Below are 72,089 nucleotides of genomic sequence, written 5' to 3' on the forward strand. Positions count from 1 at the left end.
TTTTTAGTATAAAAGAGTATTGCTACTCAAGACTTATTCCACCATCATCTATGGTATGTTTTATGACTTTATCATGTTATTTAAGGTATTAGGAAACTAAGAAGCTTGAATTGTAGAAAGCCATGGGAAATGGGTCTTGAATAAGTGAATAGTGTCACCATTGAATGATAGTGGAATGGAATCATTAATGTGACGTGTTGTGATTATGAATACGTTATAAATGATGTTTGTATCATGAAACAAGTATTAAATGCGCGAAAACACAATAATGAGTTATAAGGACAAATGTGGGGAAATTAGAGAAAAATGGTGGAATGTGGTGAATATATAAATGATGGTTGTTGATTGTAATATTGTGGATGATGTTGAGAACGTTGGGAGTTGATATGGACTATGGGAAAAGTAGTATAAGTAAAGGAAGTGCTGCCCAACTTTCTCTAGAAATAGTGACGTATTCCTTAAGTCCACTAACTAACGTTAATACGGATTCTTTCTTGAAGGTAGTGACGTGACATTAAGGAGAGCAAGCGAACGATAGCTCAGCTAAACGACAAAGGTATGTGAGGCCAGTCCTTTCTTTCTAATGGCATGAATCCTATAGCATAAGTTCCTTTCCTCTCAAGGAGTTCCTATATTCCGGAAAGCTAAAAGCCTATATCCATAAACGTCTATGTAAGATAAGAGATACGATATGATGATGTCATATTGAAAATGATGTTATTTATTGCTTACAATCACCTTATGTATTAATTCCTTCAAGGTGAGGCAAAATGTCAATCATTGCTCCATAATGAAATCGGGGGATCACGACCTTACGTCACCCCGATAGAGTATAGTTGATCTTGAGCTTTTTGCATGTACTATAATAATATGAGCATGTTATGATAATATCACACCGCGCCTAGTTGGCTGGGCAGTCACCGCTAAGGCGGGCAGCTATACGGATACACCATGACCATTTGGCATGGGCAGACACCACTAGTGGGCGGCATGAGATGGTACCCCGGATGCGGGAGGCATGGACGCGGGCTATTGTTATTGATTATCACACCGTTCCGATATGGACCGGCTGTTTACATTTTATGCATATATGATATGATGATGAGTATGAGTAAGATAGCATGCATTACTTCTCTTATGATTGTCACTCAGATCCAGATGTTTCATATTGATGTTGTCATTATATTATTGTTGTCTTTCTTCATTGTTGATGCCTCTCATACTCTGTACAATATTCGTACTGACGTCCATTTTCTTTGGACGTTTTGTTCATGCCCACAGGTAGACAGGGAGGTGAGCTTGATCCAGATTCTTAGTAGCTGTCAGCTGATTGAGAGCACTCCATCGTTTGGACGTGCTTGTGATTCTCCTTTTGATATATATGCATATTTTGGGCACGACGGAGTCTTGTTCCGTCTACATGTTTAGTATGTTAGTAGAGGCTCGTAGATACGCAGTGTGGGTTAGATGGTCTCACAAGATGCTATTATGTGTATATATATTATTTTTATGGCCGAGAGGCAAATGTGTATAAAGCATTTATGTTTCCACATAAAATATGATTTTCATACAATTAGTGTATAAAGTTGGTAAAAGAGCATTAAGTGAGTAAGATGAGTAGTAGCTCGAGTGGTGCTCGGTGGCTAGCCCCGGGTACCCGTCGCGGCCCCTAGCTAGGTCGTGACACTAGTACTCCAGTAGAGGCTCGTAGATGCGCAGTGTGGGTGATGCGGTCTCACGAGGTTGTTACTATGTATATATATATATATATATATATATATATATATATATATTATTTTGATGGCCGAGGGGCTTAAGTATATAAAAGTGTTTACGGTTTCAAATGAAAGACGATTTTCGTACAATTTGGGTATGGAATTGATAAAGGAACGTTGAATGAGTATAATGAGTAATAGAACGAGCGGTGCTCGGTGGTTAGCCCCGAGTACCCGTCGCGGCCCCTAGATGGGTCGTGACAAAAGTTGTATCAGAGTTGTTCAGTCCTAGGAAGCGTCTATGAGCCGTGTCTAGTAGAGTCTTGTTTATGGTGTGTTACGCGCCACATCAATAAACAGGAGACTACAGGGCATTTAGGAAAAAACAACCATATTTCTTCTTAAGAGATCATGCGATAGAGCTGTCTTATAAGATTTTTCCCTCCTAATAGTGTGTTATGTTTTCAGAAATGCCGCCAAAGGGAAAAGCTACAGCGGCCCAGAAGGGTAAGACTACGACAAAAAAACGGGTAGAAAGAGAGCCGCCCATGAATGTAGAAGAGGGCGAGCCACATAATGAGGCCCTATCTGAGACTTCCTCCTCCCCGCCTAATGTTGAAGAACAAGAAGGAGCTCCATCTCCAACTACTCCACCGGGTGCTTCGGGTCAACAACTGACCAAGGCCATTCACTTATTGACACAGTTGGTTGCGGCTCAGGCACTGTGGCAGAATGTGGGCCCAAATGATCAATCAGCTAGTACCCGAGCCCGTGACTTTATGAGTTTGAATCCTCTGAATTTTTCGAGTCGAAGCCGGATGAAGACCCGCAAGGTTTCATAGATGAGATGTTGAGGACATTGAAAATTATTCATGCCTCCGAGACAGAATCCGTAGAGTTGGCATCGTATAGACTCCGAGATGTGGCAGTATTGTGGTATAATAATTGGATAGCATCAACACAAGAGAATGCGCCTCCACCCGTATGGCAAGAATTTGTAGATGCTTTTATCCGCCACTATTTGCCACCTGAGTTCCACCGAGCTAGAGCAGATAGATTTCTAAATTTGAAGCAAGGAAATATGAGTGCCCGGGAGTATAGCATGCAATTTAATTCTTTGGCTAGATATGCCCCGACTATGGTGGCCGACATGGGAGATCGGGTACATAGATTTGTGAGTGGCCTGGGGCCATATTTGTTCAAAGATTGCTTGACGGCTTCGTTACAAGAAGGGATGGATATTTCCCTAATACAAGCCCATGCCCAGAACTTAGAGGGACGACAGCAATCACAAAGGAGTGATCGTGATATTGATAGAAGGCAAAGCAATCGGGCCAGATCTATGGGGACAGGTAGCGACTATAGAGGTGTATCAAGGCAGACTTACTCCCGACATACAGGCCAGTCAGTGACCAGTGCGCCTTCACGATTTGCAGATAGGAGATTTGATCGCTCTTTTCCTTCGGGACAGGGCCAGAGTTCGAGATCTTTGGGTTCTCATTTTGGGGGTGATTATAGTTAGAGGAGAGAACCAGTTCCACGATGTAGCCGGTGCAGAAAATTACACTCGGGGCCGTGTCACTAGGACACAGATGTTTGTTATGTTTGTAGACAGAATGGGCATTTGATGCGAGATTGTCCCTCACGGTATGGTAGAGGTGGGGTTCAGCCCATAGGTTCAGGAACTGGTTCTTCCTCAGTACGCCCGGTAGGGCAAACTCCCTAGATGTCAACATATCGAGGTAGAGCCAGAGGGGTAGCATCTACTTCAGGTGCCATTCAGCGCCGTGTATATGCTTTAGCGGGATGACAGGATCTTGAGTCCTCCCCGGATGTGGTTACAGGTACATTATGCATATTTTCCCATGATGCGTATGCCTTGATAGATCCGGGTTCTACTTTCTCTTATGTTACTCCATATGTTGTTGGTCGTATTGGGGTGAAACCTGAGCCAATCAAACCTTTTGAGGTATCCACTCTGGTTGGTGATCCCGTGATAGCGAGACAAGTGTATAAAAATTGTGTACTAGTGATATGTGATCGCCAGAACAAAGTTGGTTTAATCGAGCTGGAAATGCTAGATTATGATGTAGTTATGGGTATGGATTGGTCGGCATCATGCTATGCTAATGTCGATTGCCGAATGAAAGTAGTTCGATTCCAATTTCTGGGAGAGCCCGTGCTTAAATGGAAGGATAATGTAGCATCTCCGAAAGGTAGGATAATTTCCTACCTTAAGGCAAGAAAGATGATAGCCATGGGCTATATTTATCATTTAGTCCGAGCTCATGACACCGAGGCAAAGTCGCCAACTCTTTGACTTATTTGTGATAGTATTTATTGATGATATTCTGGTGTACTCTCGCACAAAATCAGAACATGCAGATCATTTGCGAATTGTTCTTGGCATTCTTCGAGCCCGGGAGTTATATGCAAAATTTTCAAAGTGTGAGTTTTGGCTAAATTCTGTAAGATTTCTGGGCCATGTTATTTCAGATAATGGCATTCGAGCCGACACTCAGAAAATTGAAGCTGTGAAGAGTTGGCCAAGGCCTACGATGCCTACAGAGGTTCGTAGTTTTCTTGGATTGGCAGGTTATTATAGAAGATTCGTACAGGGATTCTCATCTATTTCATCCCATTGATGAAGCTAACCCGGAAGTTAGCAAAATTTCAGTGGAATGATGCTTGTGAGCGTAGCTTCCAAGAGCTGAAGAACAGGTTGACCTCAGCTCCAGTCTTGACACTCCCAGAAGGGCCAGATTGTTATGTTATGTATTGTGATGCTTCTGGCGTTGGGTTAGGGTGTGTACTAATGCAGCATGGTAGAGTTATTGCTTATGCTTCGAGACAGCTGCGGAAACATGAAAATAACTATCCAACTCATGATCTCGAATTGGCTGCGGTTATTCATGCATTGAAAATGTGGAGACATTACTTGTATGAATTGCATGTCGATGTTTATACAGATCATAAGAGCCTTTAGTACATTTTTAAACAGAGGGAGTTAAATCTACAGCAGAGGCGGTGGTTAGAATTATTGAAACACTATGATGTGAATATTTTGTACCACCCCGAAAAAGCGAATGTAGTAGCTGATGCACTTAGCCGCCGTTCAATGGGTAACCTATGTGAAGTTCCTCCGGGAAAGAAGGAGATGGTTCACGAGCTCCACTAGTTAGCCAATCTTGGAGTACGTGTAATTGATTCGGGTAGTGCAGGGAATAGTATTAATGATCCCACAACTTCTTCTCTGAATATGGAAGTGAAAGAGCATCGGTATGAAGATCCTCATTTATGCCACTATAGAGACATATCTCAAGGAAAAGAGAAGTCTCCATTTGAAGTTTCTATGGATGGAATCCTTAGATAACGAGGCAGGCTATGTGTGCCGAATGTGGTAGAATTGGCCAACAAATTCTAGAAGAAGCCCATTATTCTCGGTATTCTATTCACCCAGGTGCAACCAAAATGTATCATGATCTCAAGATGATATATTGGTGGAACGGCATGAAGAGAGACATAGCAGATTTTGTAGCTCAGTGTCCAAATTGCCAACAATTAAAAGTCGAACATCAAAAGCTAGGAGGATTATTGCAAGCAATGGAAATCCCTACTTGGAAATGGGAGGTGATCAATATGGATTTTATGGTGGGGTTACCTCGTTCTCGAGGCAGGTATGATTCTATTTGGGTGATTGTGGATAGATTAACAAAAGCAGCTCATTTCCTCCCAGTCAGAACCACATACTCAGCGGAGGATTATGCAAGGTTGTATCTCAAAGAAATTGTGCACCTCCATGGTATTCCACTATCCATTATTACAGACAAAAGAGCACAATTTACAGCCAAGTTCTGGAAATCCTTTCAAGAAGGTCTAGGTACCCAAATGAAACTTATCACAGCATTTCATCCGCAGACTGATGGACAAGCCAAATGTACTATTCAGACCTTAGAGGATATGTTGAGAGCATGTGTTCTAGATTTCGGTGGTAGTTGGGATGACCACTTACCCCTTATTGAGTTCGCATATAACAATAACCACAATTCCAGTATTCAAATGGCTCCGTATGAGGCTTTATATGGAAGGAAATGTATATCCCCAATTGGATGGTTTGAAACAGGAGAAGTACAGTTAACAGGCCCTGAATTGATTCAGCAAGCGGTAGAAAAAGTTAAAGTGATCCGAGATCGACTGTTGACAGCCCAAAGTCGCCAAAAGTCTTATGCGGACAACCGCCGACGAGACTTGGAATTTCAGCTTGATGATTAGGTATTTTTGAAAGTGTCGCCAATGAAAGGGGTGATGAGATTTGGCAAGAAAGGGAAGTTAATTCCTCGATACATTGGACCCTATAAAATTATCCGCAAGGTGGGTCATGTAGCCTACGAGTTGGACTTGCCATCAGAGCTTGAGTCAGTTCACCCAGTTTTTCATGTCTCAATGCTCCGCAAGTGTATTGGAGATCCTGCGAGGATTGTTCCAATTGGTGATTTCCAAGTGACAGAAAAGCTAGCATATGAAGAAGTGCCTATTGCCATCTTAGAACGGCAAGTACGAAAACTTCGAAATAAGGAAGTAGCTTCAGTCAAAGTCTTGGCGAAATAACAACCGGGAAAAAATGACCTGGGAAGCAGAAGAGAGTATGAGAATCAAGTATCCACACCTATTTCAACCCCAAGGAGAGATTCAAGATGAAACACTAACATTATAAGGTATGTACGCTTTCTTTTCATGCTTTTGGTCGTGTGTGGCCGATTTATGTCGCTATTATGTTGTGGCCCTGTGAGGCAATGATATTATGGGCTGTTGTGACAGGATGGTAGTGCTATATTACAGGGAAAACTCTGGTGAAATTTTCGTAGAATTCCCGAGTATTTAACATTCGAAGACGAATTTTCCAAAAGAGGGGAAGAATGTTACACCTGGGAAAAATCCCCCATTTACGCACAATGAATAGACTAATGAAGAATACGAGCATATGATATTTTCATAAGGAAGGAATGACGTTTGATGACCCTAGTTACGATTTTAAAGGCATCTGAGAAAATAGAAGCAAGTTTGCCGAGAGAAGGCAAGGCATACGATGTGTATCAAAAAGGAATTTCGAGTAACGAGTTAATGATAACCAAATGGTGCTTTAGAGAAGAGTTATAACGTCCCTTAGATTGTTAATGAGGTGATAAACAAGTGCTAAGAAGGTTCCCTATGGATTTGAGATCAAATGAAGTGAAAAGAAAAAGATCAGTGAAAAGATGGGTTATACGGTCGATTATACGGACCGTATAATATTATACGGCCCGTATAATGGACCGTAGGATTGTCACAGAATGAAGTTGCGGAATGGACAATTTCACGGTCAAATTATACGGACCATATAAAATTATATTACCCATATAATGTGTCGTCAAAGTGACACAGAATGAGACGCTCACTGGAGCATTTTTACGGTCAATTATACGGACCATATAAATTTATACGGGCCGTATAATTGTCCGTATAATGACGTCGAGACAGCTTTTACATTTATAAAATAATGACCCAAGTTCATTTAAATCATTCCATTTTCTCTCTCCACGACCCAATTGCTCTCTAGAACTTTCCAAACTCTTCCAATACAAGAATCCAAGTGCAAATTTAAGATCAACCTCATCAAATCCACAAAACCAAGTGTGAGAAACACATCAAAGTTCATCCAAGTCAAGAAATTTCAAGAGAGGTGAACTACGGTTTTGGTGCAAGAAGAGTAATACCACTCAAGACATGTTCCTACACTATCTAAGGTAATTTTTATGGTATTTGCATGTTATATAAAGTATGGAGAAGGGGAGACACTTGGATTGTAGAAAGATATAGGAAACGGGTCATTAAAGTGTGAATAGTGATATTGTTGAGTAGTAGTTGGAATGAATCGTGAAAATGGATGTGTTGAGATTGTAAACAGGTTATGAATGACATGTAAAACATGGAATGAGTACTATATGTGAAAGAACACGATAGTGAACTATGGTCATGAATAATAGAAATGAATAAATTCCGCAATGTCCTTCTTCATACCACTAGACCAGTAGTGTTCTTTGATGGTTTGGCACATTTTAGTACTTCCAGGATGCATTGCATATGGTGAAGTATGTGCTTCATTCATGTTATACCCCGCATTTTAAGAGCATGAGCGTGACACGCGCTTCCTCAAAATTGGCAATCATGTTGTTGCCACATAATTTAAACTCACGTTGATAATGTTGTATTCCGTACTTTTGTACGTCGGATTATTCATAAGCTGAGGTGGGGCCCACACGTCGAGTTTTTTTTAGGACACATGACAATTTATATGAAACACATATGTGAAGTTGCACACAACTCAAGAAGGACCCTTGAGCCGAATCAAAGTGGAAGTCCTCCAAACAAATATTTTTAAGTAACGTTTTCGGGTGATCTGAATTCGAGGGGCAAACATGGTATTATAAGTTTGGAATTTGGAACAATACCAAGAAATCGAAGTTGTAGATAATTGAATTATCTTTCCAACCGTAGGTCATGGGTCCACAGGTGACGTCGGGATAAGGAGATATGAACGTTTTAAGGCAGAAAGGTCAGTTGGCTAGGCCCAATCCGAGCCCAACCGGGTTAGGCCCATTACCCATGTCTTTATATGTGCAAATTTCGGCCTTCCTCCTCATTTTAAGACCAGGAATGCCCAGAAAATTCTGGGGAGAGAGAGAAAAAGAGTCTTGGAGAAGAAAAACCAATTTTGATCGAAATCTGAGCCCCGAATCCCAAAGCCCATGAAGGGAAAAGTGTTGTACGCTGCATTGTCTTCAATTTGAGCTAAAAATCAACCAAGGAAAAGAGTGATAATGTGGTGGCTGCATGCTTAAGGTATGAAAAAGGTTCCTTTTCATTGTTAACGAGTTTATTTAGAGTTTCGACGGATTAGCACGGAGAGAATAGCCTGATAAATTCGTTTGTTGGTGTTGTGAATTATGGAATGAAACTTGAAGAAAATTTTGGATGATAAAAAATGTATTTAACTTGTAAAATTTGGAGGATTTTGTTATTAATGTTATTGGTATTAATTTCAGCTTCTTTACGAAAATAAAATTATTAAATAGTTATATCGCAAATTTGGTTAGTTGAGAAATTTAGAAAACAGTGCGCGGGCTGTTTTATGGCATACGTCGGTATTGGAAATGATGTTAATACTATTGGTATTGTTGTTGTTGTTGTTGGTTGTTGAATTGGAATTTCGGGCTAGGCATATAAACAGGGGAAATGCTGCCCGAATTTCGGCAGAATTTAAAAGGGTTTTAATTAAAAGTTTCGAGACGAATGTACGACGATGATCCTAATGATATTATGAATGATTCCATATGTAGAGTACGAGGCTACGAATAATTCTTACGCGAGTTGCAAGACGGGAAGTAAGTTGAAAGTCGAGAATCATCATCCAGGTATGTAAGGCATACCCTTTCTTTCTTTTGACATGATCCTTGTAAAACGAACAGATCAAGTATATGTATGATTTCAAAGAAACTCTTATTCTTAGCCACTAGGATGGCTAATATTCTTGATTTCCATAAGCTACTTCATATGGTTTTGATACGTATCTATGATTTCCGAAGCTCTATTCGATATATTTCCGAGTTTGTTTAGGATTCTTATTCACTTCTTGACATGAGTACGCTCGATATAGTTGAGCTTATTGTATGGTTGAATAACGAGTAAAGTATAAAGAGTTCATGTTCCTAAAAGGGTTTTTTAAGTATTAATGTCTCTAACTTATGTATACAGTCTCGGATTGACTTGAAACGTGTTTATGATCCTCAAGTGTCGATTCATGTACTTATCCATCGAGTCGTAAAATTTGTTTTATATGCATATAGTTTCTCACTACTCTGCTCGTGCACGCCTTAATATTTCCTTCATCGAGTCCCGGGTCGGGTATGTTATCGTGCGCACTCCACTGCATTGTTCACCGAGTCCCTCATTAGAGGGCCGGGTACGGTATATGTATATGATGATATGATTATGGCACCGAGTCCCATGATGGGCCGGGTACGGTATATGTGCACATGACTTCATTCACCGAGTCCCTCACTAGAGGGCTGGGTACGGCATGACTTCACTCACCGAGTCCTTCACTAGAGGGCCGGGTACGGTATATATGTATATATATATGCATGCATGATGATATTATCACGACCCATCCCCGTAGGCCGTGACTAGTGCCCGAGCTGGGCACCCCTACGCGCTCATGTACCAGATTCAGCATACAGACGACTCGTACATAATGATTATCAGACGTGGCTCCAGACTGGTGCCTGCAACCATATATACTGCATAGAAGCCGGCAAGGCTATCATACTATACATAACGAACCAAAGTATACATACACGCGGCCGATAGGGCTGCCACGGCGGATGAGCCGCCCAAACCCAATTCACACAACGCGTCGAAACAAAACTGTACATTACCCACGTCTATGTCTACAGACCTCTAATACGGAACAACAGAATCAGATGGCGGGACAGGGCCCCGCCGTACTCTGAATAAACATAAGCATATACATCGGAAGAGTATGTACCAAAAATGTCGGCTCCGGAACAAAGAGAGCACTCCGAACCGCAGAATGGAAATACTACGCCAGTGGGTCACCAAAACGTGAGTCTGTACCTGCGGGCATGAAACGCAGCCCCCGAAGAAAGGGGGTCAGTACGAAAGATGTACTGAGTATGCAAAGAATGAAGTACAGAAAACGAAGTCATAACCGAAGTACAATGTACAGAGGGTGAGCACAATAACCAGGATGCCAAAGTGTTGCATCTGACGTACAAATGATACATAAGAGGTTCCGGAAGACAAATACGGCAATCAGAATGCTAAAATGCTTTGCTTTCCTTTGAAAAACATTTCCGTCTCATACACATAGAAAATCAAACACACAATTGCCGCGGCCAAAAGTCCAGCGGTCACTATGACACATACCGCGGCCAAGTACCCAGCGGTTAACATCCCAAACCCGACATATCGCGGTCAGGAGTCCAGCGGTCAGTGTCACAAGTCCGGCATACCGCGGTCAAGAGTCCAGCGGTCAATGTCGCACATACCGCGGTCAGGGGTCCAGCGGTCAATATCACATAGTGCGCATGATAATATTACCGGCTCGGGACTTGGCAAAAGAGGTAATAACAGAATGCTAAATTTATTACTTTCCAAACATAAATCACACATGCGAGGGTCATGCATCACACAAGATTCATGTATGCCAAAATCGTATATCAGAAAAAAATACAGAAGGTAAGTAGCCTATCCAGAATATCAGAATAAGATTTCCAAAAACGTTCCAGGTGTCAAAAATATTTTATAAGACTCATAGAGGTAGTCATAACACTTATCGCATAGTAAACAGAATAATAACCAAAAGCTACCCGTGAATTCCGGACAGAAATGAGTTGGCTAAAGCGATACAGAAAGTATCAGGATTTGTGGGCTCACCTTGGGCCGAACCGAGGTGGCGTACGTAAATTATGGATCATAGGTCTTATGGAGTCATCCGTGAGAGTTTTAGGGCATTCCGACTTCATTTGTGAAAGTTGCATACATATAGGTCATTTTGCCGACGAAATGTTAAGAACCCAATTCAATCTCATTGAATGAAATGGAGCCAATTTCAATCTCAGATTTCTAGGAACAGGGTCGTATCTAAGGCTCGCGGGCGAGCCTATTATGTTTAGAACATGCCAAAGGATGAAGGGCAAGGCTTTACATACCTTAGCTGCGCCTTACGCTCGCTCAAATTCAATTCCCGTTTCGCCCAAAATCTACAAATGGTCATATTTACCAATTGTCAATAGTATGACTTTTAGCATTCAAATCTTTAATTCATTACTTGTCTACAAAAATTTGGGCAGCATTTCCCCTGTAATTTCGCCGCCCCAAGAATATCACTCGGCTCAAAATATCAACACAACACCCATAATAATATCAAAAACATCAACACTTACTACAAAACACATTCTAACACAAATAGTCTTCCTTTCTTCATAATGCCACAACTTCTACTCCAACTTCATACTTTCAAACTAAGATCAACATTTTCATATTCATCCACAAATTCAAGATCATTCAAATGCAATTCGGAAGCATTTCACATTATTCTTACAAAGTATACAAAATTTCCACCGAAACCATAATTCATCCAAAACTTCCAACCTTCAACATAAACATTCACAATGCATTTTTACCTTCCAATTTCATTAATAACAATCACAATTTACACCTTACCACTTTCATTTCCATAGTTACATAAACTAGAATAAAGTTGCATATTTTCCTACAACAACCTTACAACAAGTTTTCCATAACAACAAGAACCATTAACCTTCCATTTTCATCACAAGACTACAACAACACAATTAACATACTAAATAATTTAATTCATATTCCTTCATACTAGGTGCCACACGGCCACACATACACACACACTTACACCACAATTCCATGATTTCCATTCAATTCTACTCACTCTAACATCTATAAATCTTCCATAACATAAAAGAAATAAGAAATCCTTACCTTTTTCCAATAAGTTCTCCTTGCCACCAAAGTCACTTTCTTGCCAAGACAATTATACCACTTTGTAGAGAATCTTGAACTTAGTAGGATTACAAGAGAATTATAATTCTTGAATCAAAGTTGAAGGCTTGGATGTTTTTTTATTTTTTTTTTCTCTATGGCCGTGAGCCTCTCTTTCTCCTCTCTTCTATGATTTTCATGAAACTTCTTGAATGAAAATGACAACTTATGGGGGAATTTACCTCCTATAGCCATTTAAATTAAAATCCCAAGTGGGCTTGGCCCATGGTTTGGACGGCCACAGCCTCCAAATTGGGCCTTTGTTTCCCCTCTTTTTTTTTAGCCTAATTACTTGTGGCTATTTTGTGTAATTCATGAAACAAATTTCCGGAATTCCAATTTTGCCCTTGGCCTCCTTCCGTATTTCCACATCAATATTTTCCATGAACAACTTATATATTGAACAAAATCAAAATATAGCCATGTCTTTAACTTGTCACAATTATTTTCAAATTTTTTCTAATATGAAAAATTGCGGGATATAACAGATATGATAGTATGATGACATGATTTTATCCACTGAGTCCCTCACTAGAGGGCCGGGTGCGGTATATATATGCATGATGATATGATAGTATGTTGACATGATGACATGACTTTGTCCACCGAGCCCCATAATGGGCCGGGTACGGTATATGACAATGGTATGCATGATTTTCATTTTAAAAGGCATATGTATTGATGTTTTAAAAGTCATACTTGTTTATAGTAAATCTCAATTTTGGTTATGATCCTCTTTACGGTATTTCATGCTTTACATGCTCAGTACATATTCCGTACTGACCCCCTTTCTTCGGGGCTGCGTTTCATGCCACGCAGGTACACCCAGATAAGTAGAAGATATTGCTAGAAGATGTTCCAGTGGGATTGGCGAGCTCCATTTCCTTCCGGAGTATTGCCGAGTCAGGGTATATGTGTTATGATTTCTGATTAATGTTAGAGACTTTGCAGATAGAGTCGTGGGAATAGAATGTCAGTATTGTAAACGGCTCCACCAGCCAATGTGTCATTATGTTTCATGTTACAAGTTTCATGTGATGAAAGATTTTATTTGACTTGAGCACGATGAAGAGAATGGTTGTGCAAGCCCTTATTATGTATTTCATTCTTATTTGATTTAAAGAGTCCAAAGCGGTTATGTGTGTAGTAAGAGTCAGCGGGTTCGCTCGGCCCTAGGTAAGGGTCGGGTGCCCATCACACCCTAGTAAGATTAGGGTGTGACAAAGTGGTATTAGAGCAGGTCGTCCTAGGGGTTGTCTGCAAAGTCGTGTCTAGTAGAGTCCTGTTTATGGGTGTGAAGCCGGCCACATTTATAAACAGGAGGCTGCAGGGCATCTAGGGATTGTTGACCTTCTTGCTATCTTAGATCGTGCGATAGAGCCAAGTCATAGGAAATGATATTCCTTGCACTAACTTTTGACCTCAGCAGAAGCACAGTATCGACGGGAGAAGATGAGTGAGGATATGGAAAGTCACAGGGGTAAGTTCTGATATTTTCATTATTTTACCTGAAATTGGGAGCTCTGGGTGGCTGAAATGTGTCGTATACATATGTATGCCCTGTGAGGCATTGTTGGTATTTGCTGCGTGCAGATTCTGAATAGTAAGAATTGTAAAGGAGATTCTGCCAGAATTGTTCAAAATCAGGTCATTTAGTTAGGTACGCCTAATAGAAGGAAGCGTGGAAAGGAAATATTGTAAATAGACAATAAGTGAGGTGCGTTGTTCTAGAGGAGTTATGGATTTGGCATGGCATGAAGAGTAATTGCGAGAAAGACGATTAGCAGCCCGAAGGATTAAGATGGACAACATTCGAAGTTTAGTAGGAGCAAGGTCTGTTGGAGGATTTAGAGAAAGTCGGCAATCAGTTTTGCTGTAGATTATTATATAAGGATGGTGAGTGGGTATTCGAACAGGCTGATACCCTAGTATTCATAAGTAACAGTGACGAAGGTGTGTTCACTACCATCGGGAATCTAGGAATCTTGGACGAAAGGTAGTCATACACATAAGTGAAAGGTGAATATTGAGGATTGAAAAGGGTAAAATAGTAATTGTAAAGAGAAGGACGTGTTACGAGAATGTCTTGGAATCTGTAAGACTTCGACTTGCTCCAGATCATGTAATGAAGGTCATGCAATGAGGTGGGTACGATTATACCAGTACTAATGCACCGGATTTCATCGGAGTTTCAAGGTTAAGCGTGCTGGGGTGAGAGAAATCTTAGGATGGGTGACCCCCTGGGAAGTGCACTAAAAGTTCTGCAAAAGCAGACATAAAAGAAAAATGAGAAGCTAGAGTAGCCTAAGGGAAATCAGAGTATACGGAATGGCTGGAAACCTTAAGAGGTAGCATAGGACGAGGTAGACTAGACCGGTGAAGATAAAGAAGGTGCACCACGACTCTAGAACTAGGATGAGGTTGAATAACATTTGGAAATATTTTGTAAGCGAGGTGGTAGTAGATATATATATATATATATATATATATGTATGTATGCATATGGTATCCTATTTATGACTTTATCGATGGGCATGTGTATCCTAGCAACCGGTGTTATAGTATGGAAGGCATCAGTAGAGTAAGGGTACCGAAGTTCAAGTGACAACAAAAATAAACAGTACAAGTGTTACAAGGTAGGCTAATCCTATTTTCACTACAGGTTAAGATTGGGAAGTTCTAATACAACGATATTTGGAAAAGAAAGAGAGTGAGTAAATAGAAGGCAAGGAGATCAAAATGTCGGAAAAATTGAAAAGTAAGAAACATGATTGAGCAAAGCCACCAAAAGAAACGACGGGCAAAGCACGAGACTATTTGGGTAAAAATTCGAAGGTAGGCATATGAAGGGGAAAGAGTATGGTAATATGGAACAAAAGAGGAATATGAAGTAAGAGAAGGAATGATTAAGCCTTGCGTCGATGTTAGGAGATTTCGGCCCTTGAAAGGTATATAAAGGGATAAATGTGCGGCCATATTAATGTGGTTGCCTCAGACATGGAGGAGCTTTCCTGAAAGAATGACTTAAGAATAGGACGGATTTGCGCATCTAAAGGAATATTTCACGAACTTCAGAGCCGATGTTACAAATAACAAGAGAAGAAAGGTACTCGAGGAGGAATAGACCCAAGGAAGGTTAAGGATGAAAGTAGGAAAGGTATACTAATGGGTTGGTCGAAGGAAGAGGAGAGAATTTAGGAGTGGAGTAACTGGAAATCTCTAACCATGGGAGTAAGAAGGATACTTTAACTAAATGACGATAGGAGACCGATTACTCATCAAGTAAAGAACGAGGATGGTGAGTTGACACAATTGATTAGAAAATTAGTGATATGAGGGAAGAACTTCTGTAAAGACCGAGAGGTTCGATTCTAAAGGAAATAGAATGAAATGTAAGAAACGTGCGTGGAGGAGAAGACAAACTTGGCCGTGGCATCAAAAAGATAAATAAAGGATTGATTGGGATGGATAACTACAAGGGAAATACGACGAGTCTATTAGTAAAACAAAGTAACAGCGTGACGGGGACAGGGGCATAGAATACTAAGGTTTGTAATGAATGTGAATAACTTGGTAAGACAACTTATGTGGTAAGTGTAATTGGGTCAATTAGAAAGAGTTACTGGTTAAGTAAGCTTACTCCACGAGCTTTATTCTGTTTTATAAGCAGTGTTACGAATGAGATCAAAAAATGGTACTCTATAGAGTTGATTATGATTGGGATATAATGAGAACGTAGCAAGAACTACAATACAAAGTAAGTAAAGTACAACGAGGAAACGACTTAAGAGGTTTTGCAATGTCAGGACTGATAGCAAGCATGATGAAAGAGGAAGTCAACTAAAAAAAAAAGAAGTGAAATTGGACTAAATTCAGGTATATTATGAAACAGACATGGGAAATGAGGCATGACAAGATAATAAAGGTTTAGAAGAATCAAGGAACTAAGTTTTGTCAAGCAATACGTTGTGTCCCGGGCTATGATTCTAATCGCTCGTACCGGAGAAATTTTGTTGCAAATAAATATGTAGCAGGCATACTCCAAAAAGGTAACAGAGGAAGTGAGAAACGCCTACGAGTATCCAAGGATAAGTATCAGGACATACGAGATTACTAAAGAAAAATCGCGACGTTGGAAGGAATGAGAGTTTTAAAAGAGGAATATTTATAGGAATCTCAATGCTTGTTAAAAGGAAAAAAGGCAATATGCCTATGGATAGCACGACAGCAGTACTACCTGAGATTTGGAAAACACCTCTTGCATCATGAAATCATAGGTCACCGTTTATGTATCAAATCGTGGGAGTATATGTCATAGGACCACATAAATGATCGTCCTAACGAAATGACTAGTAAAATAGTGTGGAAACGACAATAAATATTTGAAGAAGAACGGAATCTCGTTAAATCTCTATTAGCCTCCTACTTATGAGTTATTTTGTAATGACGATCAGATCAGAGGAGAAGAGGTTGGAGGAAAGATTCATACAAGGATTTGAAAATATTTTGAATAATGGAATAGTATGTTGTAAGTATACTCTTGTGTCCTGAGGGATAACAATGATGACGAGAAAATATTATATACAAGAGTATAAGAAAGGTGTTGAGGATCGTTGTATGGGTTGAATTGAGTCTCATTTGACTATAAATCCCTTAGCTACGGTATTTTTGACGCATTGGATGAGTAACCTGAGGTAAGGTAGTTAATGAGAATGATCCGTCATTAGCAAGGAAGTGCTATTGCAAGCCATCTGGGCGCTACAATCGGCGGAATTATGATGACATTGTAAGGAATTAAGAAGTACGACAAAAGTATTAAAAAGAAGATGAAATGCTATGAATACAAAGTATCACTGGAGAAGCAATATGATGCATCTTATTGGAAAAGGGACACATGGAGGATACAGACAAAAGCAAGAATGAAAAGATCTGAATTCGCCGCTAAGTTTTTCGACAAACTTCTGAATTCACCCCTAAGTTATTAGCCAAAATAAGGATTAGAAACTTTCAGAATAAACTGAAGGAAATAAATCATTAAAGAAGATGTTTGAAATATTTTCGACATAAGTGCAAAAATTATCGTTAGCTAGCCAGGTGCCGGGAGTCTGATTGAAGGGAAGAGAAATTAAGCGGGACATTTCAGTGTTAAACTAGTTAAGCAGGGGACGCTAGTTATGACTAGTCTTGAATTTATCTTTAAGGAAGTAAGAATAGGAATAAGTCAACTCCAAGGAGATAAAGGCTTGGGATATCTGTGCAACATAAGAAAGATACGTGGAGATCGAAGAGAACAAGAATTTCTAAACAAAAAGAAAATGAGATCGAATTAGATAAAAGTGTGTGGTAAGCACGGCATGAAAGGGGCATACAAGAATGTAAACAACGAAGACTGAAGAGACGATGAAAGCGATAAAGTGTAAAGAGTTAGTGGACAATTGAATAATAAGAAAAAGGGATGACCTTGAGTTCAGGCGTAAACTTTGGCCACAAAGGAAGAAGAATAGATTGCATAATTCAGATAAGTTCAGTTTTAACGAGCAAGTGAGACTGCAAGTAAGTAAAGTAGATACGGACAAATACAGGTAAAAACATCGATATCTACCTCAGAGCGAACTCTACCTCAACATTCGAGGACGAATGTTTTTAAAGGGGGGGAGGATGTTATACCACACATTTTCAGAGCATGAGCGTGACACGCGCTTCTTCAAAATTGACAATCATGTTGTTGCCACATAATTTAAACTCACGTTGATAATGTTGTATTCCGTACTTTTGTACGTCGAATTATTCATCAGCTGAGGTGGGGCCCACATGTCGAGAGTTTTTTTAGGACACATGAAAATTTATATGAAGCACATATGTGAAGTTGAACACAACTCAAGAAGGACCCTTGAGCCGAATCAAAGTGGAAGTCCTCCAAACAAATATTTTTAAGTAACGTTTTCGGGTGATCTGAATTCGAGGGGCAAACACAGTATTATAAGTTTGGAATTTGGAACAATACCAAGAAATATAAGTTGTAGATAATTGAATTAGCTTTCCAACCATAGGTCGTGCGTCCACAGGTGCCGTCGGGATAAGGAGATATGAACGTTTTAAGGCAGAAAGGTCAGTGGGCTAGGCCCAATCCGAGCCCAACTGGCACTACAAGAAATCTGTCTTATTGTGGCGACGGAAGTCGCCACAAAAACCTCAAAAGTCGCCTCTAAAGACTTATAGCAGTGATTTTCCCGGTAGTACTTCCATAACTAAAGGTTATTTGTGACGACAACCATTAGTCGCCACAATAAGTAGGCATTTGTAGCGACATATATTGACACTAAAAGTAAACAAGTATGCCACAAAAAAATATTTTACAACATAGATATTAGCCTAGTCGCTACTGAAATAAGACCTTTAGTGGCGACATTGTTGCCACAAAAGAAAAATAACTATCAGCAGCAATTTTTACCTCGCCACTACAAAAGTGATATTAGTAACGACTTTTGTCGCCACAAACCTATTAGACTATTAGTGGCAAGTTTTTTCTCGCTGCTACATGTTTCTATTAGTAGCTACTCTTGTCTTCACAAAACCAATATACTATCTGTCGCAACTTTCATCTTGCTACTAAAACTAAGTTTAGTAGCGACAGAAATTGCCACAAAAACTACTATAACATCTATGGCAACATTTATCTTGCTACTGAATAACAACTTTTAGCAACAATAAAATTGGCTACAAAAACTATTAAATCATTAGATTTACTATTGAGAATTGAATTCTCTGAAACTAATATATAGCTACTAAAAACATCCAGTAGCATAACAAATTCCAAAAACACTTCCAAGTCGAATATCATAAATACTTTCATTACTTAAAAGTCAACTACAGATATACTATGGACATAGTACTTCGGTTCATTATATGCATATACATATGACCCAAAAAATCAAAAACTTCCAACGTATATATATATTACATATCATCAAACACTTCCATTGTATGCATATTACATAAAAACTTTCATTTTATGCATATTATATATGACCAAAAACTTCTATTGCACGCCTTCAAACTTTTCTTTGGTTTGCTCCATTGTTTAAGAACCTCGTCCCTGTTATTAAAAAACATATAGGATCAGTTGAAAATTATCATAATCCAATGCTAATAATAAAAAGGGTCACATAGAGCACATAAGATTTAAAAAGTCAATGACATAATAGTTCCACGAAGTGTGTCAAAAGAAAAAAAAAAAAAGAGAACCACCAATCAACCAAAAAATCACAATTTACAAAACCATAGAGAAATCCCAACTGAAATAACCAAACCCCACAAGGATAATTTTTTTTTGCTCTTTCTCTTTTCATTGTTATGAAATATTGAGAAGAAGAAAAAAATGTTGCAATAATGTCAATGGCAACCAAACGTTCAGCGTATTTCAACAACATTAAAGAAAGATATTTCTTGAAAATGTAGAAGCTTTGAACCATACACAGTTTCCATTAATAGAAGTAGAGGAACTTGTAAAAAGAGATTGCAAATTCCACAATGTTGTAGTAATTCTTTTTCCAGTTTCATTAATAACAAGGGAAGAAGAAGTGGGGTTCATTAGGCAGTTTCATTAATTACTAGTCAAAATTGTGCTTAACTGTTTTCTTGTTTTTGGGTCATGAACATCTGATGGCTCTGATTTACAATGCAAAGATTTCTTCAAAGAAAACCAAACTGCTGGCATATTCTTCTTCTCCCCCATTCACAAGAATATACTCAAAAATACAACTTCCTCTACTTATAGTCAGATAACTTTCTAAAAGAACTGAACTTTTCACAAAGCCATTACTTTTTTCTCTCCCATTGACAAGAATTTCAAGCTTCAAAACTTCAATATACTAAAGACTTTACTTTTCCTGTATTTATAGTCAAATAACTTTCTAAAAGAACTGAACTTTTCACAAGAACATTACCTTTTTCTACCTCCATAAACCCAAAAAGGTATTAAAGAAGATTTTCCATTCTTGGCTGACATTATCCTTAGGAATATGCCTTTTTTAGCTATCAGAAACAAAAGTGAATACCCAATATCCTCAAGAAGACAAACCACAAAAGAATCCTTCAAAGTACCAAGAAAAATCAAAACTTTTTCAAAAACTAAAGTCACCCTAGAAAATCAAACTAGAAACCCAAAAAAGGTAGTCAAGAAGATTTTCTATTCGTGGCTAACACTATCCCTTATAAAAATGCCTTTTTTTAGCTATCAGAAAACAAAAGTTAATACCCAATACCCTTACAATAAGACAACCCACAAAGGATTCTTCAAAATCCCAGTAAAAATTAGAACTTTTCAAAAATTAAAGACACTCAAGAAAAGAAGTTAGTGAAGTGAGATTTTCTATTCTTGGCTGACATTATCCCTTAAAAATGCCTCTTTTTAGCTATCAGAAAACAAAAATGAATACCCAATACCCTCAAAGGATTCTTCAAAATGACAAGAAAGATTATAACTTTTCAAGAATTAAAGTCACGCTAGAAAGAAAATGAGTGAGAACCAAAAAACCTTAGAGGCAAAAGAGAAGGAAAAGGATATTGTCAATTGAATGAAAAACAAGAATCTATTGGGTTATTATTAAAGGAACGAGACAAGAACCTTAAGAAGATTTAAAATTTTGTTTTTGGTGTATTAATGAGTGACAGTATTTGGCCTGAAGAGGTCCAGTCTAATAGAAAACATCCTTTGTTAAGCTGCCTAAATGGAAAATCATGTCAAGTTTAGGGGGCTATATAGGTATTTGGCCTATTTTTTACTATTTCATTGTGTTATCAATTTCAAAGCAGTAAAGAAAAAAGAAGAGTTCCAAACATCAGCGAAAGACTGATGGTATCTCCAACAACAACATAGACGTAAAAAAATTGCATATTTGAATCAATACTGCTCAGTAAATCACACTAAAATACCATAGCTGAGCAAATCAAAGTTGGTTATTAATAAAAATACTCCTCAATAGCAAGAGCAAGAACAAGAAAAAGTACCTGTTGCATTCTAGTCATGAAAGAAGATATTTGTTCTTGGAACATCTTGTCAAATTCTCCTTTCATGTGTGCACGCTCCTCTTTCAATTTGTTTTGAAAATCTTGTTCCATATCCCTTTTTAAGTCGATAGCCATTTGTTCATGTTCTTCTTGCAACTTCCGGTTAAGTTCTTCTTGCAACTTTCGATCCATATCAGCTTGCATCTCTTGCCGCATAATTTCCATTGCAGAAGATACGCTGGCCTCTATGTTCGCCTGCTGCATTTGAGTCTTTCTGGCAGGCTTCTTCCCATATCCAAAACCACGCACATAGCCTGGTCTCTCACCAAGAATGGATGAATACATCTCTTTTCTAGTCATGGGATTCTCGACCTCTTCAGATTGTTGTTCAACAACAAGTTGATGGAGCTAGTCCTACATTTATGCATAACCATTTAAACAAAAAGATAATAAACATATCCAAAGTAGCAAGTAGTAAGGTAGAAAAATAATAAAGGCAGTGATTTTAGGGTGTTACATGAATTTGTTGGGATTTTGAATCCAACCACACCCATTCTCTGTTATCATTCTTACGTGTATGTTGGATCTCCCACACTTTATTTGGTGTGTTCTTTTCTCCAGAAACAGGATCTCTCTTCAATATAGTTCAATAGGAAAATGTATAAGCAGATAAATATAAATAACAAAACAGTCTATGTAATAATAGGAGAACAACTGTATTCTTATCGTATATTCCTGTACTTCTGCAAAAGACTTTGTACCACAAGCATGCTTAGTTATTTGCTTTTCCCTATTTCTTTTGTTTCTTTCACTGACAATCTGCACTAAGCCAAGAGTTCAGGACATCTTTATTCAAAGAGTAAACACACTTGGTATTTTCTAATTTCAAAAAAACTGGTTATTAAGTTACCTTGAATTCTTCACTTCCAAAATACTTTACTAGGTATTTCCAGTCCTCCAACTGAACATCCTTAGGTCGATGAGACAATCTCTCTTCATCAGTAGCATAACGGAGGTAGTCAGTGAGCAATTGAGCTTTCCATGCTCTAAAAAGCCTTTGCATACTACTTATGACAAAGCCTTGCAACTTATGCTCTCGCAGTCCGCCACAAACTTCAAATTTGTTCTGAACACATTGTAACATTATATTTGATATCATAATCATATGAATAAATCATGTAATCTAAAGGAAATAAATATTGAGAGTAATTTATTACCTTGACCCTCAACCACATTTCTTCTCCGTATTTCAAAACAATCTTTTGCCACTTCCCCTCTCGGAACGAGATAATGCTCCTCATGGTCAAACCAGAGTAACTAACAATATCTATAGCCCCAGGACCCACAACTCTATCAATGTCATCTGGAATCATTATTGTGATTTTGCCTCCATACCTAGGTTTTATATCTACTGTTTTAGATTTATATTTCCCTCTTCCTTTCTTTTTATTGATGCGAGAAACTGCAAAGCAAAAAATAAATCATCACCGCTAATTTTAACAAAAATCGAACAGAGAGGAAAGTATTAGTAAAGAAATGTAAAATCTTAAATCAAGGAAATAAACTGAAAACTATAATAGAAGAGAATAATTTTTTTCGAAACTGCGTGGTGAGTTCTAGAGTCTTAACTACACAGCTACACTATGGTCATACCAGCTCTAAAAGCCTAATTAGATAAGGGTATTTGCAGCTGCTTGGTGACTATCCTAGAATGGAGTGGAAAGGGCTAATGTTCAAGAATGATGCAAGGCCTAAAGCTAAATTCGTGATGTGGCTGCATCTGCATGGTGGTATGAGGACAAATGACAGGTTGATTCAGTGGGGAATGGAAGTTAATCCTGAATGTACATTCTGCCAACTACAAAATGAAACTAGGGAGAACCTATTTGTGTTGTGCCACTATACCAAGGCACTATGGAATAGAGTTATACAATGGTTGGCTAGGACTTACACAGCTACTTATAACTGGGAGCAATACGTTCAATGGGCTGTCCAAAACAACAAAGGGAAATCTCAAGATGGTACAATTTTCAAGCTGGTATTTGCGGAAGTAGTTAATGCTATATGGCTTGAAAGAAATGCAAGAGTATTCGAGAAGAGAAGGAGGTATTGGGAGGCCTTAGCAAGAGAAGTTGCCTTTGTTTCATGTGTCAGAGCCTCAGCTGGGATCAGAACCAAAATGCAGCACCTACAATTCTAAAATAGGCTAGGAGTTCATTTACCTTGTTTCTGGTGTTTGTGTCTTTAGATAACCAACTGTGGTAGTGTGGTTACGGATATTAAATGCTTCACTTTGGTGATTAATATAATGAAATTAGTTATTAAAAAAAAAATATATATTTTTTTTAAAAACTAACCTACACCATTTGAAGCCTATGGAGAGGGAAGTACACTTTCTTCTAGATTCCTTGATGATTGTGTCTCTAGAGATGTTCTTTGGAGAGGGCTACTTGATGTTTGTTCGGTCTGTATAGGTCCTTGAGTTGGGTTACTTGATTGTCCTATCTCCAAAGATGCCTCGTTAATCTCTGTTGGTTGTATTTGTTGTTGAGACATCGTTCCTGAACTTCCACGTCCTCGAAAATTGCCATGTCCACGGCTCGTCCCGCCTCTCACACTTTTACCTCGTCCAATTCCTTTCATTTCCTGCAACATCAAATAAAAAAGGAGAAGTATCAGAATAAGAATTAAAGATGATAAAATATATAGCTATCTGTCCAAGAAAAATATCAATACATAAAGCAAAGTATTAAATCAAGCAATAACAAAAATGGGGGACACTTTGCTAACAACTATTGCTTCATTGATGGAAATGTTAGAGTAAGCCCCTGATTCGACTTAACTACTGATTCTATTTATAAAAATAAAGCTACAAGAATCTTGAATTAATTTCATGTCAGCCTAATAAGTACAAAAATATAGAGAGCTTCTCAAAACAAGATGACATTTAAATCATCAGTCTTTGCTTCTCAATTTCAATAGTAATCACTGTCCTCTCCATCACTATCATCAAGTAACTCTTCTTCCTCATATTCAAATCACAAATGCTTGAATTCTTAATATTTGATTTGCTTCAAGAAATTAAAAGATAAACTAATTATCTTATAGATAATGGTAATACCCGAGCTCAAACATGTAAGAAGTTCATTTTCAATTTCTTTAAACCATAATATGTACTGTAATCCCAAAATCGAAAGAGAAAAAAATATCACACAATTATGAATTAACATTTTGTAAAGTATGAACTCTAATGACACTATTCAGAAAGTGTTTACTATCTTTCTGTATTTTGATCAGGCTATCAATGTTTGCATTTTCATCATTAGTTTGTTCAAATTATCTAGTGCAATACAATACACATACTGGTTTCATCCCCCAAAGTTCTAAACTAGCACATTTCATAACAAACTTTCATTTAATCAGAGTTATATGCTTAAAGGAGCAGAAGAATATTATACTATTTAAGAACTTGGTGTATTAATTCCGTTTATGACAAAACTTAGCTATATATAAATCAGCAGAAGAATTTAGTAGCTACATACATAAAGGATGAACTTTCCAGTTATACAAATAAAGCACCAGAAAAGTAGTTATTTTATGACAAAACAAAAAACAAAAAGTGATGTCCCAGAACTTTAACACATTTTAGAATGAGTTTAAGTCTTGTGCACTATCCTGGTTACCTAAATTATTTTATAGTTTTACTGGTCGCCAAATTTATTTCCGAGTTTACTGTTAGCCAAAAAATCATCCTTTTCCAGCTTTATTTACTAAAGTCTAACAGTTTTCATGGATTTCTATCGACATCCTCGTCAAATTCTTCAATCCCTCAACTGGAAAAGCAAATTCAATCTCAGATGAGAATATTTTCATATTCCTCACAAAACAGAAATGGCCACAAAAAGGTCAGAAAACACAAAAGACATAAACTTTACTAACCAAACTCAATCAATCATCCAACCAACAAAAAACCCAATCTAAAAGTGAAGCAAAAAAAATCCAAATTTCATCCAAGATTCTATGTTTAACTCACCTTGCATTTTTTCTGAAGGAAACAAAGCTGGAATCTTGAAGTTTTTAGCATGACCAAATAAAGGGAAAGAGAGCATTTTTAACAACCAAACTCAAGAAAAATCATTATTCATAACAAGGCTCACATAGTTCAACCAAAATCATAATTTTAATAAACAACAATCAAGAATTCACATACTCACATCAGGTGTTTGATTCTTTGCTTCAAGATTCACCTTTAAATCACTGAATTAGCTTTACCCATCTCTCTTTCAAGAAAAACAGTACTCAATACTTCAAAACCCATGTAAATTTAACCTAATTAAACTCTTTTCTCTGCATAAATCACTGAATTAGCTTTACTCATCTCTCTTTCAAGAAGAAATGTACTCAATACTTCAAAATCAAGTAAATTTAACCTAAATTAACCTCTTTTCTCTGCATAAATCACCCAATTCAAGCTACCCAATGTAATATGAACATAAAATCACAATAACAACATCAAAAGGTCTAAAATTTAAAAAAGAAACTTTCAGTTAGGGGATAACACAAAAAATACTATCAAGACCAAGAATCGACAAACTATAAAAAGCAAAAATTAGTGATGAGAGTCGATAAACATGAACAACTTACCCTCTGAGTGATTTCAAGCTTCAAACATTCAAACGGGTTAACCTTACAGTGAATATTCAGACTTTGAACTCTCTCCTTTCCTTCTTCAACTTTAGATAACTCAAATTCCTATAAATTATCAAATGGGTTAAACAAATTGGAGATGAAATCTAAAAAATTATATGACCAAAACGAAAAACATACCTAATGGAGTCACAATTTCTAGTTAGAGTTTTTGGGTTTCCAAAATGTGGCTCACATTTTATGGAACGAGCATAGAGAATTGGAAGATTTGAAGAAATTTTGTGATATGAACAGAGAGAAATGGAGAAAAGATTTTTTTTTCTAGAGAAATGGAGGACTGAATGCGTATAAGCTTTCTCTGTTATTTTAATGAATAATTTGCTTCTATTTTCTTTTTATTTTAAAATTAAATTAATTGGATTATTAGATGCGACCAGGTTGCCACAAATTGGAATTTAGTGGCGACTATTTACAAGTCGCCACTAAATATTTGGACCCAAATTTTTAGCCGTAGCGGGAACAGAAATTTCAGAATTATTGACACATATTAGTGGCGACCTAAGAAAAGTCGCCGCTAAAAACTTAGTTTCTGTAGCAACAATGTGTGTCGCCACTGGATATGTCACTTCTGTAGCAATAAATAAGGTCGCCACTAAATATTGCCACAATAAGTCATGTTTCTTGTAGTGCGGGTTAGGCCCATTACCCATGTCTTTATAAGTGCAAATTTCGGCCTTCCTCCTCATTTTAAGACCAGGAACGCCCAGAAAATTATGGGGAGAGAGAGAAAGAGAGTCTTGGAGAAGAAAAACCAATTTTGATCGAAATCTGAGCCCCGAATCCCAAAGCCCATGAAGGGAAAAGTGTTGTACGCTGCGTTGTCTTCAATTTGAGCTAAAAATCAACCAAGGAGAAGAGTAATAACGTGGTGGCTGCATGCTTAAGGTATAAAAAAGGTTCCTTTTCATTGTTAACGAGTTTATTTAGAGTTTCGACGGATTAGCACGGAGAGAATAGCCTGATAAATTCGTTTGTTGGTGTTGTGAATTATCAAATGAAACTTGAAGGAAATTTTGGATGATAATAAATGTATTTAACTTGTAAAATGTGGAGGATGTTGTTATTAATGTTATTGGTATTAATTTCAGCTTCTTTACGGAAATAAAATTATTAAATAGTTATATCGCAAATTTGGTTGGTTGAGAATTTAGAAAACAGTGCGCGGGCTGTTTTATGGCATACGTCAGTATTGGAAATGATGTTAATACTATTGGTATTGTTGTTGATGTTGTTGGTTGTTGAATTGGAATTTCGGGCTAGGCATATAAACAGGGGAAATGCTGCCGAATTTCGACAGAATTTAAAAGGGTTTTAATTAAAAGTTTCGAGACGAACGTACGACGATGATCCTAGTGATATTATGAATGATTCCATATGTAGAGTACGAGGCTACGAATAATTCTTACGCGAGTTGCAAGACGGGAAGTAAGTTGAAAGTTGAGAATCATCTTCCAGGTATGTAAGGCTTACCCTTTCTTTCTTTTGGCATGATCCTTGCGAAACGAACAGATCAAGTATATGTATGATTTCAAAGAAATTCCTATTCTTAGAGCCACTAGGATGGCTAATATTCTTGATTTCCATAAGCTATTTCATATGGTTTTGATACGTATCTATGATTTCCGAAGCTCTATTCGATATGTTTCCGAGTTTGTCTATGATTCTTATTCACTTCTTGACATGAGTACGCTCGATATAGTTGAGCTTATTGTATGGTTGAATAACGAGTAAAGTATAAAGAGTTCATGTCCCTAAAAGGGTTTTGTAAGTATTAATGTATCTAACTTATGTATACAGTCTCGGATTGACTTGAAACGTGTTTATGATCCTCAAGTGTCGATTCATGTACTTATCCATCGAGTCGTAAAATTTGTTTTATATGCATATAGTTTCTCACTACTCTACTTATGCATGCCTTAATATGTCCTTCACCGAGTCGCGGGCCGGGTATGTTATCGTGCGCACTCCACTGCATTGTTCACCGAGTCCCTCATTAGAGGGCCGGGTACGGTATATGTATATGATGATATGATTATGACACCGAGTCCCATGATGGGCCGGGTACGGTATATGTGAACATGACTTCATTCACCGAGTCCCTCACTAGAGGGCCGGGTACGGCATGACTTCTCTCACCGAGTCCCTCACTAGAGGGCCGGGTACGGTATATATATATATATATATATGCATGATGATATGATAGTATGATGACATGATTTTATCCACCGAGTCCCTCACTAGAGGGCCGGGTGCGGTATATATATGCATGATGATATGATAGTATGCTGACATGATGACATGACTTTGTCCACCGAGTCCCATAATGGGCCGGGTACGGCATATGATAATGGTATGCATGATTTTCATATTAAAAGGCATATGTATTGATGTTTTAAAAGTCATACTTGTTTCTAGTAAATCTCCATTTTGGTTATGATCCTCTTTACGGTATTTCATGCTTTACATGCTCAGTACATATTCCGTACTGACCCCCTTTCTTCGGGGGCTGCATTTCATGCCACGCAGGTACACCCAGATAAGTAGAAGATATTGCTAGAAGATGTTCCAGCGGGACTGGCGAGCTCCATTTCCTTCCGGAGTATTGCCGAGTCAGAGTATATGTGTTATGATTTCTGATTAATGTTAGAGACTTTGCAGACAGAGTCGTGGGTATAGAATGTCAGTATTGTAAACGGCTCCACCAGCCGTTGTGTCATTATGTTTCATGTTACAAATTTCATGTGATGACAAATTTTATTTGACTTGAGCACGATGAAGAGAATGGTTGTGCAAGCCCTTATTATGTATTTCATTCTTATTTGATTTAAAGAGTCCAAAGCGGTTATGTGTGTAGTAAGAGTCAGCGGGTTCGCTCGGCCCTGGGTAAGGGTCGGGTGCCCATCACACCCTAGTAAGATTAGGGTGTGACAATTCAAAATTTCTTTCCTCAAGTTTCCATATTTCGCAACACATAACCTATTTCGATAAAATAGAACACCATCCTCCCATAACTTAAAATCAAGCTTTCCTCCAGTTTGAACTTCTTTGATCAATTTCACAAGCTCCTATACTTACTGTTACACCTTGGAAAAATCCCCCATTTATGCACAGTGAATAGACTAATGAAGAATACGAGCATACAATATTTTCATAAGGAAGGAATGATGTTTGATGACCCTAGTTAAGATTTTATAGGCATCTGAGAAAAGAGAAGCAAGTTTGCCGAGAGAAGGCAAGGCATACGATGTGTATCAAAAAGGAATTTCGAGTAACGAGTTAATGATAACTAAATGGTGCTTTGGAGAAGATTTATAACATCCCTCAGATTGTTAATGAGGTGATAAACAAGTGCTAAGAAGGTTCCCTATGGATTGGAGATCAAACGAAGTGACAAGAAAAAGATGGGTTATACGGTCGATTATACGGACCGTATAACATTATACGGCCCGTATAATGGACCGTAGGACTGTCACAGAATGAAGTTGCGGAAGGGTCAATTTCACGGTCAAATTATATGGATCGTATAAAATTATACGGCCTGTATAATGTGCCGTCAAAGTGACACAGAATGAGACGCTCACTGGAGCAGTTTTACGGTCAATTATACGGACCGTATAAATTTATACGGTCCGTATAATTGTCCGTATAATGACGTCGGGACAGCTTTTGCATTTATAAAATAATGACCCAAGTTCATTTAATTCATTCCGTTTTCTCTCTCCACGACCCAATAGCTCTCTAAAACTTTCCAAACTCTTCCAATACAAGAATCCAAGTGAAAATTTAAGATCAATTTCATCAAATTCAAAAAACTAAGTGTGAGAAACACATCAAAGTTCATCCAAGTCAAAAAATTTCAAGAGCGGTGAACTAGGGTTTTGGTGCAAGAAGAGTAATACCATTCAAGACTTGTTCCTACACTATCTAAGGTAAGTTTTATGGTATTTGCCTGTTATTTAAAGTATGGAGAAGTGGAGACACTTGGATTGTAGAAAGATATAGGAAATGGGTCATGAAAGTGTGAATAGTGACATTGTTGAGTAGTAGTTGGAATGAATCATGAAAATGGATGTGTTGAGATTGTAAACAGGTTATGAATGACATGTAAAACATGGAATGAGTACTATATGTGAAAGAACACGATAGTGAACAATGGCCATGATTATGGATGAATTAAAGTGAAATTGTGAAATGTGGATAATATAAATGAATAAATTCCGCAATGTCCTTCTTCCTAACATTCGACCAGTATTGTTCATTGATGGTTTGGCACATTTTAGTACCTCCAGGATGCATTGCATATGGTGAAGTATGTGCTTCATTCAAAATTTCTTTCCTCAAGTAGCCATCTGTAGGAACACATAACCTATTGCGATAAAATAGAACACCATCATCCCTTAACTTAAAATCAAGCTTTCCTCCAATTTGAACTTCTTTTATCAATTTCACAAGCTCCTATACTTGTTACACCTTGGAAAAATCCCCCATTTACACACACTGAATAGACTAATGAAGAATACGAGCATACGATATTTTCATAAGGAAGGAATGATGTTTGATGACCTAGTTATGATTTTATAGGCATCTGAGAAAAGAGAAGTACGTTTGCTGAGAGAAGGCAAGGCATACGATGTGTATCAAAAAGGAATTTCGAGTAACGAGTTAATGATAACTAAATGGTACTTTGGAGAAGAGTTATAACGTCCCTTAGATTGTTAATGAGGCGATAAACAAGTGCTAAGAAGGTTCTCTGTGGATTGGAGATCAAACGAAGTGACAAGAAAAATTTCAGTGAAAAGATGGGTTATACGGTCGATTATACGGACCGTATAATATTATACGGCCCGTATAATGGAACGTAGGACTGTCACAGAATGAAGTTGCGGAAGGGTCAATTTCACGGTCAAATTATACGGATCGTATAAAATTATACGGCCTGTATAATGTGCCGTCAAAGTGACACAGAATGAGACACTCACTGGAGCAGTTCTACGGTCAATTATACGGACCTTATAAATTTATACGGACCGTATAATTGTCCGTATAATGACGTCGGGACAGCTTTTGCATTTATAAAATAATGACCCAAGTTCATTTAATTCATTCCATTTTCTTTCTCCACGACCCAATAGCTCTCTAGAACTTTCCAAACTCTTCCAATACAAGAATCCAAGTGAAAATTTAAGATCAACTTCGTCAAATCCACAAAACTAAATGTGAGAAACACATCAAAGTTCATCCAAGTCAAGAAATTTCAAGAGAGGTGAACTAGGGTTTTGGTGCAAGAAGAGTAATACCACTCAAGACTTATTCCTACACTATCTAAGGTAAGTTTTATGGTATTTGCATGTTATTTAAAGTATGGAGAAGTGGAGACACTTGGATTGTAGAAGATATAGGAAATGGGTCATGAAAGTGTGAATAGTGACATTGTTGAGTAGTAGTTGGAATGAATCCTGAAAATCGATGTGTTGAGATTGTAAATAGGTTATGAATGACATGTAAAACATGGAATGAGTACTATATGTGAAAGAACACGATAGTGAACTATGGTCATGATTATGGATGAATTAAAGTGAAATTGTGAAATGTGGATAATATAAATGAATGATGCTTTTCGTTTATGATATTGTGAACGTTGTTATGAACGTTTGGGAGTTGATATAGAATATGGGAAAAGTTGTATAAACGAAGGAAATGCCGTCTAATTTTCTCTAGCGTTAGTAAGTCCGTTCTTATAATTATTAGCTAATGTCGATACGAATTCTCTTGAAGGTAGAACGTGTGCATTAAAGGAGAACAAGCACGCGATAGATTAGGTAAACGACTAAGGTATGTAAGGATGATCCATTCCTTCAAAGGCATGAATCTTCCAAGTTTTTCCATGATCCTCCTATATGATGGAGCATATGAGTTCGTAAATATACCAAACTACATTCGAGCATGATAATGATGATAATGATAATGAGTTAAAGTATAGAGATTCGAGAGTTCATGGTATTATGATCCGATAACGTTAATGACGTCATTATTGTTAACACTCACCTTATACACTATTTCCTTCAAGGTGAGGCAGAATACTGATAAATGTTCATAATATAATTGGGGGTTCACGACCTTACGTCACCCTAACATAGCCATGGTTGCTTTCAAAATCTAATGTATGCTCCTAATAATAAATGTGAAATGATACTAAGTCATTATATGTCTACAAGATGATCAATAATGCTAGCTTGTAATATGCCTATGTTGTGTATGAAAATGCCAAGCTATGATAAGATTATGATATGTTCATGATATGTGTAATAATGATGGGTTATGATTGACTATATGACGATACGATTCCACCGTGCCTAAATTGTTAGGCATGTCACCGCTAAGGCGGGCTGCATATGATTCCACCGTGCCTAAACGGCCGGGCATGTCACCGCTAAGACGGGCTGCTATGTTTACACCGAGCCTAGAGGGCCGGGCATGATCACCACTAGTGGGCGACATATGATGGTTACCCGGACGCGGGTTAACGATGAGGATTATAATGTGATGATATAGGTGATGTGATGTGATGACGTATGTACCATGATTTTGTAAATATGATATATGTACGAAATGTAGTTGCCTCTGAAACTCATGCTGGTAATATCTTTCTCTTATGGATAATGATCCTTCTATTATGTTTATTTCATTCCTGTCTTACATACTCAGTATAATGTTCATATCGATGTCCTTTTCTTTGGACGATGTGTTCATGCCCACAGTTAGACAGAGAGGCGAGCTTGATCCAGACTCGTAGGAGCTGATAGCTGATTGATAGCGCTCCTTTGTTCTGGAGGTGCTTGATTATTCTTTTGTTTATATTTGTATATGTTGGGAACGACGGGGTCCTGTCCCGTCCTTATGTCTAGTACTCCAGTAGAGGCTCGTAGATGCGCAGTGTGGGTGATGCGGTCTCACGAGGTTGTTACTATGTATGTATATATATATATATATATATATTATTTTGATGGCCAAAGGGCTTAAGTATATAAAAGTGTTTATGGTTTCAAATGAAAGACGATTTTCTTACAATTTGGGTATGGAATTGATAAAGGAACGTTGAATGAGTATAATGAGTAATAGAACGAGCGGTGCTCGGTGGTTAGCCCCGGGTACCCGTCGCGGCCCGTAGATGGGTCGTGACAAAAGTGGTATCAAAGCAGTTCAGTCCTAGGAAGCGTCTACGAGCCGTGTCTAGTAGAGTCTTGTTTATGGTGTGTTGCGCGCCATATCAATAAACAAGAGACTACAGGCATTTAGGAAAAAACGACCATCTTTCTACTTAAGAGATCGTGCGATAGAGCTGTCTTATAAGATTTTTCCCTCCTAATTGTGTGTTATGATTTAAGAAATTCCGCCAAAGGAAAAAGCTACAGCCGCCCAGAAGGGCAAGACTACGATAAAAAAACGGGTAGAAAGAGAGCCGTCCATGAATGTACAAGAGGGCGAGTCACATAATGAGGCCCTATCTGATACTTTCTCCTCCCCGCCTAATGTTGAAGAACAAGGAGGAGCTCCAGCTCCAACTCCTCCACCGGGTGCTTCGGGTCAATGAGTGACCGAGGCCATTAACTTATTGACACAGTTGGTTGCCGCTCAGGCACAACGGCAGAATGCGGGCCCAAGTGATTGGTCAGCTAGTACCCGAGCCCGTTACTTTATGAGTTTCAATCTTCCGGAGCTTTTCGAGTCGAAGCCGAATGAAGACCCGCAAGGTTTCATAGAAGAGATGTTGAGGACATTGAAAATTATTCATTCCTCCGAGACAGAATCCGTAGAGTTGGCATCGTATAGACTCCGAGATGTGGTGGTATTGTGGTATAATAATTGGATAGCATCGACACAAGAGAATGCGCCTCCACCCGTATGGCAAGAATTTGTAGATGGTTTTATCCGTCACTATTTGCCACCTAAGTTCCACCGAGCTAGAGCAGATAGATTTCTAAATTTGAAGCAAGGAAATATGAGTGCCCGGGAGTATAGCATGCAATTTAATTCTTTGGCTAGATATGCCCCGACTATAGTGGCTGACATGGGAGATCGGGTACATAGATTTGTGAGTGTCTTGGGGCCACATTTGTTCAAAGATAGCTTGACGGCTTCGTTGTAAGAAGGGATGGATATTTCCAGAATACAAGCCCATGCCCAGAACTTAGAGGGACGACAGCAACCACAAAGGAGTGATCGTGATATTGATAGAAGGCAAAGAAATCGGGCCAGATCTATGGGGACAGGTAGCGACTATAGAGGGGCATCGAGGCAGACTTACTCCTGACATTCTGGCCAGTCAGTGACCAGTGTGCCTCCACGATTTGCAGATCGGAGATTTGATCGCTCTTTTCCTTTGAGACAGGGCCAGAGTTCTAGAGCTTTGGGTTCTCAGTTTGGGTGTAATTATAGTTAGAGGAGACCACCAGTTCCACGATGTAGCCGGTGCAGGAAATTACACTCGGGGCCGTGTCGCTAGGACACAGATGCTTGTTATGTTTGTGGACAGACTGGGCATTTGATGCGAGATTGTTCCTCGCGGTGTGGTAGAGGTGGGGTTCAGCCCATAGGTTCTGCAATTGGTTCTTCCTCAATACGCCCGGTAGGGCAAACTCCCCTGATGTTAAAAGGTCGAGGTAGAGGCAGAGGGGTAGCATCTACTTCAGGTGCCATTCAGCCCCGTGTTTATGCTTTAGCGGGACGACAGTATCTTGAGTCCTCCCCAGATGTGGTTATAGGTACATTACGCATATTTTCCCATGATCTGTATGCCTTGATAGACCCGGGTTCTACTTTCTCTTATGTTACTCCATATGTTGCTGGTCGTACTGGGGTGAAACCTGAGCCAATCAAACCTTTTGAGCTATCCACTCTGATTGGTGATCCCGTGATAGCGAGACAAGTGTATAAAAATTGTGTACTGGTGATATGTGATCGCCAGAACAAAGCTGATTTAATGGAGCTAGAAATGCTAGATTTTGATGTAATTATGAGTATGGATTGGTTGGCATCATGCTATGCTAATGTCGATTGCCGAATGAAAGTAGTTCGATTCCAATTTTCGGGAGAGCCTGTGCTTGAATGGAAAGGTAATGTAGCATCTCCGAAAGGTAGGTTTATTTCCTACCTTAAGGCAAGAAAGATGATAGCCAAGGGCTATATTTATCATTTAGTTCGAGTTCATGACACCGAGGCAAAGTCGCCAACTTTCCAATCTGTTCCGGTGGTGAATGAATTTCCACATATATTCCCACATGAACTTCCAGGTCTTCCTCCAGAGAGAGAGATTGACTTCGCCATTGATATATTGCTGGACACCAAGTCTATTTCTACTCCTCCATATCGAATGGCTCTGGCAGAATTGAAAGAGCTAAAAGCGCAGTTGAAAGATTTACTTGAGAAGGGGTTTATTTGACCCAGTTCATCACCGTGGGGAGCACTAGTCTTGTTCATGAGAAAGAAAGGCGGATCTCTACGAATGTGCATCGATTACAGGCAGTTGAACAAAGTGACGATAAAGAAAAAATATCCTCTCCCAAGGGTTGATGACTTATTCGATCAACTACAGGGTGCCAAGTGGTTTTCTAAAATAGACTTGAGGTCGGGTTATCATCAAGTTAGAGTTAGAGAAGGAGATATTCCAAAAACAACTTTCAGACCGAGATATGGCCACTATGAATTCCGAGTAATGTCGTTTGGGTTGACTAATGCTCCAGCAGTGTTCATGAATTTAATGAATAATGTGTTCAGGACACTCTTGGACTTATTTGTGATAGTGTTTATTGATGATATTCTTGTGTACTCTCGCATAGAATCAGAACATGCAGATCATTTGCGAATTGTTCTTGGCATTCTTCGAGCCCGGGAGTTATATGCAAAATTTTCAAGGTGTGAGTTTTGGCTAAATTCTGTAAGATTTCTGGGCGATGTTATTTCAGATAATGGCATTTGAGCCGACACTCAGAAAATTGAAGCTGCGAAGAGTTAGCCAAGGCCTACGATGCCTACAGAATTTCGTAGTTTTCTGGGATTGGCAGGTTATTATAGAAGATTCGTAGAGGGCTTCTCATCTATTTCAGCCCCATTCATGAAGCTAACCCAGAAGTTAGCAAAATTTCAGTGGAATGATGCTTGTGAGCGTAGCTTCCAAGACCTGAAGAACAGGTTGACCTCAGCTCCAGTCTTGACACTCCCAGAAGGGCCAGATTGTTATGTTGTGTATTGTCATGTTTCTGGCGTTGGGTTAGGGTGTGTACTAATGCAGCATGGTAGAGTTATTGCTTATGCTTCGAGACAGCTACGGAAAATTTTCGTAGAATTCCCGAGTGTTTAACATTCGAGGACGAATGTTCCAAAAGGGGGGAAAAATGTTACACCTGGGAAAAATCCCCCATTTACGTACAGTGAATAGACTAACGAAGAATACGAGCATACGATATTTTCATAAGGAAGGAATGATTCTTGATTACCCTAGTTAAGATTTTAAAGGCATCTGAGAAAAGAGAAGCAAATTTGCCGAGAGAAGGCAAGGCATACGATGTGTATCAAAAAGGAATTTCGAGTAACGAGTTAATGATAACTAAATGGTACTTTGGAGAAGAGTTATAACGTCCCTTAGATTGTTAATGAGGCGATAAACAAGTGCTAAGAAGGTTCTCTGTGGATTGGAGATCAAACGAAGTGACAAGAAAAATTTCAGTGAAAAGATGGGTTATACGGTCGATTATACGGATCGTATAATATTATACGGCCCGTACAATGGACCGTAGGATTGTCACAAAATGAAGTTGCGGAAGGATCAATTTCACGGTCATATTATACGGATCGTATAAAATTATACGGCCTTTATAATGTGCCGCCAAAGTGACACAGAATGAGACGCTCACTGGAGCAGTTTTACGGTCAATTATACGGACCGTATAAATTTATACGGTCCGTACAATTGTCCGTATAATGACGACGGGACAGCTTTTGCATTTATAAAATAATGACCCAAGTTCATTTAATTCAATCCATTTTCTCTCTCCACGACCCAATAGCTCTCTAGAACTTTCCAAACTCTGCCAATACAAGAATCCAAGTGAAAATTTAAGATCAACTTCATCAAATCCACAAAACCAAGTGTGAGAAAAACATGAAAGTTCATCCAAGTCAAGAAATTTCAAGAGAGGTGAACTAGGGTTTTGGTGCAAGAAGAGTAATACCACTCAAGACTTGTTCCTCCACTATCTAAGGTAAGTTTTACGGTATTTTCATGTTATTTAAAGTATGGAGAAGTGGAGACACTAGGATTGTAGAAAGATATAGGAAATGGGTCATGAAAGTGTGAATAGTGTCATTGTTGAGTAGTAGTTGGAATGAATCATGAAAATGGATGTGTTGAGATTGTAAACAGGTTATGAATGACATGTAAAACATGGAATGAGTACAATAAGCGAAAGAATACGATAGTGAACTATGGTCATGATTATGGATGAATTAAAGTGAAATTGTGAAATGTGGATAATATAAATGAATAATGCTTGTCGTTTATGATATTGTGAACGTTGTTATGAATGTTTGGGAGTTGATATAGAATATGGGAAAAGTTTTATAAACGAAGGAAATGCCGTCATATTTTCTCTAGCGTTAGTAAGTCCGTTCTTATAATTGTTAGCTAATGTCGATACGAATTCTCTTGAAGGTAGAACGTTTGCATTAAAGGAGAACAAGCAAGCGATAGATTAGTTAAATGACAAAGGTATGTAAGGTTGATCCCTTCCTTCAAAGGCATGAATCTTCCAAGTTTTTCCATAATCCTCCTATATGATGGAGCTTATCAGTTCGTAAATATACCCAACTACATTCGAGCATGATAATGATGATGATGAGTTAAAGTATAGAGATTTGAGAGTTCATGGTATGATGATCCGATAACGTTAATGACATCATTATTGTTAACACTCACCTTATACACTACTTCTTTCAAGGTGAGGTAGAATACTCTTAAATGTTCATAATATAATCGGGGGTTCACGACCTTACGTCACCCCGACATAGCCATGGTTGCCTTCAAAATATAATGTATGCTCCTAATGATAAATGTGAAATGATACTAAGTCATGATATGTCTATAAGATGATAAATAATGCTAGCTTGTAATATGCCTATGTTATGTATGAAAATCCCAAGCTATGATAAGATTATGATATGTTCATGAGTTGTGTAATAATGATGGGTCATGATTGACTATATGACGATACGATTCCACTATGACTAAATGGGCGGGCATGTCACCGCTAAGGCGGGCTGCGTATGATTCCACCGTGCCTAAACGGCCGGACATGTCACCGCTAAGACGGGCTGCTATGTTTACACCGAGCCTAGAGGGCCGAGCATGATCACCACTAGTGGGTGGCATATGATGGTTACCCGGATGCGGGTTAACGATGAGGATTATGATGTAATGATATAGGTGATGTGATGACATATGTACCATGATTTTGTAAATATGATATATGTATGAAATGTAGTTGCCTATGAAACTTATGCTGGTTATATCTTTCTCTTATGGCTCATGATCCTTCTATTATGTTTATTGCATTCCTGTCTTACATACTCAGTATAATGTTCATACTGACGTCCTTTTCTTTGGACGCTGTGTTCATGCCCAGAAGTAGACAGGGAGGCGAGCTTCATCCATACTCGTAGGAGCTGATAGATGATTGATAGCACTCCTTTGTTCCAGAGGTGCTTAATTATTCTTTTGTGTATATTTGTATATGTTGGGCACGACGGGGTCCTGTCCCGTCCTTATGTCTAGTACTCTAGTAGAGGCTCGTAGATGCGCAGTGTGGGTGATGTGGTCTCACGAGGTTGCTACTATGTATATATATATATATATACATACATATATATATATATATATATATATATATATATATATATATATATATATATATATATATATATATATATTATTTTGATGGCCGAAGGGCTAAAGTATATAAAAGTGTTTATGGTTTCAAATGAAAGACGATTTTCTTAAAATTTGGGTATGGAATTGATAAAGGAACGTTGAATGAGTATAATGAGTAATAGAACGAGTGGTGCTCGGTGGTTAGCCCTGGGTACGCGTCGCGACCCTTAGCTGGGTCGTGACACTTACTCTATCAACTGAAGGGAAAGAGTATGTTATATATAGTGATGCTTCTCATCATGGTTTGGGTTGTGTCCTGATGCAGGACTGAATTGTTTTTAAGCCAACTCTTGAATTTTTGATTGATCATATCTTGTTAGTAAAGGTATATTTTACTTCGCACTTCTTGAATGTGAACTTGACGGTATTTGAAACTTGTTTGAAGTGTTATGGTGAAGTTATATAAACTACTCCTACTATGATTATCTTAATAATTTATCAAATGGATTAGATATATATAAAAGTGGGCAGCCCCTTTTTTTTCAACCTTATCCCAAGCAAGATATATACCCTTTTGGCTCTTATCCTCTCGACCAACCCCCAATTTCGTTTTTCTCCAACGAAATAAAATACCAAAACCTCTCTCCTCTCATAATATTCATCCTCTAAATCAATCATCAAGACTTGCTTTGGTTGAGTCCCAAACAACTCCACACGATTGAGGTAAGTAACAAACCCGTTTTTGAACTTGACTATTGTTAGTGTTTTCAGCATAATTCCTGGTATAAAGATTATTTTTAGGTGACTAAAGATGTTCTAAAAGGATATTTCATAGCCCTACAACTTTCGTTCAGGCTCCAAAACCCAGTTTTGCTTTTATTTACTCGAAAAGGGGTGATAAAGTACATGGCAGGTGCTGCCTAGATTTCTGTTTTGCAAACCCTACATGTACTACTGTTAGTATTTTGATCATATCTTGTTGTACAAAACTTCTATAGGAGTTATTTAAATTTCTCTGAAACCCCAAGACATATATCTACAACTTTCATTAAGGCCACAAAGTCTACTTTTGTCACGACCCAACCCCGTGGGCCATGGCTAGTGCCCGACCTGGACACCCGTATACATACCTATTAGATATAGTCAAACTGAAACTACGAACAATATGGAACTTTACAAAAGAACTCCGAAAGTTCATAGCGTCATCGTATATGTATATTCAGATAAATTGTCTCATGAGGAGTCACAACTGATCAAATCATAAAATAATACGCAAGCCGACAAGGCTGCCACTACACATAAATATCATGTCATATGCAAGCCGGCAAGGCTGCCACTACACATCAATATCATGTCATATGAAAGTCGGTAAGGCTGCCACTACAGATGGACATCATATCATAGCACATCGTATAGACACAACTAAACAGAACTTATACACAACCCACACATATGTCTACAGACGTCTAAGAGTATCGATCACGAAATATGACGGGATAGGGCCCCGTCGTACCCCTGGATAACATATACGTATATATGTCATAAAATCTGTACTAAAAGTCTAGACTCCGGAACAACGGAGCTCTCCAAGACAGTTGAGTAGAAGTCCTATGCTGAAGGGTCACCAAACCGACTATCTGTACCTGCGGGCATGAAACGCAGCCCCCCGAAGAAAGAGGGCCAGTACGGAATATGTACTGAGTATATAAAGTATGAAATACAGTAAAGAGGATCATAATTGAAATAGAGATTACCAGAAACAAGTATGACTTTTAAAACATCAATACACTTGCCTTATGAAATGAAAATCATGCATATCAATATCATATATCATATATATATATAACGTGTCGTGGCCCTCTAGTGAGGGACTCGGTGAATAAGGTTGCCACATACCATCATTGGCGCAATAATCACATCATCACAACATCACATCATCACACCATCACATCATCATACCATCATATCATCACATCATATCTATATATAACGTGTCCCGGCCCTCTAGTGAGGGACTCAGTGAACAATGCAGTGAAACTGTGCACGAAAACGTGTCCTGGCCCGGGACTCAGTGAAAGACATATTAAGTAACGCACGAGCAGAGTAGTGAGCAACTATATGCAATTTAAATCATATCTGAGACTCAATGGAATAATCAAAATGAACCATCATTTGCAAATCAAGACAATAGTCATATCAAATACCTTTCGAATGTCATTGTGAATTATATCAAAATAGAACTCTGGAACCATATGTACGTATCAAAACATAATAAAGTATGTTCTGGGAATCAAGAACATTAGCCATCCTAGTGGCTCTAACAATAGGAATTTCTTTGGAACCATATACACATCGTCTGTTTGTTTCGTAAAGATCATGCCAAAAAGAAAGAAGGGTTAACTTTACATACCTATTAGCGATTATTCGCAAACCCGTTAGCCTATTTAATATAAGAGTAACGTTATCGTTAGTAACTATACTTTCTAGTCCATAAATCCGCAGCTCATCGCTTATAGAATTTATTCTTTAACTCATATTTTCTCGTTTAGGGTTTTCCATTAGTTAAGGGCTTAACGAAAATCGGGCAACATTTCCCCTATATATTCGCCTAACCCGAATTTCCAATTATTCTCTTGTTGACACAAAAATACCAAACACAGAGATATACATATAAAATTCTCACAATTCAGCCCATAACAATTCTAACAACCCAACAAGCTTTCTAAATCCATTTTAACCCACAATTTCGTATGACAACGATTTCATGCAATTTCTTACTTCCAATTTCATCCAATCCAATTTTAATAATTCCATTACACCACTATTAACACAATTACGTCACAAAATAAGAAAATCTTACCAATTTTTCTTGGAGGAATTTGTACGCTCAATTGCTCCAATTTTACAATTTCTTCTTCTCCAACTTAATATCCAATGTTGCTATCACGTCCTTGAATTTTCAATTCACTTGAAACATGATCATCTAAGTAACAAAATTCATTATTTCCTTCAACCATGGCTGGCCGAATGCAGCCATGGGAATGCTCCCTTTTTTTCTTGTGTTAATTTTTTTGCAAATGAAAGTAAATGATCAACTTTGTTCACGAACCATATTTTATATATGGTTGTCCTCTAATGGACACATACCCCCTCCCTTTTTGTGACTCATCAATTGATTTGTTTTATCATCCTTTTTTTAAAAAAAAATTCGGGTGGGGCCCACTTTCAATAATTAAATTAATTAATTAATTTAATTAATCATTAATTCTTATCTAATAATATAATCACAATTAATTAGTCCCTAATCTCCAATAATATTTATATACTAAATAAAATTTACTAACAATTTATGTAATAATTAAAATTGAAAATTAAAGGTTCCTATTTCATGTCCGAAAATAATTTCGCCTTTAACTTGAGTCGATTTGCTTGCGAATAATTCGACGTATAAATATATGCGGTATAACATCCTTCCCCCCTTTAGAACATTCGTCCTCGAATGTTGGACTGATTCTGAATTCCCAATACTTCCTCAAGTGTTCTCTTAGTTAATTATGCCCTTCACATACCTCTTCAGTTTGTCGATTCACTCTAATTCATTATAACGCATTCCGGGTCTTTACATAGTCATTCCTGTAATATCTCCTCTTTTTGTTGCTTCCCGAGGTAATTATTCCACGTCGTTGTCTATGTTCTTCTCTTTATTTCATAGTTGGTTATCAGCTGTATTTCGAGCTGTTCTGCTGAAGTGTTACTGTCTCCCTTATCTGCATACTGTTCAATTGTACTATCGTCGATTGATTCGGACTTGTACCCATGGTGCATGTAGTCGTGACTAGACTCTTTCTTTTTCTGTAGTCACTCTCTTAAGATATAGTTCCCTTCATCTTATCTCTTAATCTTTAAATAAGATTTTTTTTTCTTTATAACGCGCAGACGTCCCTCGTCAATTCATTTCATATCCCTGGAGTATTTCATGCCTCTGGTAACCTGTAGACCCTTCGCAGGTTCTACGAGTAAAACAAACTTTTCCAGAGGGTAACATTTTTATACTCCAATATCCTTGCTTTACTCCGCTGTGACTGTCCGTATTCTGAAATCCTCAGCATCATGTGTCACTTTCTGACTTTCTTTTAAAGGTCTTTAACTATCACTTGCTTTTACTTCTTGATCTCGATCTTTAGGGTTGGCTATCAAATGGCGCTAGGGTTCCCTCATATTATAATTTCACTGTCATCCAGTAACCAGTAACCCGCTTGTTCTGATTGTCTCGGTTAAATCATTTCGCAATTTCCTTCACCCTAACTGGCAATACTTTAGGCGTAGTTTCTCGTGTCGTTACTCTATTTTTGACCCAAACTCTTCTATTGCCCCTTTACTCAAATTTTCTCTTAGTTCTCCTATCACATATCTTATTGCAATCTTTACACGAGTATGTGTAGGTGTTCGAATCAGCCCAGAAAATACCTTAGTGTCATTTCACTAGTCATTTGTGCTTTACCTCACATTATTCCCTCGTACCTTTCAATGGTATCGGGGCCCAACTATGGCTTTGGCACTAAGTACTAATTATATCTCTGTAGTTTTTCCTCAAACCATCTTACACCTTTCTTTGATGTATCCAAAATATCGCAACCGCATTGTTGTTACTGAATCCTTACTCTTCTTATCAAGTACTCACCTGGTCTCATCCTTAGAGTACACTTATTCGTAGGTTGCATAACTATTCTTGTACAATTCGTACAAAGTGCATCCAATCTTAGTCATAGTCTTTCCTTTTCTTGGTTTATTCTGCTCTACCTATCTTATTGTACTAAAACTCACTTACTGTCTATTTTGTCATATTCCTTTCCCTTCCTTTACTTACCATTTAACTTTCTCATATTCTACTATAGGAGACTCCCTATTCCTTCTTCTTTGCTACTTATAAGTCACAATGTCATTGGCATACAACTCCGTTGCCAATATCTTAGCCTCTTATCCAATATAGCCTTGCTACCCTTTATAATATCTTTTAAGTTACTCGTTATCATTCTCTTGACGTATTCTTCCTTTTTATAAGCATCCACCTTCTGATGTCATATTATCCAAGATCCTTACCCATAATTCTCAGCACTGTCTCAAATACCGTCTTGGCTTCTATCCGCTTATTGCTGGCCTTCAAGTCTCACTAACTTGTTTCAGCAAGAGATCTCACTTAAAGTTTAAGAATTCACATTAAACGTGTTGCAGTGTCAGTTGATTGCATCTTACACTTACATTTTTCTCATCCGCTCCCCCCCTTTAGGGTGTACCCACATCATTATCTATTTATATTATACTCTATGTCCCCATTTCCAATCTTTAAATTCATATGATTCTTTTCCAATATATTTGGTATATTGCACCATATCCATGTCTTCTGTTATATCATCTATAATTTAGATTGCCCATGTATGAAACTCCAACACAATCACGAGGCGATGAGAACTCTCGATATATAGTACAAAATCTCGTTTGATGGTTGGTACTCGAGTAATATAATTAATGTAGCAATTTATCCAAAGCCGCATTCCATTCATTCCAATCAGTAATTAGCTAGTGCTTATAATTGTTTCAAATTCTCCATTCGGTAGCACTTATATTCTAATGATAAGTATTCCAAGCTTTCCTATAACACCATCTGTATTCCAACGGATATCATCTGTTTCTTCCAATAAATTCACAATACATCAGTTGTTTCGCAAATCCGCAATCCTTGTCCTTTAAGGATTTCACCATTTCCGAGGTGAAGTCACATACACGCAGTACTCCTTTATGCCACATACTCTTTCATTTTTGTTGTATACCCACGCTAACTTCTAACTTACTCAAAATCATATCAAATTTGTCTTAATGGTGGTCTTGTCTTATCATCATTTCGTCGTACTACATCTTTAAGTCCACAGCTATATGTTTTTCCTGTTTTATTTCATACTCGTACTCAATTATTTACATCCGTCTCGAGTGCTTCCTTTAGTATTCCTTTCATTTCTCCAGTCTATGTTCATCTTTTATTCTGTGCATGAGGAATCTCCTGCTACTCCTGTATCCTTCGGAAAACACTACTTCAACAAAACCCTTTTCTCGTTTTCAAAACATATTCTATTCATCTCTATTTGTTCTTATTATACCTGTTACACCTCGAAAAATCTTCCGTTGGTACGAAAGTGAATGAACTAGTGATGAGTACGAGTGTATGACGTTCCACGAGTAAGAAATGACGTTCGACGACCTTAGGCGAGATTTCAAAGGCATCCGATGCAAGACGAGAAAGTTGGTTAAGATAAGGCAAGGTATGAAATGAGCAAGGTAGGCAAATGGATGTGGATGATTAGAATGAAGAGTCAAGAAATGTGAAAAGTTGCAGGTTTACAATCTGGCCAGTCGGTCGTAAAGTGAAATACGGACCGTAAAATGGTATACGGTCCGTAAACTGGCCTGTCGTATTTTGGCATTTGAGACTTCAACTTTCTGCCAGATGATCAATGGTTAAATACGACCTGGAATACGGACCGTAAAGTGATTTACGGCCCGTAAACGATGGTCGTAAATCACCATGTTGCAGCCTGAGTTTCTGATTCTGTTATGGTTAAACACGACCACGAAGGACGGTCCGTAAACTGGAATACGGGCCGCAAACCAAGTTTACGACCACTGTGCACTTCAATTCAGATTTTTAAGTCATTAAATAAGGGGACCAAGACATATTTCATTTCACTTCTACATCACACCCCTTCTCTCTAAAACATCTCTCTACATTTATTATACAAGTTTTCAAGGATTATTAGTCATCAACAACATTAATCAATTGAATCAAGTGTAAGAAAAACCCATTAAAGATCATCCAAGTCAAGAAATCCAAATGGAGAAAAACTAGGGTTTTTGCGCAAGTGGAGTGTTTCGACTAAGGCTTGTTCCTACAACATCTAAGGTAAGATTTATGGTATTTATATGTTGTTTAAGGTATTTGGAAGTTGAAATGCTTGGATTTTAGAAGAGTATAGCAAAATGGGTCATGAAAGATGAATAGTGACGTTTTGAGAAATAGTTTGAATTGAATCATGATTGTTGTTGTGTTGTGACATGAATGGGTTATAAATGACGTTAAGACCATGAAATAGGCATTGTATGTGAATAGAAAAAATCGTGTGTTATGGTCTTGAATATGGAAAATTGGAAGTGAATTGAGAATATGGATAATGTAGATGACTAAAGGCTATTGTTATGATATTGTAAATGTATTGTTGACGTTTGGGAGTTGAATTACGATATGGAGGAATGTTGTATAAATAAAGGAGATGCTGTCCGATTTTCCCTAGCTTTAGCCATTTATGCTAGTTGTCAATTCTAACGATAGTATGACCTTAATGAAGGTAGAAACGTGAGCATCAGAGGAGTGCGTGCAAGTGTAGAGTAGTTCAACGAAAAGGTATGTAAGGCTAACCCTTCTTTCATAAGGCATGGTTCTTTGGCCAATCATTTATCCTTCTATGAGCTAATGATGTGCTCCATATGATTCTATTCTCAAAGCTACTGAGCCTGCGATCCTTGATGTGTACTACGTTCCTCACACTACGAGTAAGCCTATAATGCAGACGTAACGATAATAATGATGATGATAATAATAATGATGATAGGAATGATGATGATAATAATAATGATGCTAAAGGTGCCTATGGGCTATTATACTTATGTGTGCCTATGAAGGGCTATAGTGAAACCCCAAGCTTATAACGCCGGGTAGAATATATGTATATGTATGTATATGATTACGTAACGCGTGCGCACATCTGCAGATGGTACGCATAACCCTGATGCCTTGGTAGGGCCAGGTAGATATAACTTTGAGCCTTGGTTGGCCAAGTATGTATGAAACACCAAACCTTCATGGTCGGGCATGCTATGTATATCTGTATATATGTGTATATGCTATGTATATGACATAATTAAGAGTACGAATATGTTATTTATATAAGATGTAAATGATTATGAGGGTAATTAAGTACGGATATGGATGTATGTATGCGGATACGCAATAGAAACAGAATGTCTCTATGGAAAGCAAGTAAGTGCCATGATGATGATATTATTGTCTCCTCTCCTATTCTACTTCACATGTTGTTCATTATGCTTCTATATCGATGTTGCTCATGCTTTACATACTCAGTACATTCTTCGTACTGACGTCCTTTTGTTTGTGGACGCTGCGTCATGCCCGCAGGTGCACAGGGAGACAGACTTGATCCATAGCTGCTTATTCAGAGATTACATAGCAGAGCTCCATTTCCTTCGGAGCCATAGCTTTTGGGTACTTATTCTTTTGTGTATATAATTATGGGCATAGCGGGGTCCTATCCTGCTCATGTGATATGTTATACTCTTCTTAGAGGCTCGTAGTCACGTGTATATGGTTAGATATGTCTGGCCTTGTTGGCCTGTGTTTTGTATATTATTTTGTCGGCCACATTGGCCCATTTACATTTGATGTGGAAAAATTCCTATGATGTTATATAGGAAATGTTGTCGCCTAAATGGGACTAGTATGATTGATGACTAGAGTGCATGATTTGCTTCATGGCTCACCTAGACGTTATGTGAAAGTATGTTAAAGGGGTGCCCAGGTGGGGTAGCTTCGGGTGCTCGTCGAGGCCCTAGTCGGGTCGTGACAATACCAGTCATTTTTGGCATTCATTCTATCTTGTTGTTCATCTTCCTTTAGGTTGGTCTTTCACAATTCTGTCACTTGTATTACTCATTTTCCAAGCTATACATGTCATAACGCATCGCTACACTGTAATCCCACTCGCTTTCTTCTTATCATCCTCTTTCTATTAACTCCTTCTCTTCCTGTGCTCGCTTTCACTTTCATTACCACTTGACTTTTATTCCGAACTTTCCCTATAGAACTTTGTAAGTCTTTCTTATTCGTTCTACATTTGATTTTCCATTTCACGCCAATCACATCGCATTCTTTAGTTACTTCCTTGCTAGGCTTTACTCATTTCTATAGCAATCCTTATGGTATTCACATCACATCCTGTATCCATCCTATAACGTAACACTTCTTAATCTTATTCGCGATTCTTACTATGTTTTAATTACACTCTGTGGACTAGGCATACTTAACCCTTCACCCTTTCTGGTCAATCTTATCCTTAATATCTCACAAGCTGTCTTATCAATACCTTCATAATTTTTCATAATCCTTCCTCCTTCATACTTTTATCTCAATCATACCATTACTCCTTTTAACTATAAACTCGTCGAAATTTATCCCAACCTATCAGTTCACTCGATATCTCAATAAAATGTTGTGTTAAGAGTTGCCACCTTTTTCTATATCATCCCTTAGTATCACAAGCCCTTCCGAATCATCCTAGCATTTCATCTACAACATATGAAATACATGATCCTAGACACCCCCACAAGTTTGAGTTTTTCTTCCACAAATTCCATCCCCAATTAGTTGATTAAGAGCTAATAAAATATCACCATGAAGCATTCTCCAACCACCACCAGAAGAAAACTAGAATCCGACCAGCACCACGGAACTCCTAATGCTTGATTCACATAGTTTACCTTCACATTCGTTCTTAGGTCATGAACGAACTATTTAGTTCACAAACTACTTGCTGTATGCTTTGTACTCTTCCAATAAAGTGAAATTTAATTGCTAGACGTTTTTGCCCTTCAACATGAACTTTTTCTAAGGCAAAATGTGGTTGGAAGATATCCTGGTCCGTCCAAATGAATTCTAAACTTTGCTGCTCATATATGCTTTTTCGAAATAAGATTTTCCAAATGAGAATGGTGCCTCTTACGGATAACATGGAGGGTATCTCTTAAAGCTTTAGATTAACATAATAAATTTACCCTATCGGTATCAACTTTCAAGACATGTTATGAACCTATATCTCATTCTCTTCTTTTTCCTATTTCTGGAAATATTTGGGCAGAGTTCCCTCTGTATTTCTTACTATCCCAAAACGTGCACGCAGGAAATACCAACAATGCCTCACAGGGCCAACATATAAACGTATATATATCATATCGTATCATAGCCACATAGGGCTCTCAATTTCCAGTAAAGATTATAAAGGTGTCGGAACTTACCTCACATATCGAACCTCAGGACGTACCAGATCCTTTAACGATCTGTCCTGTTACACCTTCCTATCTGCCTCCCCTTTCATTCTTCAACTTTACATGTTAATCATACCTCACTATTCTTACCTTATCCGACATGCCTTTTTCGCACCGTTACTTACCTGTGTACTTTATAACTTCCAATATCGTCAGTCGCTTCCTTCTGTTGATGTCGTTCATCAGCTGAAATCAAAGGTTAGTATAAGGAATTTCATTTCCTATAGTTGGGCTCTATCGCACGATCATAGATATGAAAGAAAGGTAACATCCTAAATGTCCTGTAGCTTCCTGTTTATAGATGTGGTGCACAACACACCGATAAACAAGACTCTACTAGACACGGTCTGTAGACACTCCGGGGATGAACTTCTCTGATACCAATTTTGTCACGACCCAACCCCGTGGGCCATGGCTAGTGCCCAACCTGGAAACCCGTATACATACCTATCAGATATAGTCAAACTGAAACTACGAATAATATGAATCTTTACAAAAGAACTCCGAAAGTTCATAGCATCATCGTATAGGTATATTCAGATAAATTGTCTCCTGAGGAGTCACAACTGATCTAATCATAAAATGATACGCAAGCCGACACGGCTTCCATTACACATCAATATCATGTCATATGCAAGCCGGCAAGACTGCCACTACACATCAATATCATGTCATATGCAAGCCGGCAAGGCTGCCACTACAGACGGACATCATATCATAGCACATCGTATAGACACAGCTGAACAGAACATATACACAACCCACACATATGTCTACAGACCTCTAAGAGTATTGATAGCGAAATATGACGGGACGGGGCCCCGTCGTACCTCTGGATAACATATACATATATATATCATAAAATCTGTACTAAAAGTCTAGACTCCGGAACAACGGAGCTCTCCAAGACAGCTGAGTAGAAGTCCTATGCTGAAGGGTCACCAAACCGACTATCTATACCTGCGGGCATGAAACCCAGCCCCCCGAAGAAAGGGGGTCAGTACGGAATATGTACTGAGTATATAAAGCATGAAATACAGTAAAGAGGGGCATAACTGAAATAGAGATTACCAGAAACAAGTATGACTTTTAAAACATCAATACACTTGCCTTATGAAATGAAAATCATGCATATCAATATCATATATCATATATATATAACGTGTCCCGGCCCTCTAGTGAGGGACTCGGTGAATAAGGTCACCACATACCATCCTTGGCGCCATAATCACATCATCACAACATCACATCATCACACCATCACATCATCACACTATCATTCATCACATCATCATATATATATATATATATATATATATATATATATATATATATATATATATATATAATGTGTCCCGGCCCTCTAGTGAGGGACTCGGTGAACAATGCAGTGAAACTGTGCACGAAAACGTGTCCTGGCCCGGGACTCAGTGAAAGACATATTGAGGCACGCACGAGCAGAGTAGTGAGCAACTATATGCAATTTAAATCATATCTGAGACTCAATGGAATAATCAAAACGAATCATCATTTACAAATCAAGACATTAGTCATATCAAATACCTTTCGAATGTCACTGTGTATTATATCAAAATAGAACTCTGGAACCATATGTACGTATCAAAACATAATAAAGTAAGTTCTGGGAATCAAGAACATTAGCCATCCTAGTGGCTCTAACAATAGGAATTTCTTTGGAACCATATACACATCGTCTGTTCGTTTCATAAAGATCATGCCAAAAAGAAAGAAGGGTTAACTTTACATACCTGTTAGCGACTATTCGCAAACCCGTTCGCCTTGTTGTCCTTTTAGCCTATTTAATATAAGAGTAACGTTATCGTTAGTAACTATACTTTCTAGTCCATAAATCCGCAGCTCATCGCTTATAGAACTTATTCTTTAACTCATATTTTCTCGTTTAGGGTTTTCCATTAGTTAAGGGCTTAACGAAAATCGGACAGCATTTCCCCTATATATTCGCCTAACCCGAATTTCCAATTATTCTCCTGTTGACATAAAAATACCAACAACAGATATATACATATAAAATTCTCACAATTCAGCCCATAACAATTCTAACAACCCAACAACCTTTCTAAATCCATTTTAACCCACAATTTCGTATAACAACGATTTCATGCAATTCCTTACTTCCAATTTCATCCAATCCAATTTTAATAATTCCATTTCACCACTATTAACACAATTACACAACAAAATAAGAAAATCTTACCAAATTTTTCTCGGAGGAATTTGTACGCTCAATTTCTCCAATTTTACAATTTCTTCTTCTCCAACTTAATATCCAATGTTGCTATCACCTCGTTGAACTTGCAATTAACTTGAAACTTGATCATATAAGCAACAATATTAATTATTTCCTTCAACCGTGGGTGGCCGAATGCAGCCATGGGAATGTTCCCTTTTTTTCTTATGTTAATTTTTTTGCAAATGAAAGTAAATGATCAACTTTGTTCACCAACCATATTTTATATATGGTTGTCCTCTAATGGAAACGTACCCCCTCCCTTTTTCTGACTCATCAATTGATTTGTTTTATCATTCTTCTTTTTTTTTTCGGGCGGGGACCACTTTCAATAATTAAATTACTTAATTAATTTAATTAATCATTAATTCTGATCTAATAATCTAATCACAATTAATTAGTCCCTAATCTCCAATAATATTTCTATACTAAATAAAATTTACAAACAATTTATGTAATAATTAAAATTGAAAATTAAAGGTTCCTATTTCATGTCTAAAAATAATTTCGCCTTTAACTTGAGTCGATTTTCTTGCGAATAATTGGACATATAAATATACGGGGTATAACAACTTTTTCCGTTTACCCCTTTGAAACTGAGCCACAATACAAGACAGTAGTACTGTCCAAAATTCTTGTTTTGATAGTTTAGGGTGATTTTCACTGATTTCATGTTTAGTTTTGACGTGCTGTAACCATTGAACTTAAGTAGATATTTGATTGTATATTTAAGATATATATGCTCTTGTACAAGCTAAGAGGAATTTTTTGACGAAGTGGACTTTGGTTGGTCTATGGCGTAGATGATTTGAACTCCTCGAGTTGTGGTAGAACTTGTTGTGTGGTAAAACGCCAAGGTTTGTGTATAAACTTGAACTTGGAAGATCTTTATTTTCTGGAAGTTTAGAAGTATCTTGATGGGTTGTTTCCTTACTCTTCATCTTATATCATTGTATGGTTATTATCTCAAGTATTGCAAAACTTCGGTAAATCGCCCACTTGTACGAATTGCTTGATCATTTTGCATTCTTGTTGGGACTTTGTCCTTATTGTTACGGTGACTTTGTCACCGATATCGGCATTTCTCTTGATTCAGATCTTGCCCATCTTGACTTTGGATTTACATTTCGTCTTGATGATGGATTTTCGTCCATTTTCTAGTACGAGTGGAAAGCCACTTTCAACATGGCTCTTGATTCCCTTGATTATTGGGTGACGACCCTTCTTGATTTGGGGCTTCAGTCCATATTGATGTTGATTGTGCTTGGTGTGATGGCATGACGTACATATTGGACGAAATTGGTTATTTGACAAACTCTCTTGAATTGAATTATAAGCCTTCTTGACACTTGAGCCTTCGAATATTGATATCTATATTTTGAAACTCTTCAAGGTTTGGTATTTGATACTTTCGGTATACTTGGTTTATTTGTATCCCATTGAGCTACCTACGACGGATAAGTGAATTGGAGAATCTAATGGCTCCAAGCCCAAAGTTTATACATCACTAAGCTTTATGCTTAGCGATAGTTGTTTTCTATCGTAGGTAATGTACGGGAAGAAATTTGAAGATGGCCATTTGGAGTAGACTTTTTGGGAGCCTTAGTGAAGATTACATTTGCATATGCATCTAGGTCTTGCAAAAATTTTGGGTACTTGTACATGATCCATATGTAACACTTATGTATGAAATTTTGGAGGCTTGTTTGACACAAGACCATATGCTTGTAGCTTGAACTTGGTGACTGATTTTGGTATTTTAGGGTGTGCTTTCAACCGAAGTCATGCCATGTACTGGGTTTACATTTTGCCTTGTAATTATGTACAAAGGAAGATACTTTTTTCTCTGATAATTGCAAGTTTGAGTTTCGGGTATCTTTTGGACCCATAGTGGTGTTGATTTGAAAATATAATTTCAAAACTAAGATTCTTAAATGTGTTGACTATTTGAGAAGGGCATTACCATTTTAATTTGATACTCTGATATTGTATTTCATCTAAGAAATTTTTCGGAGGGTACAATGGAAAAAGAAATGTCGCACTTTCAACCCTTTTTTGCATGGGCCGATTTCCGCTATTAAATATTTTTGTGAATATTTTTTGGCATAAATTTCTTCTAAACGTTGTCAGTGTGAAATTAGCTTTTTTCTCGTAAGTGGTATCCTTCCAAAGGGGATGCTACAGGGATATGTTACGCTTTGGAAATTTCATTTCGTTTGCATTATGAGTAAACTAACGCAAGCCTAAATTGTACATGAAGCCCTTATAAGGTTAAGAATGGTGTTTGATAATTGTAAGTATGTACCTTAAGGTTTCGGATGTAAATGAATTGGTGGAAGTAAGTTCGTTGAAGGATTGGAAACTTGAGTGATGTTTAGGGGAGATTTAGTGTTATTTGAGTTATACATTGCTTAGAATTACCCTGAGGGGAGCTACAGGTACCCTTAGATGGTTAATGAAGTTTTATACAAATGCCAAGAAGGTTCCATAATGATTGGAGATCAAACGAATCGAAAAGAACGCGTTTTCGCGGAAACTGGAGTTTGTAGACCAATATGCGACCGCAAACTGAGTTTGTTGCGCAGCATATTGGCTGCAAACTCATCAAAATGGTCAGCCTCACTGCCCAACCCCCTCTCCATGGAGAGGAGGGGCGAGGAGGCCGCATCTCCACCGCAAGTTGAAGCAGGTGGGCGAACTTGACACCTTTTTAAGTTCTAAAAGATCCCATTTTCATATCTACCTCGCGCACTTATTTCCCGTCATTATAAGAGGCTTATTGAGAGTTCTTGAAGGTTTCACAATATTCCAAAACCTTCCATACCATCAAGAGAGAAGATCAAACATCAAAACCTCAAGATAATTCATGGAAGGTGATTGTTCTTGTTTCTCTCCAAGGTGGTGATGAACTTAGTCTTGGGAGGAGTTGATTAAGGTGAAGTTCTTCCATTATAAGGTATGTTCTTCATCCTATTTATATGATTAAGTTTATTTATAGGTTTAGCAAGTTTTGGAGAGGAAAGAATCATAGAAGAGGAGTCATAAAGTGTTGAAGTGAAGTTGATGACTATGAGGTGAACTTGAAAGGGGATTTTGGATAAATTTGAGGTTAAATAGAATATAAATTCTTGATTGTGGTATTGTGGATGTTATTTGTTACACCCCGGAAAATTGTGTGTTACCAAGACTGTAGATGGCTTAGTATGAGCTCAAGAGAGAGCAATGTTATACAAGGATATATATATGACATTTGGAGACCGTATGGAGTAAATCAGTTAACACGTTACTTGATGAGTAACCCTCGTAACCGTAAGTTAAAGTGGGACCCACATGTCGGGATTTTATAAAGGACATATGAAAAGTGATATGAGTAGTACATGGGAAGCTGAACAAATCTTCAGAAGGACCCTTAAGCCAAATATGGGCATAAGCCCTCCAAAAGGATGATTTAAGGATACGTTTTCGGATGATCTAATTTTAATGCTCGTCCCTTTCTTTCAAAGGCATGATCCCTATGGTACAATTTCATAAATGCTTCCATGACTCCAAGGCATGATTCCTTCCCCGACAATCCATAAATGTTTTCCAAAATGCCCGTATTTTCCAAACCAGAGATTTATGATTCTGTGAGCTCTTATGATAACAGCGATGAACATGTTTTTACGATGATAATGATGATGTCAATGATGAGAATATTTTCTATGATGATTATGATGATGATGATTTTATGGTTAAAAGTCTCAAGTTATAAGCTCAATGCTCTTATGAGATTATTGAGCTTATTTCATGATTTTCTCAATTTTATTCATTGTTGTTGGTCTCACCTTATAATAATTGTTCCTTCAACGTGAGATAGAGCGATGATGATTACTCCATAATATAATCGGAGGTTACCGACCTTACGTCACTTCGCTAAAGTAGTAGCTTTTATTTGAACTCCCATGCATGCTATGAGTATAATATGTGTGTAAAGTTATTTTGTCACATTACCAAGTTCTATTATTTCATTTTGCTTATGCACTGCACTCATTCTAATTCTTCATGTACATATACAAGGCACAGTTGATAGGGGGTGACGCTGTGGCCTTTATTGTGATGTATATATATAAGGCACAGTCGACAGCGGGTGACGCTGTGACCTTTGTTGTGATGTATAAATATAAGGCACAGTTGACAGGGGTGACGCTGTGGCCTATGATGTGATGTTTATATATATATGGTACAGTTGACAGGGGGTGACGCTGTGGCCTACTATGTGATGTTTATATACATAAGGCACAGTTGACAGGGGGTGATGCTGTGGCCTATGATGTGATGTTTATATATATAAGGCACAGTTGACAGGGTGTTACACCTCGAAAAATTTTCCGTTGATGCACAGTGAATAGACTAACAAAGAGCACGAAGTATATGGTATTTCAATAAGTAAGGAATGACATTTGGTGACCCTAATTATGATTTCAAAGACATTCGAGGTTAGAGGAGAAAGTTTGCCAAGAGAAGGCAAGGTATACGATATGTATCGGAAAGGATTTAGGAGTAACAAGTTAATAATGATTTAATGATTCTTTAGAGAAGATTTATAACGTCCCTTAGACTGTTAATAAGGTGATAAACAAGTGTCAAGAAGGTTCCATACGGATTGGAGATCAAACAAAGTGACTAGAACAAGATCAGAGAAAAGATGGGTTACACGGCCGATTCTACGGTCCGTATAATGGTCCGCAGAATAGTCACAGTGAAGGTCCCTCAGTGATGGGATTATACGGTCACTTATACGAACCGTATAAAATTATACGGATCGTATAATGTGCCGTATAATGGTCACAGAAGCGAGATGTTGAAGGGGCGATTTCACGGTCACTTATACGGAACGTATAAGTTTATACGGACCGTATAAGTGTCCATATATTTTCCCGACGGATCAGATTTTTAAGTTATTAAAAAGGGGACCAAGTTCATTATTTCATTTCATTTTCACCCAACACTTCAAGAACTCTCTAGAACCCTCTCCACACTTCATCCATAAGAACTCAAGAGAAATTTATGATCAACTTCATCAAACTAAGAAAACCAAGTGTAAGAAACTCATTAGACATCATCCAAGTCAAGAAATGTTATTGGAGGTGAACTAGGGTTTTGGCTCAAGTGAAGTATTTCCACCCAAGGCTTATTCCTACACCATCTAAGGTAAGTTTTATGGTATTTACATGTTATTTAAGGTATTGTGAGGTTGAAAGACTTGGATTGTAGAAGGAGATAGAAAATGGGTAATGAATGTGGGAATAGTGTCATTTTTTAGTAGTAGCTTGGATTGAGTCATGATTCTTGATATGTTATGATTATAATCACGTTATAAATGATATTAAGAACATGGGATAAACATTGTATATGAGTGAATGTAATAGCGTGCTATGACCATGGATATGGATGAGTCGAAGTCAATTAATGAATATGGGTAATGTAGGTGAATAAAGACCGTGGTTATGTTGTTGTGAATGTTATTATTGATGTTTGGGAGTTGATATATGATATGAAGGAAGTCGTATAAATAATGGAGATGCTGTCCAATTTTCTCTAAGCTTTGATCTTGTATGCTAAACTATCGATTTTCTAATGATAGTATAACTCTAATGAAGGTAGAAACGTGAGCATTGAAGGAGAACGTGCAAGTGATAGAATAGTTGAATGAAGAGGTATGTAAGGCTAACTCTTCTTTCATAAGGCATGGTTCTTTAGCCAAATATCTATTCTTCTATGAGCCTATGATGTCCTCCAAATGATTCTATCTTTAAGAGCTACTAAGCTCATGATTCTCGATATGTTACGATTGTAGTAAATTCCTCCTATGATGAGTAATCCTCTAGGAATAGATGTAATGAATGACGATAGTAATGATGCTAAAGATGCTTACGGGCTTTTATGTATATGTGCCTATGTATGGCTATTATGAAACCCCGAACTTATAAGGCCGGGTAGAATATATATATATATATATATATATATATATATAGTGCGCGTACCACTGCAGTTGGGTAAGGATAACCCTGAGCCTCGGTAGGGCCAGGTATGTATACTCACTGATCCTTGACATGGCAGGGTATGTGAAACATCGAACCTTCATTGTCGGGTATGCTATGTACATGATATGGATATGTACACGATATGAATATCAATATAAATACGAATATGCTATGAATACGAAAATGGATATGAAATGTAAATGAGTACGGATATGAATATGGATACGGATATGGATGTATGTACACAATCATGCATTAGAAATGGAAAGTCCCTATGAAAAGCAAGTAAGTGTTTGTGACGATGATACTACTATCTCCCATCTTATGCTATTTCTTATGTTGCTTATTATGCTTCTATAATGATGTTGATCATGCTTTACATACTCAGTATATTCTTCATACTGACGTCCTTTTTGTTTGTGGACGCTGCGTCATGCCCGCAGGTGGTCAGGGAGACAGGCTTGATCCATAGTGATATTACTCAGGGACTACATAGAGGAGCTCCATTTCATTTGGAGCTACAACTTTTAGTATTTATTCTTTTGTGTACATATTTATGGGCATAGCGGGGTCCTATCCCGCCTATATGATATGTCATACTCTCCTTAGAGGCTCGTAGGCATGTGTATATAGTTAGATGTATTTGGCCTTGTCGGCTTATATTTTGGATATCATTTTGGTAGCCTCGTCGGCTTATGTACATTGTTGCGGGCATAGTTGTTCATGGTGCTATAAATGTATTGTTGCCGAATGGAAATAGTATGATTGATTGATAGAAAGCATTATTTAGCTATGTGGCTCACCTAGATATAAATGTGCATGTACGTCAAGAGGTGCCCGGGTGGGGTAGCACCGGGTACCCCTCATGGCCCTCCGGTTAGGTCGTGACAAAAGTGGTATCAGAGCAATTCTGTCCTAGGGTGTGTCTACGAGCCGTGTCCAGTAGAGTCTTGGTTATGGGTGTGTTGCGCGCCACACTTATAAACAAGAGGCTGCGGGCATTTTAGGAATGAATGACCTTCTTTCTTCATAAGATCGTGCGATAGAGCTATGACATAAGAACTTCCTTCTCCTTACCCGTGTGTTATGTATTTCAGAGATGCCTGTAAAGAGAAAGGCTACGGCAGCCCAAAAGGGCAAGACAGTGGCAGAAAAGCGGGCTGAAAGAGCACCGCCAATGGTTGTAGAGGAAAGTGAGTCCCAGAATGCGGCTCAATCTCAGTCCTCCCATTCAGTGCCTATTTCTGAGGAGCATGAGGGAGCCTCAGCCCCAACTCCAGCACCTTTGGCTCCTCCACCGGATGCTTCAGGCCAAGAATTAAAAGAGGCCATTCATTTGCTTACTCAATTGGTTGCCGCCCAGACTCAGCGGCAAAGTACAGGTCAAGGTGATAGAGCTATTAGTGCAAGGGCCCGTGATTTTATTAGCTTGAACCCTTCGAAATTCTTTGGATCAAAGCCGGATGAGGACCCTCAGAATTGTATTGATGGAATGTTGAGGACACTTCAGTTGATATATGCTTCAGACACCGAATCAGTAGAGTTAGCATCCTATAGATTGAGGGATGTTGCGGTTCATTGGTACACGGTTTGGATGGCTTCACGGGGAGCAAATGCGCCTCCTCCGGTATGGCAAGAATTTGTAGATGCCTTCCTTTGACATACCTCCAGAAATTTGGCGAGCTAGAGCCAATAAGTTCTTCAATTTGAGGCAAGGAAGCATGAGTGCTTTAGAGTATAGTCTCCGCTTCAATCCTTTGGCTAGGTATGCTTCGGCCATGGTAGCGGATATGGATGACCGAGTGCACAGATTTGTGAAAGGCCTAGGGCCACATTTTATGGATAGGTGCTAGACTGCGTCCCTTCAGGACAATATGGATATTTCACGCATTTAAGCCCATGCTCAAAATTTAGAAGAAAGCCTACAGCAACAAATAAGTGAGTGTGAGCATGATAGAGGGTATAACAAGAGGGGTAGATCTTCGGGTCCGATGAGTGAGTATTGAGGCGGGCACAGACAGCAGTTTTTGAGGCATTCAGGTCATTCTATGACTAGTGCACCTCCACGGTTTTCAGGCCAGAGATTTGATAGAGCTACTTATTCTGGGCTGAGTCAGAGTTTTTTCGATTCTCAGTTTAGAGGCGATTCGGGTCAGGAGAGGCCGCCCGTGCCACGATGTTCCCAGTGTGGGAAGTTACATTGGGGTCAGTGCCGATTGGGTTCAGAGGTTTGCTATTCAAGTGGTCGACCAGGCCATATTATGCGTGATTGCCCCTCAGTTGGTGGTAGAGGTAGGACCAAGCCTTCAGGGTCGGTAGTCGGATCTTCATCATCTATACGCCCTATGGGGCCAGGTTCACAAGTGCCAGTCGGCCATGGTAGAGGTAGAGGGAGAGTCCCTAGTTCTAGCGGTCCTCAGCACCGTATTTATGCTTTGGCTGGACGCCAAGATCTTGAGCCTTCTCTTGATGTTGTCACAGGTATATTATCGGTATTTTCTCATGATGTATATGCTTTGATAGATCTGGGCTCCACATTATCATATGTTACTACGTATATTGCGGGTCGGTTTAAAGTGAAAGAGGAGTCGATCATACCTTTCGAGGTGTCTATTCCCATTGCTGAATCGGTAATAGCTAGCCGAGTATATAGAAACTACATAGTTGTGATTTGTGACCGTCGTACTATGGTTGACTTACATGAGTTAAAAATGGTGGATTTTGATGTTATTATGGGCATGGATTGGTTGGCTTCTTGCTATGTCAATGTTGATTGTAGAATGAAAATGCTTTCGTTTCCAATTTTCGGGAGAACCAGTTTTAGAATAGAAAGGGAATACTACGTCACCAAAAGGTAGGTTTATTTCCTATCATAAGGCAAGGAAAATGATCATAAAAGGTTTCATTTATCACCTAGTTCGGGTTCAAGATGTAGAAACTGAACCGCCAACTCTTCAGCCAGTCCCCATGGTGAATGAATTTTTGGATGTATTCCCGGAAGAGCTTCCCAACCTCCCTCCCGAGCGGGAGATTGATTTTGCTATTGATGTGTTGCCAAACACCAAGCCTATATCTATTCCACCTTATAGAAAGGCTCCCGTAGAGTTGAAAGAGTTGAAGGAGCAATTAAAAGACTTACTTGAGAAAGACTTTATTAGGCCTAGTTCATCCCCGTTGGGAGTACCCGTATTGTTTGTCCGAAAGAAAGATAGCTCCTTGAGAATGTGCATTGACTATCGGCAACTGAATAAGGTGACGATTAAGAACAAATATCCTCTTTCGAGGATTGATGACTTATTTGACCAATTACAAGGCTCCAAATGGTTTTCAAAGATAGATTTGAGGTTCGGGTATCATCAACTGAGAGTTAGGGAGAAAGATATCCCTAAGACATCCTTCAGAACAATTTTGAGTTTCGCGTAGTGTCATTTAGGCTAACTAATGGACCGGAAGTATTTATGGATTTGATGAATGATGTGTTCAGGCCCTTCCTAGATTTATTTGTAATTGTATTCATTGACGATATCTTGGTGTATTCTAGATCCGAGGAAGAACATGCGGATCATTTGCGTACTGTCCTTAGAGTTCTTCAAACTCGATAGTTGTTTGCAAAATTTTCTAAGTATGAGTTTTGGTTGAACTCAGTGACATTTTTGGGGCCGTGAAGACTTGGCCAAGGCCCACAACTCCTACGGAGGGTCGTAGCTTCCTGGGCTTATCAGGTTATTACAGGAGATTTGTAGAAGGCTTTTCTTCTATTTCTGCACCACTCACAAAGCTAACCCAGAAATCAGCAAAGTTCCAATGAACAGATACTTGTGAACGTAGTTTCCAAGAGCTAAAAGATAGATTGACTTTTGCCCCAGTCCTGACACTTCCAGAGGGATTGGAAGGTTATGTTGTTTATTGCGATGCTTCAGGCGTTGGGCAAGACTGTGTGTTGATGCAACATGGTAAGGTGATTGCGTATGCTTCAAGGAAATTACGAAAACATGAGAAAAATTATCCAATCCATGACCTTGAATTGGCTACGGTGATTCATGCATTAAAGATGTGGAGACATTACTTGTATGGTGTTCATGTGGATATTTACACAGATCATAAGAGCCTTCAGTATATCTTCAAGCAAAAAGAGTTGAATTTGCGGCAACGACGATGGTTGGAATTGCTAAAAGATTACGATGTTGATATCCTGTATCACCCCGAAAAGGCAAATGTTATGGCTGATGCTCTTAGCCGTAGATGCATAGGAAGTTTGTGTGATGTACGACCATAGAAAAAAGAAATGGCTCGTGAGCTCCAGCAGCTAGCTAGCCTACGAGTTCGTGTAGTGGACTCAGGTAGCAGGGGAACTACCATTCAGAATTCAGCAGTCTCGTCGTTAGTAGTGGAAGTGAAAGAGCGACAATACGAAGATCCCATGCTAATGCATTACAGAGATACACTACCTCAGAAAGAGATGTCATCATTTGAGATTGCAGGATACATAGTTCTCCGATGCCGAGGCAGATTATGTGTTCCTGATATGGCAGGGTTACGCCACCAGATATTGAGGGAAACCCACTGCTCCCGTTATTCTGTCTACCCCGGAGCAACGAAAATATACCATGATCTTAAATCTATATATTGGTGGAATGGGATGAAGAAAGATATAGCGAAATTCGTAGCTCAATGTCCCAACTATAAACAAGTGAAAATTGTTATACCCCGTATTTTTGTACGTTGGATTATTCGTAAGCTGAGGTGGGGTCCACATGTCGAGATTTTTTTTTTTAAAAAAAAAATACATATGAAAAGTTATATGGATAATATATGTGAATTTAAACACAACTCAAGAAGGACCCTTGAGCCAAATCCAAGTGTAAGCCCTCCAAAAAGATGTTTTTAAGTTACGTTTTCGGGTGATCTGACTTCGGGAGGACATAACCCCATCATTATTTGGGAATTTGGGAAAACTCCTAAAATTAAAGTTGTAGATAATTGAAATAACTTTCCAACCATAGGTCGTGGGCCTATATGTGATATCGGGATAAAGAGTTATGGACGTTTTAAGGGAGAAAGGTCAAGCTGGGCAGTGAAATGGGCCCAACCCGATTCCAAGTCGGGTCAGGCCCATTTCCCTTGTTATTTAAGGGAAATTTTCAGCCTTTAGCCTCATTTTTACACCAGAAAAATCCAGAACAATTGAGAGAGAGAGAGAGAGAGGAGAGTTAGAGAGAGGAAGTGGAGAATCGATCAAGTTCGAGACCCCGAATCCCAGGGCTCGTGAAGGATAAAGTGTAGTACGAGTTATCATTGTCGTTTTAAGCTAAATATTGATCCTGGGGGAGGATATTTTCGTGGTTAAGCTGCTGCTAAGGTATGTATAAGATTCCTTTTATGTTATTATAAGTTTATTTAGAGTTTTAACGGATTAGAACGGATAAAATAGCGTTATAAATTCGTTTGTTGTTTTGTTGAGATTTATGGATCGGGGGTTGTTTTAGTTGGATTAAATGGATGGAATTAGCTGAGTTATGATGTATAATAATTGTTGATGTTGTTGACAAGTTACTGTTCTTGAATTTGGGAGAATAAAGTGTATTAAGATATCATATACAAAGCGTATACCGGGTTGTTTTTATATGATTTTCGTGGCTGTTTTGTGACAATATTTTGGGGCTGTTTGGTGGTTGTTTTGAATTGTTTTGTGGGCTGGAATATCGTGGGATTGGCTGTAGTTGTTGTTGTTGTTGTGTTTGTTGTTATACTATAGATATACGAAAATAAAGAAGTGTATACAAGCATTGGTATACGAATGTATATTGGGCTGTTTTGGAAGTGATTTAAGAATGGATTTAATTCTAGTTTGATATGAAATTGTTGGTGTTGTTGTTTTTGGTATTTTGATTGATGTTTGGCTAAATTGGAATTTCGAGGATTGTTACGTTTTCAGGGGAAATGCTGCCGGAATTCGTTAAGCTTCATTCGTACTTGGATTGGTTAGTAAATGATGTGGATGATCTAACTGTGGCTTATGTTATCTTTGTTTTAGACCTACGAGCTCGAGAAGTAGACGTTGGACATTTAAATAAGCGTTAAAGGTATGTAAAGTTATCCTTTCTTTCTTTTTGGCATGATCCTTTTCATATGAACGAACACAGTGAGCGAGCAAGTTCCAAAGACTCTGTTCTTAGAGAGTGTAGAGATATTTGTATCGTTGGCCTCCTATGTTTTATGTCCATAACTCCCAGAGACTTTTCATACTAGCTTCTTATGTCACCAGAAGGGTTCAGAGTATCCTTTTCCGAGTTCTACATGCATTTATACATATTATATTTATGGATCGGGCCGTACGTTCCTCGGCACTAACATATTATATTATATATGGATCGGGCCGTACGTTCCTCGGCACTAACATATTATATTATATATGGATCGGGTCGTACGTTCCCCGGCACTAACATATTATATTTATGGATCGGGCCGTACGTTCCTCGGCACTAACATATTATATTATATATGGATCGGGCCGTACGTTCCTCGGCACTAACATATTATATATATGGATCGAGCCATACGTTCCTCGACACTATTATATTATATATGGATCGGGCTATACGTTCCACAACACTATCGGTTATATTGTAATCTATGCCTATCATACGCCGTAGAGTCAGTTTCAGTCATACCGGGTTACGCAGATATTCTCAGATGTTAGCCACAGATGCATGCTTTATATACTCAGTACATATTCCGTACTGACCTCCTTTCTTCGGGAGGCTGCGTTTCATGCCCGCAGGTACAGATAGTCGGTTTGGTGACCCTTCAGCATAGGCCTTCTACTCAGCTGTCTTGGAGAGCTCCGTTGTTCCGGAGCCTAGACTTTTGGTACAGATCTTATGGTGTATATATATTTGTTTACCTAGGGGTACGGCGGGGCCCTGTCCCGTCATATTTCACTATCGATGCTCTTAGAGGTCTGTAGACATATGTGTGGGTTGTGTATAAGTTTGTTCAGCTGTGTCTGTACGATGTGGAATGGATATGCTCTTCTGTAATGGCAGCCTTGTCGGCTTGCGTATCATGGTTATATATTGTGGCAGCCTTGTCAGCTTGCGTATCATATTATGTTCTGATCAGTTGTGACTCCCCAGGAGACCGGTTATTTGGATGTATGTATATATATATGATGATGTTATGAACCTTTGGAGTTCTTTTGCAAGTTTACATATTGATTTTAGCTTCAGTTGACTATATCTAACAAGTACGTAGACGAGTGTCCAGGTCGGGCACTAGTCATGGCCCACGGGGTCTGGTCGTGACAAAAGTGGTATCAGAGCAGTTCATCCTCGGAGTGTCTACAGACCATGTCTAGTAGAGTCTTGTTTATCGGTGTGTTGTGCACCACATCTATAAACAGGAAGCTACAGGACATTTAGGATGTTATCTTTCCTTCTTATCCTAGATCGTGCGATAGAGCCCAGCCATAGGAAATGAAATTCCTTATACTAGCCTTTGATTTCAGTTGAAGAACAACATCGACAGAAGAAAGTGACTGATGATATTAGAAGCTACACAGTACACAGGTAAGCCACGGTGCGAAAGAGGCATGTCGGGTAAGGTAAGAATTTTGGAGTATGATTGACATGTAAAGTTGAAGAATGGAAGGGGAGGTAGGTAGGAAGGTATAACAGGACAGATCGTTAAAGGTTCAGGTACGTCTCGAGGTGCGATATGTGAGGTAAGTTTTGACATCTTTATACCTTTACTTGAAAGTGGGAGCCCTGTGTGGCCACGATATGATATGATATATAGGTATATATTTTGGCCCTGTGAGGCATTGTTGGTTTTCCTGCGTGCAGGTTTTGGGATAGTAAGAAATACAGAGGAAACTCTGCCAAAATTTTCCTAGAAGTAAAAAGAGAATGAGATATAAGTTCGTAAAAGTCTTGAAAGGTCATGTCAACAGTAATGATGAGATTTGACTAAGTTGCAAGTACGACTGACTTCGAGAAATAAAGTTAACGGTTGAATTGATACTAATAGTAATTATGAGGTCGACATCGATATGGTAAATTTATCATGTTGGATTAAAGCTTTAAGAGATACCCTTCATGTCATCTCTAAAAGACATCACTCTTATTTGGGAAACTTGATTTCAAAGGAGCAAATATGAGCAGCAAAGTTTGGAATTCATTTGAAAGGACCAGAATACTTTCCAGCCACATTTTTACCTTAGAAAAGCTCATATTGAAGGGAAAAAACGTCCAGCAATTAAGTTTCACTTCATTGGAAGAATACAGAGCATACAACAAGTAGTTTATGAACTAAATGATTCGTTCACGATTCAAGAATAAATCTGAAGGTAAACCATGTGAACCAAGCACTAGAAGTCCTGTGGTGCTTGTCGGATTCTAGTTTTTCTTCTGCTGGTGGTTGGAGAATGCCTCATGGTGACATTTTATTAGTTATTAATAAACTAATTGGATATGGAATATGTGGAAGGAAAACTCAAACTTGTGGGCTGTCTAGGATCATGTGTTTCATATGTTGTTGAGGAAATGCTAGAATAATTCGGAAGGTCTTGCAATACTAAGGGATGATTTAGAAAAAGGTGGAAATTCTTAACAAAACTTTTTATTGAGGTATCGAGTGAACTGATAAGTAGGGATAAATTACGACGAGTTTACAGTTAAAAGGAGTGATAGTATGATTGAGATAAAAGTACGGAGGAGGAAGAATTATGACAAATTATGAAGGTATTGATGAGACAGCTTGTGAGATATTAAGGATAATATTGATCGGAGAGGGTGAAGGGTTAAATACGCCTACTCCACAGATTGCAATTAAAACATAGTAAGAATCATGAATAAGGTTAGGAAGTGTTACGTTATAGGATGGATTACGAACAGGATGTAATGTGAATACCATAAGGATTGTTATAGAAATGAGTAAAGCCTAGCAAGGAAGTAACTAAAGGATATGATGTGATCAGTGTGAAAGGGAAAAGAAAATATAGAAAAAAAAAACTTACAAAGTCCTATAGGGAAGTTCAGAATAGAGATCAAGTGGTAACGAATGTGAAAGCGAGCACAGGAAAAGAATGAGTTAATTGAAAGAAGGAAATAAGAAGGAAGCGAGCAAGATAACAATGCAGTAATTGGTTACGACATGTATAGCCGAGAACACGAGCAATATAAGTGACAGAGTTGTGAAAGAATAGACTATAGAAAGATGAGCAATGAGGTAGCATGAGATTCCTCGTGCACAGAATAGAAGATGGACATAGACTGGAGAAATAAAAGGAGTTCTAAAGGAAACACCTAATATAAACGTGATCAATTGAGTACGAGTATGAAATAGAAAGGAAAATATATAGCTACGAACTTAAAGGTGCAGTACGACGACAAGGTGGTAAGATAAGACCATTATTAAGACGAATTCAATATGATTTTGAGTAAATTAGAAGATAGCGTTGGGTACACAACAAGGGTGAAAGAGAAAAGTTATATATTATAAAGAAAAACATGAGTATGGTACAGTATACCGAGTGAATTGGAAGAAGGATCGGGTGAATTTGAGATTGGAAATTGGGACATGGAGCGGAATATAAACAGATAATGGTATAAGTACAACCCCAAAGGGGGGAAGTTGGTGAAAGCAAAGCAAGTATAGATGGAAACAATTGACACGACAATATATTTAATATGGATACTCAAACTTCAAGTGAGATCCCAAACAGATGGTAGTCAAAATGGTATTTGAGACAGTGCTGAGAATTATTTATGAAGATCTTGAATGATATGACATTAAAAGGTAGGTGCTATGAAAAGAAAGAGTACGATAAGAGAATGACAACAAGTAATTTAAGCGATATTACGAAGGATAGCAATGCTATACTAGAGTAGAGGCTAAGATTTGGCAACAGAGTTGTGCGCTAATGATATTGCGACTTATAAGCAGCAAAAGGAGGGGATAGAAAATCTCCTACAATAGGATATGAGAAAATCAAAGGGGCGAATAAAGGAAGGAAAGGAGTATGATAAGATAGGCTACGAGCGAGATTTGATACGGATGAGATATGTAAAGCAGAATGAACCAGGAGGAAGAAGAGCTAGGGCTAAGATTGGATACATTTTATACAAGTTGTACAAGAATAGTTATACAACCTACGAATATTTGTATGCTGAGAATGAGACCAAGTGAGTACTTGATAAGAAGAGCAAAGATTTCAGTAATAACAATGCGGTTGCGATATTTTGGATATATTAAGGTAAGGTGTGAGATGGTTTGAACCAAAGTACCGAGTTAGTACTGAGGGCAGATAGGACATGGCGATAGCTGAGCCCCGATACCGATTGAAAGATACAAGAGGAGAATACAAGATAAAGCATACAGACTAGCGAAACGATGTTAAGATATTCTTGGGCTCATTTGAGCACCTTCGCATATTCTTGTAAAGATTGCAGCATAAGGCGTGACAGAAAAACTAAGAGTAAAATCTGAGTAAAGAGGCAATAGGAGGGTTTGAATTAAAACTAAAGAAACGACGCGAGATAATATGCCTAAAGTGTTACAAGTTGGATTAAGGGAAATTGCGAAAAGGTTTAAGCTAGACGAACAGAGCAAGCTGATTATTGGATGACAGTGAATTTATATGTCAGATCAAAAAAAAAATTCTTTCAGAATTATACCAGCTAATGATAGTTAGATCATAGAGAAGCTATGTAAAGTTATAACATGAGGGAACTCCAGCGCTACTTAATAGCCAACTCTAAAGATAGAGATTAAGAACTAAAAGCAAAGTGACAGTTAAAATCGTTTAATAAGAAAGTCGAGAAGTGATACATGATGCTGAAGATTCCAGAGTATGGAGTGTAACACAGAGCAATGTAAGGTTATTGAAGCAAAATAATGTTACACCAAGGGAAATTTCGTCTTATTCGTAGAGTCTGCGAAGGGTGTACAGGTTACCAGAGGCATGAAATACTCCAGGGATTGTAAAGTCTAATAAATCGATGAGGGACGTCTACGCGTGAGAGGTAAGATGATGTGAACGATACGTCTTAAAAGAGTAACTATAGAAGAAGAAAGAGTCGAGTTAAGACTACGTGCACCGAGAGAGATAGTAACATTTCAGCAGAAGCGCTTACAATACAACTGACAACCGACTGCGAAATAAGGACGAGAGTAAAGACAGCGACGTGGAATTATTACATCACGAGGCGAGAGAAAGAGGAAATATTACAGGAATGGTTAATTAGAGACCTGGAATGCGTTATAGTGAATTAAAGGGAATCGACCAATGAAAAAGGCATGTGAACGGCATAATTGAATAAGGAAACACTTGAGGAAGTATTGGGAGTTCAGGACCAGTTTAACATTCGAGGACGAAAGTTCCGAAGGGGGGAAGGATGTTATACCCCGTATTTTTGTACGTTGGATTATTCATAAGCTGAGGTGGGGTCCACATGTCGAGATTTTTTAAAAAAAAAATATATACATACGAAAAGTTATATGGATAACATATGTGAATTTAAACACAATTCAAGAAGGACCCTTGAGCCAAATCCAAGTGTAAACCCTCCAAAATGATGTTTTTAAGTTACGTTTTCGGGTGATCTGACTTCGGGAGGCCATAACCCCATCATTTTTTGGGAATTTGGGAAAACTCATAAAATTAAAGTTGTAGATAATTGAAATACCTTTCCAACCATAGGTCGTAGGCCTGTATGTGACATCGGGATAAAGAGTTATGGACGTTTTAAGGGAGAAAGGTCAAGCTGGGCAGTGAAATGGGCCCAACCCGATTCCAAGTCGGGTCAGGCCAATTTCCTTTGCTATTTAAGGGATATTTTCAGCCTTTAGCCTCATTGTTACACCAGAAAAATCCAGAACAATTGAGAGATAGAGAGAGAGAGAGAGGAGAGTTAGAGAGAGGAAGTGGAGAATCGATCAAGTTCGAGGCCCCGAATCCCGGGGCTCGTGAAGGATAAAGTGTAGTGTTATATCTCGCATTTTGTGCAATCGGATAATTCAAGACAATTGCGGGAAGACAACAAGCAAGGCCATATTTTATTTTGTTTGGCATATGAGTTGCTTATGAAAAATTTAGAAGTGGAAATAATGAGGAAGGTCAAGGGCATAAAGGGAAATTTGCAATATGACTCGTGGATATACGGAGGAAGACGAAGGGTAAATTTGGAATTTGGAAAAAAAAAATTCATGAAGTGCAAAACACAAAAAAAAAAATGGGCTTGGCTAATTGGGCCATGTTTGGCCATCCACCTAGTAGTGGGCTTAAGCCCACATGGGGCTTTAATGAACAAATTTAAAAGATGACTAAGTCATCTTTATTTGTCATAATTCTCAAGAAATTTCAAGAGTCTTGAAGAATAAGAGAGAGGGAGAAACACTTCAAAGGACATTTCGGCCATAACAAGAGCAACAAGAACTTTGGGAATTTTTCATCAAAAATCTACCTCTTCTAGCTAAACAATTCCTTGAAGGGTTCTTAACATAGTGAAGAGTTCTTTGGAGCAAGGAAAATACAAAGCTTGACAAGTCTTCAATAGGAATCCAAGTGAAGGTTCAAAGTAAAAAGGTGAGGTTTGAACTTTTTCTTATGTGTTGTGGATGCGTAAGTATGTGGTGGTGTATGAAAATGGATGAAATTTATGTGATGGAAGTGTGTATGTGTGTGGCCGTGACTTGCATAGTCAAGCCGTGTGTGTGTGTTGTGTTGTGTTATGTTGTGTGTTGGTTATTGTTGTAAAGTGTAGAAAATATGGAAATTCATGAAAATATGTATATGGGGTGTGTTGGCCGAATGGTGTGGGTTATGGAAAGGTGTGGTGAATTAATTTTACTTAGTATTGTAAATTGTTGTTATGGTAAGTTCCATGATGTAAAATAAGGATTTAATGGTTAAGGAGTGAAATTGTGTTGATTTTGGATTCTAGATTGCTAATGAAAAGCTTAATGATCTTAGAGAAATCATGGTAGTTGGAGACTTGCTTTAGAGATTATGTAAATTGAAAATAATGTTCTTGAATGTATGGAAGGTAATGTTGTTAGTGTGGTGTTGTTAGTATATGAATTATAATGTTGTTAATGTTCTTATTGGAGTTGGAAGGTTTTGAAGGAAGTAGTATATTGATTGAGTTGTTACAATGTAACTTGGAATGAATATGGAAATTTTTAGTATGGTCGTTGATATTGTGTTGTTAGTTTGGCCGGATCGAATTCTCGGATTGTTGTTGATTGAAATTGGCCAAGTTGAACTTGGTGGGATGGAGTAGTTTACAGGGGAAGTGCTGCCGAAATTTCGGTAGCCAAGTATCATTTAAGAATTCAATTCTAAAGGCACTAATCATGTTTGGTAAACTTGACCAATTTGTAGATTTTGGCGGATTTGCGAGTTGAATTCGGGATAGCCAAAGGAGCGGAAAGAGGTATGTAAGGTCTCACTTTCCTTCTTCGGCATGTCTTAGACATAATAGGGTTGAATACAAACTTCGGGGATGATCCTATTCCTAGAAACCCGAGATTGAAATTAACCCTTTTTCATTCAATAGAATTGACTTAAATTTTTCATATCTTGTTGAAACAATGGCCCCTACTTCTATAACTTGCCAAATGAAACCGGATTTTGATAAAACCTTCATAAGTGACTCCATGAACCTTATTATATGCAATTTGGATACGCCACCCCGGTTGACCCGAGGTGAGCCCACTATTCCCAAATTCCCTCCTATTGTTCCATTTAGCTTATTTCCGTACTATAATCAAGGGGAACTTTTAGATTACTATTCCGACTACTAAACAATAGTTGTTTAACTAATCTATTGACCCTAAGGTATGATCTTCTCCCCAATAGCTCAAAAAGTTTTCCAAACGCCCGCAGTTTCCCAAAACAAAGTCTGTGGCAAAGTAAGTTTTTTGTCAATTACGATGAGTATGTTCTACAATGACATGGATGATGTCAGGGAAGGAAATGTTCATATGATGAATACGACAATGATGATTCCATGATTAAAGATTCCAAAGTACATGAAACGATACCTTATGATCCTGTTCTATGTTCTCTCATGATGTTATCCTTTATGGATAGTCTCGCCTTATAATTGTTGTTCCCTCAAGGTGAGACCTGACGACCATGACGATTTCATAATGTAATCGGAGGCTACCGACCTTACGTCACTCCGATAACGTTATAGCTTCTTTTTGGGCTCGCTTGCATGCTATGGTATATATGTATATATGTATATGTACACGGGAAAGAAGGGAGCAGGGCAGAGCGCTATAGACGCGGGGTTACACACGGTACATGTAGCCGTATTTGACTTGATATCGTCCCGGACGTGGGATATTTACACACATTCATGGTTAAATGGATCGACTGCCGACGCCTCGGCAATATATATTATGTTTTATTTTCATACACGAACACGAAATGTTTTTTTAAAGATAGCTTAGCATGCATGGCATCTGCCCTGGGTGGCACATACATGTACAGGTTACTCTATTATCGCTCTATATGTCCTATGATTTCATTATGTATTGGTTGCAATTTATATTCCTCTCTTTACTATTTTCATGCCTTACATACTCGGTACACTATTCGTACTGACGTCCCTTCTTGTGGACGCTGCGTTTCATGC

At 38.3% G+C, this 72,089-nt stretch overlaps 2 protein-coding genes across 2 annotated transcripts; one reads left to right on the forward strand and one right to left on the reverse strand.

Moving 5' to 3' along the window:
• Nucleotides 1-19,173: 19,173 nt before the first annotated feature.
• On the reverse strand, nucleotides 19,174-26,377 carry LOC132624933 (uncharacterized). Its single transcript, XM_060339702.1, has 9 exons — nucleotides 26,187-26,377; nucleotides 26,004-26,111; nucleotides 23,717-24,005; nucleotides 22,577-22,821; nucleotides 22,270-22,485; nucleotides 22,101-22,178; nucleotides 21,877-21,993; nucleotides 21,360-21,773; nucleotides 19,174-19,446 (listed from the first exon to the last, which is right to left on the reverse strand). Exons 4-8 carry the CDS (start codon nucleotides 22,730-22,732, stop codon nucleotides 21,768-21,770), a joined length of 573 nt encoding a protein of 190 aa, XP_060195685.1. The 5' UTR covers nucleotides 22,733-22,821; nucleotides 23,717-24,005; nucleotides 26,004-26,111; nucleotides 26,187-26,377; the 3' UTR covers nucleotides 19,174-19,446; nucleotides 21,360-21,767.
• LOC132624179 (uncharacterized) lies at nucleotides 23,071-23,559 on the forward strand. The gene has a single exon (XM_060338998.1). The coding sequence runs from the start codon at nucleotides 23,071-23,073 to the stop codon at nucleotides 23,557-23,559; it is 489 nt and encodes a 162-aa protein (XP_060194981.1).
• Nucleotides 26,378-72,089: the final 45,712 nt, after the last annotated feature.

Source organism: Lycium barbarum, chromosome 12, assembly GCF_019175385.1.
Source record: "Lycium barbarum isolate Lr01 chromosome 12, ASM1917538v2, whole genome shotgun sequence".
NCBI classification, from domain to species: domain Eukaryota; kingdom Viridiplantae; phylum Streptophyta; class Magnoliopsida; order Solanales; family Solanaceae; genus Lycium; species Lycium barbarum.

Coding starts and splice junctions, on each gene's coding strand:
- LOC132624933 (XM_060339702.1), bottom strand. CDS start 22,732: ATGATTCCAGATGACATTGATAGAGTTGTGGGTCCTGGGGCTATAGAT. Junction 22,486..22,576: donor AAATGTGGTTGAGGGTCAAG/GTAATAAATTAC, acceptor CAATGTGTTCAG/AACAAATTTGAAGTTTGTGG. Junction 22,179..22,269: donor TTGGAAGTGAAGAATTCAAG/GTAACTTAATAA, acceptor GGCTTAGTGCAG/ATTGTCAGTGAAAGAAACAA.
- LOC132624179 (XM_060338998.1), top strand. CDS start 23,071: ATGGAGTGGAAAGGGCTAATGTTCAAGAATGATGCAAGGCCTAAAGCT.